Below are 72,089 nucleotides of genomic sequence, written 5' to 3'. Positions count from 1 at the left end.
TTTTACATATGTAATATGTAATGTATAGCCATTATCATAAAACTATTATTAAATATTATTATTTTCTTTACTGGGGAATTTTCAAGGCTTCTTTTCCTGTTCATAACTAATACACAAGAAGAAATACTATGGTTTTGTAATTTAAATGATCAAGGGTTGGCAAGCTTTTCCTCTGAACTGCCAGATAGGAAAGGTTTTTGGCTTTATAGGCCATATGATTGCAACTGCTCAACTCTGTCACAGTTGCTGGAGAATAGTAGCTATAGGTACACACTCATGGGCATGGCTGTGTCTCTGTAAAACTTTATTTTAAAAAACCAGTGGCAGGTGGAATTTGACACTATAATCTGCCTACTCCTCACCTAGAGTGTTGGCTTGAGTCTTAACATTCTGATAAATTTCTGTCACACTTGGAAGTCCAGAAACAAATGAAAGAAAAAGTAAAGTTCCTTTACTTTTGATTGAAAGTTCCTTTCAGTGTGGTGTTTTGGAAGGAGAAAGGAAAGCTTTAAGTAAAGGTAATGGTGAGAATTCTATTCAAATTAACAATTATTTATTGCATGCCTGCTGTATCAACCACTGTCCTGGGCTATGGGATTGTAATGTTGAATAAGCCTGCCCCTAACCCCTTCACTTGCCTGCTAAATCACTTCAGTCATGTCTGACTCTTTGTGACCCTGTGGACTATAGCCCTCCAGGCTCCTCTGTCCATGGGATTCTCCAGGCAAGAACTGAATACTGGAGTGAGTTGCCATGCCGTCTTCCAGGGGATCTTCTTGACTTGAGTCTCTTGTGTCTCCTGGCTCCATCAGTGTTTGTCATCTAGACCATAGCAGAAATTCCACAGGTGGAAACACGTGGGTTGGGCTGAGAAAGGGCATAGTTTTGAACAATAAGGTATGATGTCAGAATAGATCAGCTTGAGCACTTACTATAGGTTCAGGGCTGTGCTGGACACCATGGGGAGAGACATGATCGTGTTACCCATGGTGATCAACACAGCCCACAATCTACAGTTTACTAGTTGTTGGAATTAGTAAGCAATGTGGACCAAATATTAAAGACAATAAGTAAGGACTAGACTGAGTATGTGGAGAAGGCAATGGCACCCCACTGCAGTACTCTTGCCTGGAAAATCCCATGGATGGAGGAGCCTGGCAGGCTGCAGTCCATGAGGTTGCTAGGAGTCGGACACGACTGAGTGACTTCACTTTCACTTTTCACTTTCATGCATTGGAGAAGGACATGGCAACCCACTCCAGTGTTCTTGCCTAGAGAATCCCAGGGACGGAGGAGCCTGGCAGGAGGCCATCTATGGGGTCGCACAGAGTCGGACATGACTAAAGTAACTTAGCAGCAGCAGCAGCAGACTGAGTATGAGACAGAGAAGCCTTCATCAAGGAGGAGGGACTAACTTCGAGGGTCTGGGAAAGGCTCAGGTTGACCTTCCTCTGAAGGTTGGCAGTTTGGAAGCAGAATGAATCTTGCAGCACATCCAACTCCACCTGGTATCAGAGTTCTTGGCCAATAAGCAGAGAGAAGCCATGTACCTCCTTTTTGATCTGCCAATTTTCACAAAGAAAGATAGACTGAATACTACCCTCCCCTGCCCACCTCCCCCCCTCCCCAAAGAGTAATCTGGGAATTGTTGAAAACTTTCTGGTCTGACAATTTTTGGGGGTGAAAGAAAAATCCATTCCAACCATTCTGAGACTCAAGACAAAGCCAACTTCACATGGCCTTAAGTCTATTACAGCAACAGTAAAATCAGATTTTTTATAGCTGGAAAGCTAAAGTCATTGACAGATGGTGCTGGGCCACCTTACTTTGTGGGAAAAACAATAGCCTTTCTTCAGATGCCTGTGATACCACTGAAAAAAACTAAGGTTAGAAACAGAACCTTGACATACTAAAGAACTGATCACTCATCTGTGCTCTGTAGTACAAAATACATTTTATGTGGTCCAATTCAACCATCAAGGTGGCAAATGTGACAAGTAACAGACACATTTCCTGAAACCCTGCTCAAAAAATACACACTTAAATATTTTATTTTCAAGTTAGAAACTAAAATGTTACCTCATATTCCTAACACATTGGTCAAGCTCTGAGAGTATTAATAAAGTCATAAGAAAAGAGAAATTACAAGAAATACTTTGGAGAAATAATATTATTCATCAATTCATTTCAGTCGCTTAGTCATGTCCTACTCTTTGCAACCCCATGAATTGCAGCACACCAAGCCTCCCTGTCCATCACCAACTCCTGGTGTTCACCCAAACTCATGTCCATCGAGTCGGTGATGCCATCCAGCCATCTAATCCTCTGTTGTCCCCTTTTCCTCCTGCCCCCAATCCCTCCCAGCATCAGAGTCTTTTCCAATGAGTCAACTCTTCGCATGAGGTGGCCAAAGTACTGGAGTTTCAGCTTTAGCATCATTCCTTCCAAAGAAATCCCAGGACTGATCTCCTTTAGGATGGACTGGTTGGATCTCCTTTCAGTCCAAGGGACTCTCAAGAGTCTTCTCCAACACCACAGTTCAAAAGCATCAATTCTTCAGTGCTCAGCCTTCTTCACAGTCCAACTCTCACATCCATACATGACCACTGGAAAAACCATAGCCTTGACTAGACGGACTTTGTTGGCAAAGTAATGTCTCTGCTTTTGAATATGCTATCTAGATTGGTCATAACTTTCCTTCCAAGGAGTAAGCGTCTTTTAATTTCATGGCTGCAGTCACCATCTGCAGTGATTTTGGAGCCCCCCCAAAATAAAGTCTGACACTGTTTCCACTGTTTCTCCATCTATTTCCCATGAAGAGATGGGACCAGATGCCATGATCTGCATTTTCTGAAAGTTGAGCTTTAAGCCAACTTTTTCACTCTCCTCTTTCACTTTCATCAAGAGGCTTTTTTGTTCCTCTTCACTTTCTGCCATAAGGGTGATGTCATCTGCATATCTGAGGTTATTGATATTTCTCCCGGCAATCTTGATTCCAGCTTGTGTTTCTTCCAGTCCAGCATTTCTCATGATGTACTCTGCATATAAGTTAAATAAGCAGGCTGACAATATACAGCCTTGACGTCCTCCTTTTCCTATTTGGAAGCAGTCTGTTGTTCCATGTCTAGTTCTAACTGTTGCTTGCTGACCTGCATTCAGATTTCTCAAGAGGCAGGTCAGGTGGTCTGGTATTCCCATCTGTTTCAGAATTTTCCACAGTTTATTGTGACCCACACAGTCAAAGGCTTTGGCATAGTCAATAAAGCAGAAATAGATGTTTTTCTGGAACTCTCTTGCTTTTTCTATGATCCAGGGGATGTTAGCAATTTGATCTCTGGTTCCTCTGCCTTTTCTAAATCCAGCTTGAACATCTGGAAGTTCATGGTTCATATATTGCTGAAGCCTGACTTGGAGAATTTTGAGCATTACTTTACTAGCGTGTGAGATGAGTGCAATTGTGCGGTAGTTTGAGCCTTCTTTGGCATTGCCTTTCTTTGGGATTGGAATGAAAACTGACCTTTTCCAGTCCTGTGGCTTCCTGTTGCTTCCTGATCTGCATTTAGGTTTCTCAAGAGGCAGGTCAGGTGATCTGGTATTCCCATCTCTTGAAGAATTTTCCACAGTTTCTTGTGATCCACACAGTCAAAGGCTTTGGCATAGTCAATAAAGCAGAAATAGATGTGGCTGAGTTTTCCAAATTTGCTGGCATACTGAGTGCAGTACTTTCACAGAATCATCTCCCAGGATTTGAAATAGCTTAACTGGAATTCCATCACCTCTATTAGCTTTGTTTGTATTGATGCTTTCTAAGGCCCACTTGACTTCACATTCCAAGATGTTTGGCTCTAGGTGAGTGATCACACCATCGTGATTATCTGGGATTATCTGGGTTGTGAAGATCGTTTTTGTACAGTTCTTCTGTGTATTCTTGCCACCTCTTCTTAATATCTTCTGCTTCTGTTAGGTACATACCATTTCTGTCCTTTATTAGCCCATCTTTGCATGAAATGTTCTGTTGGTATCTCTAATTTTCTTGAAGAGATCACTGAGGAAGGCTTTCTTATCTCTCCTTGCTATTCTTTGGAACTCTGCATTCACATGCTTATATCTTTCCTTTTCTCCTTTGGTTTTTGCTTCTCTTCTTTTCACAGCTATTTATAAGGCCTCTCCAGACAGCCATTTTGCTTTTTTGCATTTCTTTTCCATGGGGATGGTCTTGATCCCTGTCTCCTGTACAATGTCATGAAACTCTGTCCGTAGTTCATCAGACACTCTATCTATCAGATCTAGGCCCTTAAATCTATTTCTCACTTTCACTGTACAATCATAAGGGATTTGATTTAGGTCATACCTGAATGGTCTTGTGGTTTTCCCTACTTTCTTCAATTTAAATCTGAATTTGGCAATCAGGAGTTCATGATTTGAGCCACAGTCAGCTCCCGGTCTTGTTTTTCTTGACTGTATAGAGCTTCTCCATCTTTGGCTGCAAAGAATATAATCAATCTGATTTTGGTGTTGATCATCTAGTGATGTCCCCACATCTAGTGAAGTGTAGAGTCTTCTCTTGTGTTGTTGGAAGACGGTGTTTTCTATGACCAGTGTGTTCTCTTAGCAAAACTCTATTAGCCTCTGCCCTGCTTCATTCTGTATTCCATGGCCAAATTTAACTAACTCAATATTAATAATAAACAATAGCTAATATTTATTTACTATTTTCCATGCATCAGGTAGGACTTGGGCTTCCCTGGTGGCTCAGACAGTAAAGAATCTGGCTGCAATGTGGGAGACCTGTGTTGAATCCATGGGTTGGGAAGATCCCCTGGAGAAGCGCATGGCAACCCACTCCAGTATTGTTGCCTGGAGAAGCCCCATAGACAGGGAGCCTGGTGGGCTATAGTTCATGGGGTTGCAAAGAGTGACCGGATATGACTAAGTGACTAAACACAACACAGGTAGGGCTTTATATTAACTAACTTATTAAACCTTATACTTCCTCTGTGAACTCTGATCCTATATTAGAGGTAATATTATTTCTGCTATATTAGAGGTGATAAAACAGACTAAGAAGGACTACATAATTTTCCAAGGTCTCCCAGATGGTAATTCCTTTCCAAGCCAGAGTTTAAATCATAGAATAAGACTTCCTTGGCTGTAATCAAGGGAAGATATGAGAAGGACCCTCCAAAGAGAGAATTTTTAAAGAAAATGATGAAAACAGGATCTACCTATCTTTGAATCTAGAAGTTGGAGAGTCCTTATTGTCAAGGCTGGTTAAGAAAATTGTGGCCCAGTGAAACATAACATGTCAATGTCCACCACCTGGGTCCGCTGACCCCATTTCCTGGTTTTACATTTCCTAAATTGACTACACTAAAGCCTTTGACTGTGTGGATCACAACAAACTGTGAAAAATTCTTAAAGTGATGGGAATTCCAGACCACTTTACCTGTCTCCTGTGAAACCTGTATGCAGGTCAAGAAGCAACTGTTATAAGAGGACATGGAAAAACAGACTGGTTCAAAATTGGGAAAGGAGTATGAAAAGGCTATATCTTGTCATCCTGCTTATTTACCTTATATGAAGAGTACATCATGTGAAATTCCAGGCTGGATGAAGCACAAGCTGGAATTAAAGATTGCTGGGAGAAATATCAATAACCTCAGATATGCAGATGACACCACCCTTATGGCAGAAAGCCAAGAAGAACTAAAGAGCCTCTTGATGAAGGTGAAATAAGAGACTGAAAATGCTGACTTAAAGCTCAACATTCAAAAAACTAAGATCATGGCATTTGGTCCCATCACCTCCTGGCAAATAGATGGGGAAACGATGGAAACAGTGACAGACTTTATTTTCTTGGGCTCCAAAATCATTGCAGATGGTGACTGCAGCCATGAAATTAAAAGATGCTTCCTCCATGGAAGAAAAGCTATGACTAACCTAGACAGCTCATTAAAAAACAGAGACGTTACTTTGCCAACAAAGGTCTGTCTAGTCAAGGCTATGGTTTTTGCAGTAGTCATGGATAGATGTGAGAGTTGGACTATAAAGAAAGCTGCACAGAAGAATTGATGCGTTTGAACTGTGGTGTTGAAGACTCTTGAGAGTCCTTGGACTGCAAGGAGATCAAACCAGTCCACCCTAAAGGAGATCAGTCTTGAGTGTTTATCGGAAGGACTAATATCGAAGCTGAAACTCCAATACTTTGGCCACCTGATGCAAAGAATTGACTCATTGGAAAAGACACTGATGCTTGGAAAGATTGAGGGTAGGAGGAGAAGGGGACAACAGAGGATGAGGTGGTTGGATGGCATTGCCGACTCAATGGACATGAGTTTGAGTAAACTCCAGGAGTTGGTGACGGACAGGGAGGCCTGTCATGCTGCGGTCCATGGGGTCGCAAAGAGTCAGACATGACTGAGCAACTGAACTGAACTGAACTGAACTGAATTCGAAGAACTGACTCATTAGAAAAGACCCTGATTTGGGGAAAGATTGAAGGCAGGAGGAGAAGGGGACAACAGAGGGCAAGATGGTTGGATGGCATCACCGACTCAATAGACATGAGTTTGAGCAAGCTCCGGGAGATGGTAAAAGACAGGGAAGCCTGGGATGCTGTAGTCCATGAGGTCACAGAGTCAGACACAAATGAGCGACTGAACAATAACAACAACATTTCCTTGAATCATCTGAAAGATCTGAGAAGAAATATACATACTAGCTGGCAATGCCTGCTAGGTTCATTCATTCTACATTTAACAAATACTGTTTTGTATGATTTGGGGTGGGAAGAGGGAAAGCTCCTAATTCCTTTATTTTAAAATGTATTTCTACTTCCTTAAAAATCTTTCTTAGTCCCCATATTGGAGATGTATAGTTTTTTCTTCTAAAAGAATGAACCCAGAATTTGTTTACTGCATATTTTAAAGGAGAGTCACAGTTGCACATAATGAAGTTAAGGGAGATAGAATGCTTTGTCCAAAAGGGAAAAGCCTTCTTGAAAGCTGTTAATGCTGTGCTCCATAACATCTCCCATCCTTCATCATTCTAGCTTGCATTCTGCACACTGAATGCTGCTCTGAAGCCACTGTTGCAACACATGTTTGTTTTTCTATGATTGTTTTAAGAAGCTCCCTGAGTCATTTGTGCTTTTTTGAGGGTGAGATCAAACTTTTAAGCAGGGAAGGAAAGAAATATTTTCTAGGTTCTGACTGCATATTATACTTTCTTGCCTCATGAATCTTTAAAATGCCACTCTAATATGGGTGCTGTGATTCAAGGTGAGTTGTCTAGAGCTACCTAACCAGACAAAACAAGGATTTGAATCCAAAGCTTTTCAGCTCCCAAATTGCACTCTCTTCCTACTGCACTGGATAGCAGCCTATATTGTTGGTCCCTTAACCTTAAGGGATAAAAAATAATATCTTCAAAAATTTTTAAACTTTATTTTATCTTATTCCAAAAAAAGCATATGAATATCAGGCTTAGGTTACAAAAGTTCCATAGAGAATAACAAAATTTAAAACAATTACAACTACAGTGAGTGGAAAATGAGGTTAACGTTCATTTTTAAAACATTACAGAATTCTTCAGTATGTGCAGCGTGACTCAGCTACTTGATCCTATTCATTTCCCTTTAACAGATGTGTAAGGAAAGAAGGTGAGGTAGACTGGTTTGGTCTAAATTCACAAAGCTTAGTGGAGCCAAGAAATCTCTCACTCCACCTCCATCTCATCCCTCCCAGGTTTTCTGACCCACCCCCCATACTTTCCTTATTAGCATGATTACGATCTGTAGGTTGACTATAAACTGGCTGAATTCCAACATGAATTGACTGCCTTGATGTTAGAAGGTAAGTTGTAGTTCTTGCATTGCTTTTGATTTTGTAGGGGTCAATGCTGACCTTTTATTTCCTTCTTTGGTGGACACAACATATCAGTCTCTTGAATGGAATAAACCTACCTCAGTTCAGTTCAGTTGCTCCGTCGTGTTTGACTCTTTGTGACCCCATGGACTGCATGCAGCATGACAGGCCTCCCTGTCCATCACCAACTCTCGGAGTTTACTCAAACTCATGTCCCTTGAGTTGGTGATGCTATCCAACCATCTTGTCCTCTGTTGTCCCCTTCTCCTCCTGCCTTCAATCTTTCCCAACATCATGGTTTTTTCTAATGAGTCAGTTCTTCAATCAGGTGGTCAAAGTATTGAAGTTTCAGCTTCGACATGAGTCCTTCCAATGAATATTCAGGACTGATTTCCTTTAGGATGGACCGATTGGATCTCCTTGTAGTCCAAGGGACTCTCAAGAGTCTTCTCCAACACCACAGCTCAAAAGCATCAATTCTTTGGTGCTCAGCCTTCTTTATAGTCCAACTCTTACATCCATACATGACTACTGGAAAAACCATAGCCTTGACTAGCTGGAATCAAGACTGCCGGCAGTAATATCAACAACCTCAGATATGCAGTTGACACCAGCTTGTGCTTCCTCCAGCCCAGCGTTTCTCATGATGTACTCTGCATATAAGTTAAATAAGCAGGGTGACAATATACAGCCTTGATGTGCTCCTTCTCCTATTTGGAACCAATCTGTTGTTCCATGTCCACTTCTAACTGTTGCTTCCTGACCTGCATACAGATTTCTCAAGAGGCAGGTTCAGGTAGTCTGGTATTCCCTTCTCTTTAAGAATTTTTCACAGTTTGTGGTGATCCACACAGTCAAAGGCTTTGGTGTAGTCAATAAAGCAGAAATAGATGTTTTTCTGGAACTCTCTTGCTTTTTCAATAATGGATGTTGACAATTTGATCTCTGGTTTCTCTGCCTTTTCTAAAACCAGCTTGAACATCTGGAAGTTTACAGTTCATGTACTGTTGAAGACTGGCTTGGACAATTTTGAGCATTAAAACCTACCTATGGATCTCTAATCTGAAAACTATAAGATACTGATGAAAGAAATTCATGTCACAAATAGATGGAAGGATATACCATGTTCTTGGATTAGAAGAATCAATATTGTTGAAATGACTATACTGCCCAACGCAATCTACAGATTCAATGCAATCCCTATCAAATTACCAATGGCATTTTTCACAAAACTAGAAAAAAAACAAATCCCAGATCTTACATGGAAACAAAAAAGATACCAAATAGACAAAGCAATTCTGAGAAAGAAAACTGGAGCTGGTGTAATCAGGTTCCCTGACTTCAGACTATACTACAAAGTTACAGTCATCAAAACCTAACAGTTCAGTTCAGTCAGGTCACTCAGTTGTGTCATGACTCTTTGTGACCTCATGGACAGCAGCACATCAGGCTTCCCTGTCCATCACCAACTCCTGGAGCTTGCTCAAACTCATGTCCATTGAGTCAGTAATGCCATTCAAGCATCTCATCTTCTGTCATACCCTTCTCCTTCCACCTTCGATCTTTCCCAGTATCAGGGTCTTTTCCAATGAGTCAGTTCTTTGCATCAGGTGGCCAAAGTACTGGAGTTTCAGCTTCAGCATCAGTCATTCCAATGAACACCCAGGACTGATCTCCTTTAGGATGGACTGGTTGGATCTCCTTGCAGTCCAAGCGACTCTCAAGAGTCTTCTCCAACACCTTAGCTCAAAAGCATCAATTCTTCGGCACTCAACCTCTTTATGGTCCAACTGTCACACTCATACATGACTACTGGAAGAACTATATATTTGACTATACAGACCTTTGTTGGCAAAGTAAAGTCTCTGCTTTTTAATGCTCTGTCAGTATGGTACCAAAAAGCTGGCATTAAAATAGAAATATAGGTCAATGGAACAGGATAGAAAGCCCAGAAGTAAACTCATGCACTTCTGATCAATTAATCTAAAATAAAGGAAGCAAGAATGTACAACAGGGAAAACACAGTTTCTTCAATAAGTGGTGCTAGGAAAACAGAACAGCAATGTAAAAGAATGAAATTAAAATACTCTTTAACACCATACACAAAAATTAACTCAAAATGGATCAAAAATTTAAGTGTAAGACTGGACACTATAAAACTTTCAGAAGAAGACATTGGCAGAACACTCTTTGACATAAGCCACAGCAATATTTTTTTGATCCACCTCCTAATAAAAATAAAAACAAAACTGAAAAAATGGGCCTTTATTAAATTTAAAAGCTTCTGCACAGCAAAGGAAACTATAAACAAAACGAAAAGATAACCCATAGAATTGGAGGAAATATTTGCAAATGACTAACAAGGGATTCATCTGCAAAATATACAAACAAATCAAAAAATGGGCAGAAGGGTTGGAAGGTTGGCGGTAGGTTTGAGAGGGGGAGGGGACATAAGTATATGGCTGATTCATGTTGATGTATGAAAGAAACCAACATTATATTGTAAAGTAATTATCCTCCAATTATAAATAAATAAATTTAAAAAATTTTAATGGGCAGAATATCTAATTGGACATTTCTTCAGAGAAGACATACAGATGGCCAAGAAGCACATGAAAAGATGCTCAACATCATTAATTATCAGGGAAATACAATTCAAAACTACAATGAGATGTCACCTCATACCAGCCAGAATGACTATTATCAAAAAGCCTACAAATGATAAATGCTGAAGAGAGTGTGGAGAAAAAGGAATCCTTCTACCCTGTTGGTGGGAATATAAATTGGTACAACCACTATGGGGAACAGTACAGAGGTGCCTTAAAAAACTAAAAATAGAACTACCATATGATCTAGCAAACCCATTCCCATGGGCATATATCTGGAGAAAACCATAATCAGAAAGGATACATGCACCCCAATGTTCACTGAGGCACTATTTACAATAGTCAAGACATGGAAGCAACCGAAATGTCCATTACTGGAGAAATGGATAAAGAAGATGTGGTACACATATACAATATCACTAAGCCATTAAAAAGAATGAAGCAACGCCATTTGCAGCAATGTGGATGGACGGACCTGGAGACCATCAGACCAAGTGACGTAAGTCAGACAGAGAAAGACAAATATCATCTGATATCATTCATATATGGAGTCTAATTAAAAAAAGGAAAAGAAAAGAAACAAATGAATCTATTTACAAAATAGAAACATACTTACAGATGTCAAAAACAAACTTACAGATACCAAAGGGGAAATGTGGTGGTGGTGGGGGTGGAGGAGAGCAGGGTAAATCAGGAGTTGGGTATGAATGCACACACCCTACTATATATAAGATAGATAATCAACAAGGACCTCTGTGTAGTACAGGGAACTCTATTCAATGCTCTGTGATAACCTATATGAGAAAAGAATCTAAAAAAGAATGCATATACTGAATCACTTTGTTGTACACCTGAAACTAATACATTGTAAATCAACTATACTCCAATAAAATTTTAAAAGAAATAAAAATAATACTTAGAATGAATAACAATAAAATGAATTAAAATAAAATAAATGTTTCTCTGCCAGAATACACTGCCTGAAGTCAACAAAAAGTTCACTATATTATAACATTACATTATATTACATGTAATGTAATATTATGGCTCCCCTGTCCATGGGATCTTCCAGGTAAGAATACTGGAGTGGGTTGCCTTTGCCTTCTCCATATCCTATGTAATATATGCTATAGTTACCTTGTGAAGTTAAGAATCTTACAATTATATCTTATATATTTTAATTACATATGTATAGATAAGATATATCCCATAGTTATCCCATGAAAATGAGAATATTATAACCCTTTAAAAAATATTAAGCCATTACTTTGATGTCAGCCTATTATAGGATATCCTACAATTTTTGTGATTCTGCTTTAGAGCTCTTCATTTATTAGTGAACCAGGAGCCTCAAGAAATGCAGATTGCCTCTGCAAAGCACTGGTTTGGGAAGCAGACTGTGGCTCTGCTTTTGTTAGTGATGCTATAGACTAGCAAGTGAGACCTGGGCCCATCACAGAGAGAAGTGTCTCTGATCTTGTTTTTAGAAGGAGGAGGCTGATTGGCAAAGTTCACACTTGATTGAAAGTACTGGACAGGACTTGTGACAGACTTGACCAGGCTGCCCTTCTCTCTTTGGCCAGACTGCTCTTCCCTCCACCCGCCACGGTCTGTCTGCTGCCTGCCCTCCTTTCCTCCACAGGAGTCAGGGTACATGTGAAGGACAGTGCAGGTGATAACATGGTAGAAGTGTGTGAGAGAGCTTACACTGGAGGCACCTAAGGGGGATGGTTGTTACAGGTAAAATCTCCAAACAGCAAAATAACCTGCTCATTCCTATAGTTGCACATCTAACCATATATCACATTTCCAAAAGTTTAAAATTACCCAAGGGGCCTTTATAGGTCTGTGATCTTAGAGCACTTTCTGTACTTTGTTTTTTTAATCTATAAAATGAGAGGACTAGATTCATTAGAAAACTTCTGAGTCACACACTTCTCCCCAGTTTTATATGAAGCAAATATTTATTGCTTTCCTGTTATGTTCAAAGCCATGGGTATAGTTTATATTCAGGCAGTCTCAGGCTTCTTTCCTAGTCATCTGCTAAAGTTTGCCTGAGTCAATGTTATCATTCTCATATGAATATCTAAAACATCTCAAATGGTGTGACATTTCTCAACTTGCAAAATTATCCAATTTATTAAGATAATTTGCACCTTTTTACTAATAAAAAGTCATTTCACCCACAAATGAGGAAAATTGGTTGCATTTTGCAAGAGAAAGAATGTCAGCTTTTGCCACCTTGCCTGGTTGTTGAAAAATTAAACCCCAGTACATGAGAAAATTAGATTACTCCTGGAAAAAATATCATTTGCTCTGGAAACTGTCCATGCTACTAGTTTCAAATTCTGTCAAATTGCCACCTTCTCTATATAGCACAGAGAGAAATGGATCAACAATTGTATCATCAAATGGGAAGTTAGAAGCTATGTAATAATATCCATTAAATTGGTGACATTTTTGGGGTGGTATTTATTTGTGGCAGGCTGAAAAATGGCTCCCAGAGAGTTGTTGTTTAGTTTCTAACTCATGACTGATATACTCTTTTGCGACTCCATGGAATGTAGCCCACCAGGCTCCTTTGTCCATGGGATTTCCCAGGCAAGAATATAGGGTGTGTTGCCATTCCCTTCTCCAGGGGATATTCCTGATCCAGGGATTGAACCTGTGTTTCATGCATTGGAGCGTGTATTTTTTTACCACTGAGCCCCCAGGAAAGCCTAGAGTATCCAGGTCCTAGTCCCCAGAATCTGTGAATGTTACCTTATACAGCAAATGGTATTTTGCAGATGTGATTAGTCTTGTGATGGCAAGATTGTCATGAATGATCCAGCTAGTCACAAGTGTCCTTATAAAAGGTAGACAGAGATGGTTGGACTACAGAAGTAGGAGGTGTAATGAGGGAAGTCAGAGGTTAGAGTTATGTGGCTGCAAGCCCAGGAAGGATAAGTAATACCAAGGAATGCAGGCAACCTCCAGAAGCTGAAATAGGTAAGGAACAGACTCCAGAAGGAACCAACCGTACCGGCACCTTGATTTTAATCCTATAAAACTAATTTTGGACATCTGACATGCAAGAATAAATTAGTGTTGTTTTAAGTACTTAGTTTGTGGTAGTTTGTTACAGCAGAAAGAACAACAAATAGATTCTTTTTCAGGCTTTCTTATTTACTTAACAGTTTGATTTCAAGAGAAAGAGTGACAAGAATCTTTAGGAGCAAATGTAGCCATTTGCCTGAATATTCTTGGAATTCCTTTGGTTGGCAAGGTTTGTCATGGAAATCTCTTTCTGATACAGTGCAGAAGGAAACACAGATGATGATTTAGTTCAGTTCAGTCGCTCAGTCATGTCTGACTCTTTGCGACCCCATGAATCACGGCACGCCAGGCCTCCTTGTCCATCACCAACGCCCGGAGTTCACTCAAACTCATGTCCACTGAGTTGGTGATGCCATCCAGCCATCTCATCCTCTGTCATCCCCTTCTCCTCCTGCCCCCAATCTCTCGCAGCATCAGGGTCTTTCCCAATGAATCAACTCTTCGCATCAGGTGGCCAAAGTATTGGAGTTTCAGCTTCAGCATCATTCCTTCCAATGAACACCCAGGACTGATCTCCTTTAGGATGGACTGATTGGATCTCCTTGCAGTCCGAGGAACTCTCAAGAGTCTTCTCCAACACCACACTTCAAAAGCATCAATTCTTCGGTGCTCAACTTTCTTCACAGTCCAACTCTCAATTACCCACTCATAGAAATAAGAAGAAGAGGATGGAGAGACCAAGATTCCATTGGCTGAGTGGCTTAAACAACAGGAACTTATTTTCTCCAGTTTTGAAGGCTAGAAAGTCCAGTATCAGGGGTCTGACCAATTCAATTCCTGGCGAGGACTCTTCCTGGCTTTTAGTTGGCTGCCATCTTTCTGTATGTTTCCATGACCTGGTCTTTACAAATATAGGGAGTGACACTCTCTCTGGGTCTTTTCTTAAAAGGACACTCATGCCATGTGAAGAATCCCACCCATATGATGTTATCTAACCCTAATTACTTTCCAAAGTCCCCATCTCTAAATACCACTGCATTGCTGTTAGGGCTTCAACATATGAATTTCGGAGTGGGTGCTCACAGTTCAATCTGTAGCAACAGGTAACTGTAATAACTATGAAAGTCCTCTTTTTTTGGAAATGTTTATAATGTGGACTGGAAAATATTATGTAGTTTACACTAATGAATGATTGGAAATTACAATATAGCATCTGAGTTTGAGAAGTCTTCCCTCCAAAGATGAAAAATGGAAAATATTTCTTTGTGTTTAGTGCATTTAGAGATACAGCACTACTTGACCCACAGCCCTTTTCCACTTAACATCAACATGCTATCAGTGTGAATGCATAACCTCTCTTTGTAAATGAAATTGGTTTGTTGACTGCCTTCTGTAAATGCATATGTTCTTTGGACATAACACATAAATGTGAGAATGTACATAGAGTGCTATGTTCCAAAATGATTAAACTTGGTCACTGAAGTAGTTCTTTAGACCTCAAGAATCCCATGGTTAAAGAAAAGATTATGTTAGTAGCTCCTGATAAAAGACTCATCTATCCCATAACCACACGAGTAAAGGCGGTAAGAAGGCTTGGATCACTGCTTCCTGCACAACGGTCATTGTTAGTATCTCCAGTCAGTTTATAGACATATATGAATATAGAATGTTGTCAGATGAGAGTAACACATGAAGCTGTCTTCAAAAACCAGGAGTCCCAGAGATCCTTTCTTTTATCTAATAATCTCCAGTCATGAGACCTTTCACTGGAATTGAAACCTCCTGAGAGAAGACAAAATTGTATGTAGATTCTTACAGGAACAAGCAAGCAAGAAAGAAGTGTCAAGTGTTCCCAAGGCTTGCTTTTTCCCAAATGGTCTATAAATTAAGGCTATGCAATCTGTGTGAGTTGCATGTGTGAATACATACATTTCAAGCAAAGAAACTGTCTAGCCTTAGAGGAAGGGACATTAGGAAAGATGCCATTTCAGAGATTGTAGGGAATCTGGAAAGACTTGACTGAGAGTGTTCTTTTGTAACAAGAATATACTTCTTCATGAAATGTGGGTCTTTTGATGGCATTTATTAAATCTCTTTCTCGGAGAGGCTCCACTTGACAACTCCTGCTGCAGATATTTTTCAGGGCTCATCCTTCTTCTCACAGGTATATTGGTACACAACACTATTTGCAAATATTTACAGTAAGAGTTCAAGCAAGCCTCAGACCACTTTTAGCTGGGTTGACCCAAAATCAATACTACTCAATAGAAATATAATGTGAACTATATATATATATATATATATATATATATGTAATTGTAATTTTTCCATAGCACATGGCTAAAAAGGTAAAAAGAAACAGGTGGAATTAATTTTGGTAATATAATTAATGCAGTATACTGAAAATGTTACTTCACCATGAAATCAATATTAAAAAATATTAAGGAGGTATATTATATGATATTTTGTACTAAGTCTTTGAAACTGGGTATGTATCTTATACTTTAGCTGCATTTCAGAAGGTCAGTAGCCACATATAAGTTCAGCAGCCTCCCTTCATATTGCGCAACTGCTCTGGATAAAATACTGTAAGATTTTTCCTTACTGGATTATTGGGGTATGAGTATGACATGGATCTTTGTTTTATTGATCCATGCAGTTCAAGTGCACAGTAAACACTCACTGAAATAAAAGTGCACATTTTTTCAGATGTGAGAGCTCCTGTTTTAGTTTCTGAGTATTCCAGGTTTCTAACATTGTCACTAAGCTTCCCTGTACCCACTTGACCTCTTGTAACTATCACTCTAGCCCCAGCCCAGGTTCTTTCCACCCCACACTCCTTTCCCTCTTCCCTTTCCTTGTGTAACATGCTGCTGTGAGGTTTCCAAAGGGGTCCTTCTCTATTCCCAGAAATTGGCAATCAGATCCCATAGCTAACCATAGGGCACAGAATACCTCTCGTTAGAATTTTAGAGAACTTCCAGCTGCAAGGTCAGCTCCCTTCTCAAAATATGTTGAGAGGTATACCAGTTGAGAAGAATCTGAACTCATTCCTTCCCTTCCCATGTTTTAAAAAAAGATTCCAGGAAGCAAGAAGACATCTTGTAGGAAAGACAGAATTTATAAAATGGCAACCATCGTTTTGCCCTCTCTTCCTATGTATGTGCTTGTCTGGCTATCTATCTATCTGTCTATCTATTATTTATCATACCATGTAGTACTTACTGTATTAAAATGTCTTGCACTGGTAGAGGATTCTATTTTTATCATCACTGTGTACTTTCACATTTCTTATCTCTTTTGATCCTCATAAAAATCTTGTGACTTAACAGATTAGTTTTCTTTCATTTTTCAGGTTATGAAACTGAAGTCCTTGCAAAAGAGAAAGAGTCATCATTGGTTTAACTATCCATTCTAGGACTGCATTCCATAGCTCAGGGTTGCACTGTCCAAATTGATAGATGCTACCCTCATGTGACTATTTAAAGTTAATTAATATTAGAGAAATGCAAATCAAAACTATAGTGAGGTACCACTGCCTACCAGCCAGAATAGCCATGATTAAAAAGTCTACAAATAACAAACACTGGAGAAAGTGTAGAGAAAAGGGAACTCTTTTGCATTGTTGGTAGGAATGTAAATTGGTACAGTCACTATGGAGAACATAATGGAGTTCTGCAAAATACTAAAAATAGAGTTCCAGCAAGGCCACTCCTGGAACTAAACTATAGTTCAGAAAAAAAAGCACCCCAATGTTCATAGTAGCACTGTTTACAATAGCCAGGACATTTGTGGCCATTCAGTCACTCAGTTGTGTCTCACTCTTTGTGACCCCATAGACTGCAGCTCGCCAGGCTTCCCAGATGTCCTTCACCATCTCCCGGAGCTTGCTCAAACTCATGTCTACTGAGTCGGTGATGCCATTCAACCATCTTGTTCTCTGTTGTCCCCTTCTCTCCTGCCTTCAATCCTTCTCAGCATCAGGGTTTTTTCTAATGAGTTGGCTCTTTGCATCAGATGGCCAAAGTATTGCAACTTTAGCTTCAGCATCAATCCTTCCAATGAATAAGCAGGATTGATTTCCTTTAGGATTGACTGGCTTGATCTCTCTGCAATCAGGGACTCTCAAGAGTCTTCTCCAACACCACAGTTCAAAATCATCAATTCTTTGGTGCTCAGCCTTCTTTATGGTCCAACTCTTGCATCCAAACATGACTACTGGAAAAACCACAGTTTGACTAGACATACCTTGTTGGCAAAGTGAGATCTCTACTTTTAACAAGCTATCTAGGTTTGTCATAGCTTTTCTTCCAAGAAGCAAGCATCTTTTAATTTCATGGCCACAGTCACCATCTGCAGTGACTTTCAGTTCAGTTCAGTCGCTCAGTCATGTCTGACTCTTTGCGACCCCATGAATTGCAGCATGCCAGGCCTCCCTGTCCATCACCATCTCCTGGAGTTCACTCAGACTCATGACCATCGAGTCCGTGATGCCATCCAGCCATCTCATCCTCGGTCGTCCCCTTCTCCTCCTGCCCACAATCTCTCCCAGCATCAGAGTCTTTTCCAATGAGTCAACTCTTCGCATGAGGTGGCCAAAGTACTGGAGTTTCAGCTTTAGCATCATTCCTTCCAAAGAAATCCCAGGGCTGATCTCCTTCAGAATGGACTGGTTGGATCTCCTTGCAGTCCAAGGGACTCTCAAGAGTCTTCTCCAACACCACAGTTCAAAAGCATCAATTCTTCAGTGCTCAGCCTTCTTCACAGTCCAACTCTCACATCCATACATGACCACAGAAAAACCATAGTCTTGACTAGACAGACCTTAGTCGGCAAACTAATGTCTCTGCTTTTGAATATGCTATCTAGGTTGGTCATAACTGTTCTTCCAAGGAGTAAGCATCTTTAATTTCATGGCTGCAGTCACCATCTGCAGTGATTTTGGAGCCCCCCCAAAATAAAGTCTGACAAGGTTTCTACTGTTTCCCCATCTATTTCCCAAGACGTGATGGGACCAGATGCCATGATCTGCATTTTCTGAATGTTGAGCTTTAAGCCAACTTTTTCACTCTCCTCTTTCACTTTCATCAAGAGGCTTTTTTGTTCCTCTTCACTTTCCTCCATAAGGGTGGTGTCATCTGCATATCTGAGGTTATTGATATTTCTCCTGGCAATCTTGATTCCAGCTTGTGTTTCTCCCAGTCCAGCATTTCTCATGATGTACTCTGCACAGAAGTTAAATAAGCAGGGGGACAATATACAGCCTTGACATACTCCTTTTCCTATTTGGAACCAGTCTGTTGTTCCATGTCCAGTTCTAACTGTTGCTTCCTGACCTGCATACAGATTTCTCAAGAGGCAGGTCAGGTGGTCTGGTATTCCCATCTCTTTCAGAATTTTCCACCGTTTATTGTGATCCACACAGTCAAAGGCTTTGGCATAGTCAATAAAGCAGAAATAGATGTTTTTCTGGAACTCTCTTGCTTTTTCCATGATCCAGCAGATGTTAGCAATTTGATCTCTGATTCCTCTGCCTTTTCTTAAACCAGCTTGAATGTCAGGGAGTTCACGGTTCATGTATTGCTGAAGCCTGGCTTGGAGAATTTTGAGCATTACTTTACTAGCATGTGAGATGAGTGCAATTGTGCGGTATTTGAGCATTCTTTGGCATTGCCTTTCTTTGGGATTGGAATGAAAACTGACCTTTTCCAGCCCTGTGGCCACTGCTGAGGTTTCCAAATTTGCTGACATATGGAGTGCAGCACTTTCACAGCATCATCTTTCAGGATTTGAAACAGCTCAACTGGAATTTCATCACCTCCACTAGCTTTGTTCATAGTGATGCTTTCTAAGGCCCACTTAACTTCACATTCCAAGATGTCTGACTCTAGATTAGTGATCACTTCATCATGATTATCTGGGTCATGAAGATCTTTTTTGTACAGTTCTTCCATGTATTCTTGTCGCCTCTTCTTAATATCTTCTGCTTCTGTTAGGTCCATACCATTTCTGTCCTTTATCGAGCCCATCTTTGCATGAAATGTTCCCTTGGTGACTCTAATTTTCTTGAAGAGATCTCTGGTCTTTCCCATTCTGTTCTTTTCCTCTATTTCTTTGCATTGATCACTGAAGAAGGCTTTCTTATCTCTTCTTGCTATTCTTTGGAACTCTGCATTCAGATGCTTATATCTTTCCTTTTCTCCTCTGCTTTTCACCTCTCTTCTTTTCACAGCTATTTGTAAGGCCTCCCCAGATAGCCATTTTGCCTTTTTGCATTTCTTTTCCATGGGGATGGTCTTGATCCCTGTCTCCTGTACAATGTCACGAACCTCATTCCATAGTTCATCAGGCACTCTATCTATCAGACCTAGGCCCTTAAATCTATTTCTCACTTTCACTGTATAATCATAAGGGATTTGATTTAGGTTATACCTGAATGGTCTAGTGGTTTTCCCTACTTTCTTCAATTTAAGTCTGAATTTGGTAATAAGGAGTTCATGATCTGAGCCACAGTCAGCTCCTGGTTTTGTTTTTGTTGACTGTTTAGAGCTTCTCCATCTTTGGCTGCAAATAATATAGTCAATCTGATTTTGGTGTTGACCATCTAGTGATGTCCATGTGTAGAGTCTTCTCTTGTGTTGTTGGAAGAGGGTGTTTGCTGTGACCAGTGCATTTTCTTGGCAAAACTCTATTAGTCTTTGCCCTGCTTCATTCCGCATTCCAAGGCCAAATTTGCCTGTTACTCCAGGTGTTTCTTGACTTCCTTCTTTTGCATTCCAGTCCCCTATAATGAAAAGGACATCTTTTTTGGGTGTTAGTTCTAAAAGCAACCCGAGGAGCAGTGGCTGTCCAGGCATAGGTGGGCCTAGAGGAGCTATCCCATGATGAAGGTCAGGAATGGCAGCAGTAAGGAGATACCCCTCGTCCAAGGTAAGGAGCATCAGCTGTGCTTTGCTGGAGCAGCTGTGAAGAGATAGGCCAAGCCCAAACACTGCCGAGAGGAGCTACCCCACGTCCGAGGTCAGGGTCGGCCAGGAGGAGACACCCCGCGTCCGAGGTCAGGGGTGGCCAGGAGAAGCCACCTCTCACCCAAGCCCAGGGCAGTGACCCTGAGGAGCCACCCCAAGCCTGAGGCCATGGGTGGCAGCTGGGAGGAGCCACCCATGCCCAAGGCCAGGGCCGGCGGCCAGGAGGAGCAACCCGAGGAATGGTGGCTGCGCAGGCACAGGAGGGCCTAGAGGAGCTATCCCATGTTGAAGGTCAGGAATGGCGGCGGTAAGGAGATACCCCTCATCCAAGGTAAGGAGCAGTGGCTGTCCTTTGCTGGAGCAGCCATGAAGAGATACCCCACGCCCAAGGTAAGAGAAACCCAAGTAAGATGGTAGGTGTTGCAAGAGGGCATCAGAGGGCAGACATACTGAAACCATACTCACAGAAAACTAGTCAATCTAATCACACTAGGACCACAGCCTTGTCTAACTCAATGAAACCAAGCAATGCTGTGGGGCAACCCAAGATGGGCAGGTCATGGTGGAGAGGTCTGACAGAATGTGGTCCACTGGAGAAGGGAATGGCAAACCACTTCAGTATTCTTGCCTTGAGAACCCCATGAACAGTATGAAAAGGCAAAATGATAGGATACCAAAAGAGGAACTCCCCCAGTCATTAGGTGCCCAATATGCTACTGGAGATCAGTGGAGAAATAACTCCAGAAAGAATGAAGGGATGGAGCCAAAGCAAACACAATACCCAGCTGTGGATGTGACTGGTGACAGAAGCAAGATCCAATGCTGTAAAGAGCAATATTGCATAGGAACCTGGAATGTCAGGTCCATGAATCAAGGCAAATTGGAAGTGGTCAAACAGGAGATGGCAAGAGTGAACGTCAACATTCTAGGAATCAGCGAACTCAAATGGACCGGAATGGGTGAATTTAACTCAGATGACCGTTATATCTACCTCTGCGGGCAGGAATCCCTCAGAAGAAATGGAGTAGCAGTGACTTTGGAGCCCAAGAAAGTGAAGTCTGTCACTGTTTCCATTGTTTCCCCATTTATTTGCCATGAAGTGATGGGACTGGATGCCATGATCTTAGTTTTTTGAATGTTGAGCTTTAAGCCAGCTTTTTTACTCTCCTCTTTCACCTTCATCAAGAGGCTGTTTAGTTTCTCTTCACTTTCTGCCATAAGGGTGGTGTCATCTGCATATCTGAGGTTTTTGATATTTCTCCCAGCAATCTTGATTCCAGCTTGTGCTTCATCCAGCCTGGCATTTCTCATGATGTACTCTGCATATAAGCCAGGATACTGAACTAACCTAAATATCCATCAACAGATGAATGAGTAAAGACGATATGGTATATATTCACAATGGAATATTTGTGTGCTACTTCAGTTGTGTCCAATTCTTTGCAACCCAATGGACTATAGCCTACCAGGCTCCTCTGTCTGTGGAATTCTCTAGGCAAGAATACTAGAGTGGGTTGCCAAGCCCTCCTTCAGGGGATCTTCCCAATCCAGGGATCAAACATGTGTCTCTTAAGTCTCTTGCATTGCAGGCAGGTTCTTTATCAATAGCACCACCTGGGAAATCCAATGGAATATTCCCCATTGGAATATTACTCAGCCATAAAAAATAATGAAATAAGGCCATTTGTAACAACATGGTTGGACCTAGAGATTATTATATTAAGCAAAGTAAGCCAGAGAAAGAAAGACAAATACCATATGGTATCACTTATATAGAATCTAAAATATGAGACAAATGAACACATCTACAAAACAGAAACAGACTCAGATACAGAGTTCAGATTTGTGGTTGCCACATTGGGGGCGGTGAGAAAGGAAGTACTGGGAGTTTGGAATTAGCAGATACAAACTATCACATATAGAATATATAAACAACAAGGTCCTATGGTAAATCACAGACAACTATATTTAATATTCTGTTATAAACCATAATGGAAAAGAATATGAAAAATGTTTGTATAACTGAATCATTTGGCTTTATGGAAGAAATCGATACAATATCACAAATCAACTATACTTCAAAAATTTTTAAAAATAAAGTTAATTAATAAGAAATAAAATGAAAAGTTCAGTTCTTCATTTGTAATAGTCACATGTAGATAGTGGCTACTCAATCATATAGCATAGATGTATAGCATTTCTATTATTGTAAAATATTCTCCTGGATAGTGCTGGTTTAAAGAGTTAAGGAGAGAGTTTCCTAGCTCTAACCTATTTCAAAGGATCAGACTTCTCTTGTGCCATCCCAGTCCCTGTACTCCCAGCTTTACAACTGAGCTAGCTGACAGTAGGCTTGCCCTGGGCTCCACAGTTGGATTGTGATTTTCATGCCAATCAGATGACAAGGCATCACTCACCAGTGAGGAAAAGTAGCCTGGAGAAGTACCAGTCCTCTTTGGATGATGCTGGAGTTGAAACTGTTTCACTGAAACTCCATCCAGGCACTAACTTCAAGTTTATGCTACAGTGGAGACAAATAGGTTGCTTTCTAAGGAGTTGTCTGATTCAGTTTTGGAATTGCTCTTCCAAGATGGTAGCCATAACTAAGAGGAATTTTCAAACTCTGCCTCTTCTGCATCCTTTAGGGTGGTTTTTCAGAGGAATTTGTATGAAGAATAACAAATGTTTACTTCATATTACAATGATTTCTTTAGCTGAATGGGATCCAAGGAACATAAGGCCATCGACTGGCAAAAAAACCTGTGAAGCAAGCAACCTCATTTCTTCAATAAATATTTATTAACCCAACTATGAGCCAGACACTATGCTAATTGCTAGGAGGATACAAAGAAACATAAGACTTGTTCCCTGTCCTTACGGTGCTTAAAAGTAATTAGGGAGATTAAAGTAATCAGTCATAATAATAGTTCCTCTTTATGGAGCACTTATTCCATATCACAAACTATGCAAACTCCTCTATTTCACTTAAGGCTCCTCACAATCCTGGAGGCAAATAACCAGACAGCTGTTAAGGCAGAGATTAAATAGGATTTAAGAAGACACAGAATTACAGCCTCTCCTGTGTTGAAGGGTGGAAACAGCAGGTCACAGGGGCAGACCTCACTATTCAGCACAGAACCAAAGCACCCACTCAGTTTTACAAACTACAGTGTTAAAACTGTTTTTACTTGATCAATACTCCCACTCTTCTTGGTCCTTGGGATGCAAAGCTGGTCCTAGGAAGAGATGGCCCAATTCACATGAGAAGTTCAAAGTTCTTCTGAGGAAGAAGGTACAAGTAGCAGGCTCCCTTCCCATATCTTCTCTCTGATACTTGGAATTATGGTGGCTCATCAATGTGCACTGAGTGGGTCCCAGCCAAGACCCTGTGGTTGGTGGCCTGGACCAGAGATAGTCATCTATGTATCTAGTCAGAGTAAGAGGCTAAAAGTTACATACAGTTGTTAAAGGAAATGCCAGGGAAATACCCTCACTTTGGGGCCCAAAATGTCAGTTTCTAAAACAGGGGAAAGCAGATAAGTGAAGAGATTTTTAATAGATATTAACTGAATAGAGTCTCTGGGGCATTCACAAGTGAGATTTTTGTCTATAGATTTTGTTGAACTCAGTATTTCCCAAAGTTATTTAGTTATTTAGATGGAGAGATGTAGATAGACCTGATATTTTTTAAAGGCAAAATCTATAGGACTTAAGTACGTCCTTGGGTATGGGAAGTGACAGAAAGAGAAATGACAACAATGATACCCAAGGTTCTCATTTGTGGAACAGGTTACATGGGCATGAATTGTGCTGAAGTAAGCACTTTGGAAGAGGGCCAAGTTTGGGGGGGCAGGACAGAAAACAGAATATGAGGTCAGTTTTAGAAAGATTTTATTGAAACCTCCAACAGAAGTATCAAGTAGACAACTGGCTAGTTGGGTAGAAACTAGGAAGAGGTGTGACTTGAAATCGAATCTTACAAGACAGTTACATATCGGTAGAGTTAGAAGCTCTGGAAGTAGGTGGCAGGGCTCAGGGAAAGAATATAACACAAGAAGAAAAGAGATGAGCCTGGAGGAACTCTAATGTTAAAAAGCCTGAACTTGGAGGATGGGCAGGCAATGAAGCCTGAGGAAGAATGGTCAGAACAGTAGGAAGAACATCAAGACAGGGTGTCTTGGAGGCAAAGAGTGGGGGAATATTTTCAAATAGTTAAGACAGCAAACTCTATGATATCAAAGATGGTTTCTAGCTCTGAAATTTTATGCTTCTGTATTTTAGAGAATAGTATGAAATTTTCTTTGCTACAGTTGTTTTGAATATCACTCAGCACAGTGAATGTAACAGAAGAAAACAACTTGACATGTGACGTCAGTAGTTTGACATTTGCATAGCACTTCCTGGCAACCCACTCCAGTATTCTTGCCTGGAGAATCCCATGGAGGAAGGAGCCTGGTAGGCTACAGTCCACGGGGTCGCAAACAGTTGGACACGACTGAGCGACTTCACTTCACTTCCACATGTACTACCGTCTTGGCCCTCACACATGTGAGGAAGCATGAGGACTATATCTTTCAGTTATTTTCCAGTAAGAAACTTAAGTTCAGAAAATTGTTTTGCCGAAGATTATGCAACTAGAAGAGATTTTCTGATTTCTTGGCCAATTAATTTTCTTTCTCTTCTACTACTTTTCTTCATATATAGAAATTTTAGCCAGTCTCTCACTTTAAATTTAAGAAATTCTGTTTGACGTGTATATATTTGTGTATATTTCCAAAGCTCACAGCTTACCAGTCTTGAAGTTATATTGGAGTGTGGTTAAAAATAAATGTAAAAAAATCATTATTACCTAAAATCAAGAAATTCACCAAATTAAAATACCTATTTCTTTTATAGAGTAGTCTCTTTCTACATATATTACTAATCAGTTAGGTACTTTCAGTCTGTTAATTTATTGTCATGGAAATATGTGCAAGGCTACAACCTTTTATGACCAAATCTGCAGATGGTGATTGCAGTCATGAAATTAAAAGACGCTTACTCCTTGGAAGGAAAGTTATGACCAACCTAGACAGCATATTGAAAAGCAGAGATATTACTTTGCCAACAAAGGTCCGTCTAGTCAAGGCTATGGTTTTTCCAGTGGTTATGTATGGATGTGAGAGTTGGACTGTGAAGAAAGCTGAGCACTGAAGAATTGATGCTTTTGAACTGTGGTGTTGGAGAAGACTCTTGAGAGTCCCTTGGACTGCAAGGAAATCCAACCAGTCCATTCTGAAGATCAGCCCTGGGATTTCTTTGGAAGGAATGGTGCTAAAGCTGAAACTCCAATACTTTGGCCACCTTATGCAAAGAGTTAACTCATTGGAAAAGACTCTGATACTGGGAGGGATTGGGGGCAGGAGGAGAAGGGGATGACAGAGGATGAGATGGCTGGATGGCATCACCGACTCAATGGACATGAGGCTGAGTGAACTCTGGGAGTTGGTGATGGACAGGGAGCCCTGGCGTGCTGCGATTCATGGGGTTGCAAAGAGTCAGACACGACTGAGCAACTGAACCGATTGACTGACTGACAGTTGTTACCTGGAGAGTTCCCCACTGAAGACAATTGTAATCAATGTAACTAACTGAAATTTTGATTTATGACAGCAATTTAGTAACTAATTTTGATCTCAAAGCCAATCTCATAGGTTAATAAAAGAGAAGAACAAGTTTTTCTTATAGAAAAAAATGCTTGCTAAGATTGGCAGCAAAAGTAAATGCAGCATACACAAAAATTAATAGTGGTTTAAGAAACAAGCCTCTTGGCTTTAACCATAATCTGTTATGGGGATTGTAAGAAACTCTACTCAGAGAGGTATTGAGGAGGATAATATAGTCAAGAGAATAATAAATCACCACTTACATTAAATGTTGTACATATTGTCTTGGAAGCCAGGTCAGTTCATTAAAATGAATAAGCTGCCATATTTATTTCAGAAATTAATGATTAAATAAAGTTATCAAATTTTACTCATGTTCAATATTGTATAACAATTGCCCGATACTTCAAAATATTTTAAAATCTCATATCTTGAAATTTATTTTTCTTTAGTTTTCCTTGTGTGACTTTATAGTGATATTCCCTCCCCTCTGGCCTGACAGCATAGAATCTCTGCCCATTCAACCCTTCTCCTTCCATTCTAACACACACAGTTGCCTTGTTGCTAATACACTGCTTTTAGGATTTAGCATTATCTTATTATGCTGTTTGCTTCCTTCCGACTAACTGGAAGTAATCTCCTCTTCTTTGAATATACCTGGACTGGCAATATTTTATGTTCTTACTTGTTTATTTTCTCAGGAGCTTTTCTACCCCTCTGATTACTAGATAATATCCTTTGCACAAAATCCAAATAAATACAGAAATGTGAAAACCAGAAAGTGATAATGCCCTATACCCTCACCATCATAACCACTGTTCTGTAAGTATACAAAAATATGTATTTTATTTTGTGAGTGTATTTATATTTTATATGACTTTAGGCTACATTTTCTCTTCTAAAACTTACTTTTTTTTCAATTGAATTGTAGATTTATTTTTTTCATTCTCTATTTCACATAGAAGTTACACAAAATTTTGTTAACATCTATAGAGAACTCTGCTGCATGATGAACTCAATATATTAATAACTCTCAAGTTATGCTTATGATACCTGAGTGGGAATATTAACACAATGACAGAAAGAAAGCCACCGAGTCTAAAGTCAATGTAAAATAGAGATCAGGAAACTTTTTTGTCAAGTCCAGTAAATAGTTTAGGCTTTGTGGACCATATTGTCTCAGTTACAATTACAATGGTCCCTTGGTATCCTAGGTGAATTAGTTCCAGGACACCATGCAGATAATAAAATTCTTGGATGCTCAAGTCTCTTATGGAAGATGGTTTAGTATTTGCATGTAATCTAAGCATACCCTCCCATATACTTTGGCATCTCTGGATTACTTATAATATCTAATAAAACAATAGAATTGAAATGACTAGAGATCTCTTTAAGAAAATTAGAGATACCAGAGGAACATTTCATGCAAAGATGGGCTCGATAAAGGACAGAAATGGTATGAACCTGACAGAAGCAGAAGATATTAAGAAAAGGTGGCAAGAATACACAGAATTGTACACAAAAGATCTTCATGACCCAGAGCCAGACATCCTAGAATGTGAAGTCAAGTGGGCCTTAGGAAGCATCACTGTGAACAAAGCTAGTGGAGGTGATGGAATTATAGCTGAGCTATTTTAAATCCTAAAAGATAATGCTGTGAAAGGGCTGCACTCCATATGTCAGCAAATTTGGAAAACTCAGCAATGGCCACAGGACTGGAAAAGATCAGTTTTCATTCCAATCCCAAAGAAAGGCAATGCTAAAGAATGCTCAAACTACCGCACAATTGCACTCATCTCACATGCTAGTAAAGTAATGCTCAATATTCTCCAAGCCAGGCTTCAGCAATACATGAACCATGAACTTCCAGATGTTCAAACTGGTTTTAGAAAAGGCAGAGGAACCAGAGATCAAATTGCCAAAATTCGCTGGATCATCAAAAAGCAAGAGAGTTCCAGAAAAACATCTGCTTTGTTGACTATGCCAAAGCCTTTGACTGTGTGGATCACAATAAACTGTGGAAAATTCTGAAAGAGATGGGAATACTAGACCACCTGACCTGCCTCTCGAGAAACCTATATGTAGTTCAGCATGCAACAGTTAGAACTGGACGTGGAACAACAGACTGGTTCCAAATAGGAAAAGGAGTATGTCAAGGCTGTATATTGTCACCCTGCTTATTTAACTTATACTCAGAGTACATCATGAGAAACGCTGGGCTGGAGGAAGTACAGCTGGAATCAAGATTGCTGGGAGAAATATCAATAACCTCAGATATGCAGGTGACACCACCCTTATGGCAGAAAGTGAAGAAGAACTAAAGAGCCTCTTGATGAAAGTGAAAGAGGAGAGTGAAAATGTTGGCTTAAAGCTCAACATTCAGAAAACGAAGATCATGGTATCTGGTCCCATCACTTCATGGGAAATAGATGGGGAAACAGTGTCAGACTTTATTTTTTTGGGCTCCAAAATCACAGCAGATGGTGACTGCAGCCATGAAATTAAAAGACGCTTACTCTTTGGAAGGAAAGTTATGACCAATCTAGACAGCATATTCAAAAGCAGAAACATTAGTTTGCCGATTAAGGTCTGTCTAGTCAAGGTTATTGTTTTTCCAGTTGTCATGTATGGATGTGACAGGTGGACTATAAAGAAAGCTGTGCCGAAGAATTGATGCTTTTGAAGTGTGGTGTTGGAGAAGACTCTTGAGAGTCCCTTGGACTGCAAGGAGATCCAACCAGACCATCCTAAAGGAGATCAGTCCTGGGTGTTCATTGGAAGTTCTGATGTTGAAGGTGAAACTCTAATACTTTGGTCATCTGATGCAAAGAACAGACTCATTTGAAAAGACCCTGTGTGTTGATTTTATATCCTGCAACTTTACTATATTCATTGATGAGCTCTAGTAATTTTCTGGTGGAGTCTTTAGGGTTTTCCATGTAGAGGATCATGTCATCTGCAAAATCAACACACAGAAATCCCTTGCATTCCTATACACTAATAATGAGAAAGTAGGAAAAGAAATTAAGGAAACAATTCCATTCACCATTGCAACAAAAAGAATAAAATACTTAGGAATATATCTACCCAAAGAAACTAAAGACCTATATATAGAAAACTATAAAACACTGATGAAAGAAATCAAAGAGGACACTAATAGATGGAGAAATATACCATGTTCATGGATTGGAAGAATCAATATAGTGAAAATGAGTATACTACCCAAAGCAATTTACAAATTCAACGCAATCCCTATCAAGCTACCAGCCATATTTTTCACAGAACTAGAACAAATAATTTCAAGATTTGTATGGAAATACAAAAAACCTCGAATAGCCAAAGCAATCTTGAGAAAGAAGAATGGAACTGGAGGAATCAACTTGCCTGACTTCAGGCTCTACTACAAAGCCACAGTCATCAAAACAGTATGGTACTGGCACAAAGACAGACATATAGATCAATGGAACAAAATAGAAAGCCCAGAGATAAATCCACACACATATGGACACCTTATCTTTGACAAAGGAGGCAAGAATATACAATGGAGTAAAGACAATCTCTTTAACAAGTGGTGCTGGGAAAACTGGTCAACCACTTGTAAAAGAATGAAACTAGATCACTTTCTAACACCGCACACAAAAATAAACTCAAAATGGATTAAAGATCTAAATGTAAGACCAGAAACTATAAAACTCCTAGAGGAGAATATAGGCAAAACACTCTCAGACATAAATCACAGCAGGATCCTCTATGATCCACCTCCCAGAATTCTGGAAATAAAAGCAAAAATAAACAAATGGGATCTAATTAAAATTAAAAGCTTCTGCACAACAAAGGAAAATATACGCAAGGTGAAAAGACAGCCTTCTGAATGGGAGAAAATAATAGCAAATGAAGCAACTGACAAACAACTAACCTCAAAAATATACAAGCAACTTATGCAGCTCAATTCCAGAAAAATAAACGACCCAATCAAAAAATGGGCCAAAGAACTAAATAGACATTTCTCCAGAGAAGACATACGGATGGCTAACAAACACATGAAAAGATGCTCAACATCACTCATTATCAGAGAAATGCAAATCAAAACCACAATGAGGTACCACTTCACACCAGTCAGAATGGCTGCGATCCAAAAATCTGCAAGCAATAAATGCTGGAGAGGGTGTGGAGAAAAGGGAACCCTCCTACACTGTTGGTGGGAATGCAAACTAGTACAGCCACTATGGAGAACAGTGTGGAGATTCCTTAAAAAACTGGAAATAGAACTACCTTATGACCCAGCAATCCCACTGCTGGGTATACACACCGAGGAAACCAGAATTGAAAGAGACACATGTACCCCAATGTTCATCGCAGCACTGTTTATAATAGCCAGGACATGGAAACAACCTAGATGTCCATCAGCAGATGAATGGATAAGAAAGCTTTGGTACATGTACACAATGGAGTATTACTCAGCCGTTAAAAAGAATTCATTTGAATCAGTTCTGATGAGATGGATGAAACTGGAGCCGATTATACAGAGTGAAGTAAGCCAGAAAGAAAAACACCAATACAGTATACTAACACATATATATGGAATTTAGAAAGATGGCAATGACGACCCTGTATGCAAGACAGGAAAAAAGACACAGCTGTGTATAACGGACTTTTGGACTCAGAGAGAGAGGGAGAGGGCGGGATGATTTGGGAGAATGGCATTCTATCATGTATACTATCATGTAAGAATTGAATCGCCAGTCTATGTCTGACGCAGGATACAGCATGCTTGGGGCTGGTGCATGGGGATCACCCACAGAGATGTTATGGGGAGGGAGGTGGGAGGGGGTTTCATGTTTGGGAACACATGTAAGAATTAAAGATTTTAAAATTTAATTAAAAAAATAAAAATAAATAAATAAATAAATTAAAAAAAAAAAAAATGAAAAGACCCTGATGCTGGGAAAGATTGAAGGCAGGAGGAGAAGGGGATGACAGAGGATGAGATGGTTGGATGGCATCACCGACTCAATGGACATAAGTTTGGGTAGGCTCAGGGAGTTGGTATTGGACAGGGAGGCCTGGCATGCTGCAGCTCATGGGGTTGCAAAGAGTTGGACACGCCCGAGCAACTGAACTGAACTGAATAAATGTAGATACAATGCAGATAGTTGTTGGTACACAGCAGATTCAAGTTTTCCTTCCCAGGGCTTTCTGGATTTTTTAAAAAAGATATTTTCAATTCAAGGTTGTTTGAATCCAAGGATATGGATTCAAACCTATGGATACCTAAGATACCTGAGAGCCAACTGTACTTAAGTCTGCTGTGGTGGTGCTAATACAGGCATAGACAATACAGAAATGAACAGATGGAGCTGTGTTCCAAAAGAACTTTACTTACAAAAGCAAGCAGTCGGTCAGATTTGCCCCTGAGTCATATTTTGCCAACTCTAATGTAAAATCATTGCTTTTCCTACTGTGTCAGTCTTTTCAGAGTCCACTTCTGCTGAGCATGTGGAATCACCCTCTTTCTGTTCTCCCTTCTTTTCTTTGTCCTCCATATTCCTCATAAACTTGTATATCCCTTTGCTCTGTTGCTAGGGCTTCCAGTTTCATCCTAAAATAGTAGATTCAGATCTGGAGGTTCTGTCAGAGCTTTAAAAGTAGTCCTTCAAGTTTTTCAAAGTGAACCATCTACAAGACAATCACTTTTTCACGCTAATATTGATTATTTCTCCAAGCATAACTTCCTTAAAATATTGACTCTCTGGTGCTTTAAGAAAAAATTTCTCGACATCTTTTTTTCATCTACCTTTGGACTCAGAACTGTTCCATTACCACAGAGGAACTCTCTTGTGTTACCCCTTTTTAGTGGCACGCACCTCCTTGCCCTTGTCCGTGTCCCCTGGCAACCGCTAATCTATTCTCCACCTCTGTAGTTTACAATTTTGTCTTTTTTCATTTTTGCATCCACTTCACTTACTATAATTGCCTGGCACACAAGTTTTGAATAGATATTTGCTGAATGAATGAATAGAAACATGTTAAATGTTCCTATTTAAAATTGAAAACATGAAATATAGGATATCTCATTAATGACATTCTGATTGTTTGAAAATTATGATCAAGATTACAAAATAATTAAAACAAGTTACACTAACACTATTAAACATAATGTTTTTTGATTATATAAATGAAGTCCACAGAATAGTGAACAAGATGTGGTTAAAACATTGCAATGATCTCCCCTGAGGGTTTACTAATTGTGTTAACCAGGAAGTGTTACCCTGGCACTTCACAATGAGAAATTTTTCAGCTCATGCACTAATCAGGAAGTGGCTGTGACCCAAGGAGCTTAAAAGGCCCACCCTTTCCTGTACCACTGTAGAGATTGGAGCAGGTCTTTGAAGAGAGATTAGACCAAGTCTGAAAACCTAGCTATTCACTGTCATTTCTGGATTCAAACCTTTCCAGGTTCCTCAGGGATAGAGATCTCATAGAGGAATCCTTGGGCAAGTTAATAAGTATATCACACCCATACAAACCACAAAAGTCACACAGACGACCATCAGCTGAATCTAAACACGGCAAGGAGAAAATGGATTAGGCCAGCATGCATGCAATGGAGAAGGAAATGGCAACCCACTCAAGTATTCTTGCCTGGAAAATCCCAGGGATGGAGGAGCCTGGTGGGCTGTGGTCTATGGGGTTGCAGAGTCGGACACGACTGAAGCAACTTAGCAGCAGCAGCAGAAGCAGCAGCAGCAGCATTCCTTAAATTGGGGCAAACAAAGATTTTCCAAGGGTTTTTCAGGCACAGATTTAGATATTCAGTTTTAGATTTTGAACATCCATATATGCACCTTTCTGAAATTTTAGTAGCTGAAACTGAGTCTAAGGTCACAATGGTTTTTCTCTCAGTTGACAAAACAAAGGCATTTCTTTTCATTCATTGAAAAATCTTTCCTGGTGGGTAGAAATCTCAACAGTGCCATCTAAAGGAGAAGGCTTGTTAATGATGGATTGAGCCCCCATTACCTGGTAGGACAGCCTTTCTTATACATACTGAACTGCAGTTTGGGGTGAGGCTTATTCTTGGAAAGTGGGTATGTTTGTTCTTGCTGGCATATTCAGAATTCAGATATGTATACAGTATGTCAGTAATGACAGATTTATTTAAGTCCCTGACTATGGAGGCTTCATAACACTAAGGGAAGTTCCCACAAGAGCAAAGCAAAGAAGTAGAAAATACTGAACACAGAAACAGTTTCAAAAATTATCAAAATACAAATTCATTTCAGCTACTCAGCCAACTTATTCTCACATACAACTAGCTGAGAACAAAAAGCATCTTTCAACAACTGAAGCAGTATAAATAGGTGGTGGTGTTTAGTTGCTAAGTTGAGTGCCTCTCTTTGTGACCCCATGTACTGCATCATGCCAGCTTCCCTGTCTTTCACCATTTCCTGGAGCTTGCTCACACTCATGTCCACTGAGTTGGTGGTGCCATTAGACCATCTCAGGTTCTGTTATCCCCTTCTCATCCTGCCCTCAATCTTTCCCAGCATCAGGGTCTTTTTTTTTTTTTTTTAATTTTTGTTTCATTTTATTCTTTTTTTTTTTTTTTTCTGTATTGGTTTTGCCATACATTGACATGAATCCACCACGGGTGTACATGTGTTCCCAAACATGAACCCCCCTCCCACCTCCCTCCCCATAACATCTCTCTGGGTCATCACCATGCACCAGCCCCAAGCATGCTGTATCCTGCGTCGGACATAGACTGGCGATTCGATTCTTACATGATAGTATACATGTTACAATGCCATTCTCCCAAATCATCCCACCCTCTCCCTCTCCCTCTGAGTCCAAAAGTCCGTTATACACATCTGTCTTTTTTGCTGTCTTGCATACAGGGTCGTCATTGCCATCTTTCTAAATTCCATATATATGTGTTAGTATACTGTATTGGTGTTTTTCTTTCTGGCTTCACTTCAGGTGGCCAAAGTATTGGAGCTCCAGCTTCAGCATCAGTCTTTGCAATGAATATTCAGGACTGATTTCCTTTAGGATTGACTGGTTTGATCTCCTTGCAGTCCAAGGGGCTTTCAAGAATCTTCTCTAGCACCACAGTTCTTTGGAAAGCATTAACTCTTTAGCGCTCAGCCTTCTTTATAGTTTAACTCTCATATCCATACAAAACTACTAGAAAAGCCATAGTTTTGACTATATGGATCTTTGTTGGCAAAGTAATGTCTCTGTGTTTTATATTTTTAATACACTGTCTAGGTTTGTCATAGCTTTTCTTCCAAGGAGCAAGCGTCTTTTAATTTCATGGCTGCAGTCACCATCTGCACTGATTTTGGAGCCCAAGAAATTAAAGTCTGTCACTGTTTCCATGGTTTCGCCATCTATTTGCCATGAAGTGATGGGACAGATGCCATGATCTTAGTTTTTTGAATGCTGAGTTTTAAGCCAGCTTTTTCACTTTCCTCTTTCACTTTCATCAAGAGGCTTTTTTAGTTCTTTGCTTTCTGCCATAAGGGTGAGGCCATCTACATATCTGAAGTTATTGATATTTCTCCCTGCAATCTAGATTCCAGCTTGTGCTTCATCCAGCCCCATATTTCACATGATGTACTCTGCATATGAGTTAAATAAGCAAGGTGACAATATATAGCCTTGATGTACTTCTTTCCCTATTTGGAACAAGTCTGTTGTTCCATGTCCTGTACTAACTGTTGCTTCTTGACCAGCATACAGGTTTCTCAGGAGGCAGGTAGGGTGATCTGGTATTCCCATCTCTAAGAATTTTCCACAGCTTGTTGTGATCCACACAAAGGTTTTAGCATCATTAATGAATCAGAAGTATATGTTTTTCTGGAGATCTCTTGCTTTTTCTATGATCCAGCAGATGTTGGCAACTTGATCTCTGGCTCTTCTGCCTTTTCTAACTCCCACTTCTGTATATGGAATTTCTCAATTCACGTACGTTGAAGCTTAGATTGAAGGATTTTGAGCATTGCCTTGCTAGCATGTGAAATGAGAGCAATTGTACTGTAGTTTGAACATTCTTTGTTATTGCCCTTCTTTGGGATTGGAATGAAAACTGACCTTTTCCAGTCCTGAGGTCACTATTGAGTTTTCAAATTTGCTGGCATATTGAGTATAGGTTGGTGTGGTAGATCCTTTTAAGTATAACATAAGGCCTTGCCTGGCAGTCCAGTGGTTAAGACTCATGTTTCCAATGCAGGGAGCATGGGTTGGATCCCTTGTTGGGGAACTAAGATTCTGCATGTCATGTGGTATGATCCAAAAAATTTTTTAATAAATAAATAAATAAAACTAGGATATTTCTCAGTACTATCCGCATGTTTCAGACACAGTGGGTAAAACCCATGGATGAAACTTGTGTGTAATCACTTTAAAATTCTGATGTATCATTTAACAGTAATTACTATTTTATAAAAAATATGTTTCAAAATAATTATTTCAAGAATAATATTTTATCTTATGAAATATTTAGTATTTTCATTTTGAATTAACAAAAAATGCTAGCCAATTATTCAATTTTTAGCAGAATATGCTTTTTCATTAAGTACCTAAGTAAAGTTTGACTGTAATGTTTCATGAATATGTAGTTATTTCTGATATTTAAAATGTAATTATTACTCCTAAAAGCCAAGCATCAAAATATATTTACTAAATGTCATTCCTTTTTAATCATACTTCTTGCTTCATAAAAACAAAATCTTAGAAACATTTTACATTTTCATTAGGTAGAAAATGAGTAACAGGGCATTGATTTATTATCTTAAAAACATATTGTAGAATGGATGTATTAATTAGATTAGATTTATAATAATTTAATCCTGAATATTTTTGATAATGTATTTTGCAAAATGTAGTATATTGTTTTATATGTACTAGAAAAATATTCTCTGAACTATATGCTATTTAAAGTAAAAGACTTTTTCTGATGGAAGATTGATTTATATGGCTGATGGGTAGAAAATAAGAATCAGCTTTCCTAACTAAGTTATATGGTAAAGAATTCTGATAACCTGAATAAGCAAAATCTGTAGGTCTAGGGTTTTGATGAATGTATATTTAATTATGATTAAATAATAGTATTTTATCAGAAAATAATACAACTGCAAAGTATACTATGGTTCACAATATTATACTCTTCCTCAATTCTTTCTTATGCTAATCATGATGCCTTTAAATTGAACAGTAGCAAGTGTAATTAATAACAACTTTCTAAGCTTGGATAAAGACTATATTTCCTAAAATATAAAAAGTTAATGGCTCAAATGTCTAACTCATAAAAAATTTTTGTGATTCAAGTTGTCTTCCAATGCTTCACATTCCACAAAATCAAAGAAGAATAAATTAAATTGTCAACTGATACATCATATATATCACCTTAAAAAAAATTAGATGATAGAGCACTATGTGGATTTCAGTTTATAACCAGGAAGGAATTTTAAAACATCAAGTGACATTTTTTTTAAAGAAAAAATAATATTCATACCATATGTGTACACATGGTTTCTCAGGGCTTACACTTATAGAATTAATGGATAATCAGTGATGAGCCTTATTTGATTTTGGCAATAAGCCATTTTCATCCATAGATGCATGTACTAATTGAAAAAAAATAAAACTGTCTCATGGAAAGGCACTTGCTCTAAAATTCTACTTCCTATATTTTAATTACTGTATTTATTACTTTATTATGTATTATAATACAATATAATGTAGTTATATTATAAGTATAATATAATAAGTATATACTTATTACTTTATTATATATTACTTTAATTACTTTATTTTAAATTTTATAAAATAGTTAAGATCAAATATTTACCAATAATAATTGCAATGACAACTTACTCCAGAAATAATTTGATCACACTGACTTAAGGCCATAGGAAATTAAACCAATTTGAAAATTTTATATATAGATTTTGATTTACATTTGTTTGGTACAGTGATTAGTAAAGGACTCTCAACATTTCATTTATATAAAAGCATATCAAGGAAGTAGAATAAAAATTTGAAAAACCAAAAAGGGAAAGAAAGCAATGATTAAAACTTTCAATTTGTAAAGTAAAACTTTTTCATGTATTCTTTTAAAAAGGATTGCTGAAATCATTTGTTACTGATTTAGAATCCCAGTATGAGAGCTAGGGCCATGGAAAGAGGTGTTAGTCTGGCTTGGGAGAGAGAAACCATGGAGACGAGGCAGCCACTGTCAGAGATCTTTCTAGCTTCACAGGAATATTAGAGGAGGGATGCCCTAGCTTCTTTCTTGATTCTGCTGCCTTTCATTGACTGAGTCTAGCCCTGAGCTAATTGGCAAGGGAGTTTGAGAAATTTAGTTTGCAAGGGAATGGCATTGAATAGATCAAGAGCAACAAGCAAAATCTGGCATGTTAGTCTTCAGCATTATGTGAACCAAGGACTTCCAGATGTCCAAGCTGGGTTTTAGAAAAGGAAGAGAAACCAGAGATCAAATTGCCAACATTCATTGGACCACAGAGAAAGCCAGGGAATTCCGAAAAAACATATACCTCTGTTTCATTGACTGTGCCAAAGCCTTTGACTATGTGGATTATAATGAACTGTGGAATGCTGTTAAAGTGATGAGAATACCAGAGCATCTTACCTGTCTCCTGAGAAACCTGTATGCAGGTCAAGAAGCAACAGTCAGAACCCTGTATGGAACAAATGATTGGTTCAAGACTGAAAAGGGTATACGACAGGGCTGTCTGCTGTCACTCTATTTGTTTCATCTATACATTGAACATATCATGAGAAATGCCAGGCTGGGTGAGTTACAGGCTGGAATCAGGATAGAAGGGAGAACAACAACCTCAGACATGCAGATGATACCACTCTAATGGCAGAAAGTGAAGAGGAACCTCAAGAGCCTCTTGATGAGGGTGAAGGAGGAGAGTGAAAGAACCAGCTTAAAATACCAAAACACTTAAGATTATGGCATTCGCCCCCATTATTTCAAGGCAAATAGAGGGAGAAAAGGTGGAGTAGTGTCAGAATTCCCCTTCTGAGGCTCTAAAATCACTGAGGATGGTGACTGCAACCATGAAATCAGAAGATGGTTGCTTCTTGGCAGGAAGGCTATGACAAACCTAGACAATGTGTTGAAAAGCAGAGATGTTACTCTGCCAACAAAGGTCCATATAGTCAAGGTTATGGTCTTGCCGGTGGTCACGTACAGTTGTGAGAGCTGGACCATAAAGCAGGTGGAGCACCGAACTGTGGTGCTGGAGAAGATTCCTGAAAGTCCTTTGGACAGCCAAGAGATCAAACCAGTCAATCTTAAGGGAAATCAACCCTGAATACTCATTAGAATGACTGATGCTGATGATGAAACTCCAGTATTTTGGTCATCTGATACGAACAGCTGACTCTTTGGAAAAATCCCTGATGCTAGGAAAGATTGAGGGCAGAAGGAGAAGAGGGCATCAAAGGATGAGATGGCTGGAAGACATCACTGATGCAATGGACATAAACTTGGGCAAACTTTGGGAGATGGTGAGGGATAGAATTCTCATGGGAGATGGTGAGGGACAGGGTTCTCAAAGAGTTGGACATGACTGGGCAACTGAACAACAAGCAAATGACATTAAACAAGTTAAAGTTTAAAGACAACTGATTGAACCCTATCCCCACCCCCACCCTGAAGATTAAGAATTAGCTCCATTTTATGAGTCACACTTTCTGCGTTTCATTTTCTCCCCTTCCCAATAAGGTTATATAATTTTGATCATATCAACAGCCAACAATAACATTACTATGTTTAATAAATGTTTTACACCTGAGCCATGCAGTTTACTGAACACAGTATCAGTTCAGTTCAGTTCAGTCACTCAGTCATGTCCAACTCCTTGAAACCCCATGGACTGCAGGATGCCAGGCTTCTCTGTCCGTGACCAACTCCCAGAGCTTGCTCAAACTCATGTCCATCGAGTCAGTGATGCCATCCAACTATCTCATTCTCTGTCGTCCCCTTCTCCTCCTGCCTTCAATCTTTCCCAGCATCAGGCTCTTTTCCAATGAGTCAGTTCTTCACATCAGGTAGCCAAAGTATTGGAGTTTCTGCTTTAGCGTCAGTCCTTCCAATGAATATTCAGGACTGATTTCCTTTAGGATAGACTGGTTGGATCTCCTTGCAGTCCAAGGGACTCTCAAGAGTGTTTTCCAAAATCACAGTTCGAAAGCATCACTTTTTCGACACTCAGCTGTCTTTATAGATCAACTCTCACATCCATACATGACTATTGGGAAAACCATAGCTTTGACTATATGCACTTTTGTTGGCAGAGTAATGTCTCTGCTTTTTAATACGCAGTCTTGGTTGGTCATAGCTTTTCTTCCAAGGAGCAAGCGTCTTTTAATTTCATGCCAGCAGTTACCATCTGCAGTAATTTTGGAGCCCAAGAAAATAGTGTTTCACTGTTTCCATTGTTTCCCCATCTATTGGCCATGAAGTGATAGGACTGGATGTCAAGATCTTAGTTTTCTGAATGTTGAGTTTTAAGCCAACTTTTTCACTCTCCTCTTTCACTTTCATCAAGAAGCTCTTTAGTTCTTCTTCACTTTCTGCCATAAGGGTGGTGTCATCTGCATATCTGAGGTTATTGATATTTCTCCCAGCAATCTTGATTCCAGCCTGTGCTTCTTCCAGCCCAGCATTTCACATGATATACTCTGCAAATAAGTTAAATAAGCAGGGTGACAATATACAACCTTGATGTACTCCTTTCCCTATTTGGAATAAGTCTGTTGTTCCATGTCCAGTTCTAACTGTTGCTTCTTGACCTGTATACAGATTTCTCAGGAGGCGGGTAATGTGGTCTGGTATTTGCTATTAATCAAAGACAATAAAGCAGAAGTAGATGATGTTTTTCTGGAACTCTCTTGCTTCTCTGATGATCCAACAGAGGTTGGCAATTTGATCTCTGGTTCCTCTGCCTTTTCTAAATCCAGCTTGAACATCTGGAAGTTCATAGTTCATGTACTGTTGAAGCCTGGCTTCGAGAATTTTGAGCATTAATTTGCTGGTGTGTGAGATGACTGCAATTGTGCCATAGTTTGAGCATTCTTCGGCATTGTCTTTCTTTGGGATTGGGATGAAAACTGCCTTTTTCCAGTCCTGTGGCCACTGCTGAGTTTTCCAAGTTTGCTGGCATATTGAGTGCAGCACTTTCTCAGCATCATCTTTTAGGATTTGAAATAGCTCAACTGGAATTCCATCACCTCCACTAGCTTTGTTCATAGTGATGCTTCCTAAGGCCCACTTGACTTCCCATTCCAGGATGTCTGGTTCTAGGTGAGTGATCACAGCATCATGGTTATCAGGGTCATGAAGACCTTTTTTGTATATTTCTTTATATTCTTGCCACTTCTTAATATCTTCTGCTTTGGTTAGGTCCGTAACATTTTTGTCCTTTATTCTGCCCATTTTTGCATGAAATATTAACTTGGTATCTCTAGTTTTCTTGAAGAGATCTCTAGTCATTCCCAATCTATTGTTTTCCTCTATTTTTTTGCATTGATCACTGAGGAAGGCTTTCTTATGTCTCCGTGCTATTCTTTGGAATTCTGCATTCAAAGGTATATCTTTCCTTTTCTCCTTGCCTTTTACTTCTCTTCTTTTCTCAGCTATTTTTAAGGCCTCCTCAGTCAACCATTTTGCCTTTTTGCATTTCTTTTTCTTGGGGATGGTCTTGATCACTGCCTCCTGTACTATGTCACGAACCTCCATCCATAGTTCTTCAGGCACTCTGTCTGTCAGATTTAATCCCTTGAATCTATTTGTCAGTTCCACTGTATAGGGGATTTGATTTAGGTTGTACCTGGATGGTCTAGTGGTTTCCCAGCTTTCTTCAATTTAAGTCTGAATTTGACAATAAGGAGTTCATGATCTGAGTCACAGTCAGCTCCTGGTCTTGTTTTTGCTGACTGCATAGAGCTTCTCCAAGAAGCAAAGAATATAATCAATTTGATTTTGCTATTGACCATCTGGTGATGTCCATGTATAGAGTCTTCTCTTATGTTGTTGGAAAAAAGTGTTTGCTATGACCAGTGAGTTCTCTTTGCAAAACTCTGTTAGCCTTTTCCCCACTTCATTTTGTACTCCAAGGCCAAATTTGCCTGCTCTAATATTAAAAACAAAAAAACTCAGACATACATGATACACTTCTAGGTACCCAGTGCCCAACTACAATATTCACAATCTCATGGCCATTCTTATTTTATCTATGTTCCACTTCATCTATATTTTTTGGTGGTGAGGGGGCAAATTTTGGACTGGTAATTGTGTTCTGTTAATTTTTTTATTGTTTATCATTAATTCATCCCAAACTCTCCACTAGTTCTTCAAATTCCTTCTCAAGATGTTCAGATACACTGCTTATTCTACCAGCTTTGTGTTAAAGATGACTTTCATGGGACCTTTTCACGTGCTCTAATCTGGACAAATTTCTCTCTCTGTCTGGTATACATTTGCTATTCTGGGGTCTTTCTTAAACTTCTCCTTACCATGCTCTCTGAATTTTAAGTCTTCCTTTTTAATGTATATATGAGTATGCATAAATTTGATTTTCCAATTAATTTTGATAGCACTCATCTTTCAGATGCCTGATAGAAAAAGAGGCAGGTATGTTAAGTTTTTTGAGGCACTGTGTACTTGCAATGTCATTTAATCCTTAATCTCACCAAAGGTTAAATGACAACTAATAAATTGAGGGTTAAATCTCAACTAATAAATGGCTTTCTAGGTTGTGCAGTGGTAAAGAATCTGCCTGCCAATGACGAAGAACTCAAGAGATGTGGGTTTGATCCCTGGGTCAGGAACATACCCTGGAGGAGGAAATGGCAACCCACTCCAGTATTCTTGCCTGGAAATTTCCATGGACAGAGGAGCCTGGTGGGCTACAGTCAATGGGGTTGCAAAGAGCTGGACACAACTGAGCATAACACACACACAAGTAATAAATAGAATGATTAAATATACATATATAGAATTCGGGGTTGGAAATCATTCCCCAAATCTTTCTTGGGGCTCCAAAATCACTGCAGATCACTGCAGCCATGAAATTAAAAGATGCTTACTCCTTGGAAGGAAAGTTATGACCAATCTAGACAGCATATTAAAAAGCAGAGACATTACTTTGTCAACAAAGGTTCGTCAAGTCAAGGCTATGGTTTTTCCAGTAGTCATGTATGGATGTGACAGTTGGACTATAAAGAAAGCCGAGCACAAAAGAATTGATGCTTTTGAACTGTGGTGTTGGAGAAGACTCTTGAGAGTCCTTTGGACTGCAAGGTGTCCAACCTGTCCATCCTAAAGGAAATCGGTCCTGGGCGTTCATTGGAAGGACTGATTTTGAAACTGAAACTCCAACATTTTGGCCACCTGATGCGAAGAGCTGACTCATTGAAAAGATCCTGATGTTGGGTAAGATTGAAGGCCAGTGGAGAAGGGGACGACAGAGGATGAGACGGTTGGATGGCATCACCGACTCATGAGTTTGGGTAAACTCTGGGAGTTGGTGATGGACAGGGAGGCCTAGCGTGCTGCAGTTCATGGAGTCACAAAGAGTCGGACATGACTGAGTGGCTGAACTGAACTCAATCCATTGTCTTCTAGCTTCCAACATTGCTGTTGAGAAGTCCTCAAACCAGCTGAAGTCCTGGTCCTTTGTGACCTTTATTATATCTTTTTGATAGCTTGTAGTATCTCCTTTTCATTTCAAAGTGTTGTTAGTTGTTCAGTCATGTCTGACTCTGTAGCAGCCAGACTCCTCTGTCCATGGAATTTTTCAGGCAAGAATACTGGAGGGGATAATCATTCCCTTTGCCAGGGGATCTTTCTGACCTAGGAACTGAACCCAGGTCTGGTGCATTTCAGGCAGATTCATTACTGTCTGAGCCACTAGGGAAAAAGAGCTCTAACATTTTGAATTTCAAGTGTTCCAAAATTTCACAACTGATGTGTCTCATTGTAAGTGTCCTTTCATCTATTGTTCTGGGTAATCACTGGATCTTTTCAATCAGGAAGCTAGTTCTTTAGTTCTGGAAATATTTCTTAACTATTCCTTTTATTATTTCCTCCCTTCTCTGTGACTAGTTTTCTAATTTTCTAGTTCTCTGTCCTTTCGCTCTACTCCAAGGGAAATTTCCTTAATCTTATCTTTGAACACCTCTATTTAATTCTTAGTTTCTGCTATCATACTTTTAATTTCTAATAGTCTTTATTTTGTCCTCTGTTCTTTTTTTTTTAAAGTATTCTGCTCTTGTTAATGAGTCCAAATCTTTTCTTATTCCCTGAGCACATTAATAATAGCTTATTTCTTTCTCTTTTTTGGCTGTATCATGCAAGTTATCTTGCAGAATCTTAGTTCCCCCTCAGGTATTGAACCCAGGCCCCCTTGCAGTGAGAGCATCAAGTCCTAACCTCTGGATGACCAGGGAATTCTCAGATAGCTTATTTCTAAAACTTTCCTCTCCCTGTTGTTTGTTTTCTCTTTTAAAGAAACTTGGTTTTTGCTTTCCTTTGTGTTTATTTTGGTCCAGATCATTCATTTTCGATTCATGTTCTCTAATACAGTAGCCACCAGATATATGGATTATTGGATAACTGAAATTTGGTTAGTTTAAACTAAGATGTACTGTAAGTACAACAAACACTCTGGATTTTGAGAAATTGGAATGAAAGAAAGGATGTATTTAATATATATTATTGGTTACATGTTGAAATGATAATATTAGGGGTAAATAAAATATATTATGAAAATTAATTTTTAAATTTTTACTTATTTTAATGTGGCTACTAGAAAATTTAAAAGTACATATGTAGCTTGCATTATATTTCCAATGGACAGTTCTGTGTTACATCTCTCCTCAGATGTCTGGTGAATTTTGGTTTTGTGCATGTGATTATGCAGGTGTGTTTATTATAACAGTTTTTTTTTTTGAGACGTAATTCATGTTCTAGAAATGTACCTTTTTAAAGGGTATGATCCAGTAGTTTTTAGTATATTCACAGAGTTGTACAGTCATCATCACTATCAAATAATAGAACATTTATATCATCCCAGGAAGAAACCCTGTACCCATTATCAGTCACTTCTTATTCCCGTGTCTCTCCAGTCCCTAAAAACTTCTAATCTACTTTGTTTCTATGGATTTATCTATTCAGGACATTTCACATAAATGGAATTATGCATTATGTGGCCTTCTGTGACTGGCTTCTCTCACTTTGCACAAGGTTTTCAAGGTTCATCCACATTGGCATGTATCAGTACTTCATTTCTGTTTATTGCTGAATACTGCTCCATTGTATGGATGTACCACATGTTATTTATCCATTCAGTCACTGATGGATATTTGTGTTGTTTTCCCTTTTTCTTTTACTGTAAATAATGTTGCTATGAATACCCACAAGTACACTTGTGAGGACGTGTGTTTTCCTTTCTTTGGGCAGAGACCTTGGAGTGCTCATTTTTTCAGAATGAAGCACTATAACCTGGATGGACTCTGAACATGGTTATGAGGTTAGTACAGTGTGACTCTCCCTGTATGGGGACAGGACTAGAGAGGTACCATATCACTCTCTTCATTTCCTTTGGACTGGAAAGATTTCACAGAAAAGCCCTCCAATGCCTTACTACTATCCTGTAGTGACCTTCCCTCTGACAGTGTTTTAGAAATTAACTGAGAGAAGAAGGCTTGGTTTTTCAACATAATATTCATTCATTCCTCCTGTTTACATATCATACTTTCACCCTTGACTATCTGTAGTATCCTCTAGTTAAAAATTCTCTGGTTTCTGTTTACTAGGAAGAAGGTGGGCAAGAGTTAGTCCTTAACTGGACAGAGTGAGCAAAGGGGTCAGGCCCTCACCCTTCTTAACCAGGTTTATCTCTAGCTTTCAGCACCACAAATAAGGTCTACTTCTGGAGATACTGGAGAAGCAAATGACAACCCACTCCAGTATTCTTGCCTGGAGAATCCCAGGGACAGAGGAGTCTGTTGGGTGACCATCTATGGGGTCGCACAGAGTTGGACACGACTGCAGCGACTTAGCAGCAGCAGCTGGAGATACCTGGGGTAATTTTTAATCTTGGAGACTTTGGTATATTCTGTGGAATAAATCAGTTTTCTTTTTGGTTTCCCCATTGCCAGCTTAGGATTTAGCATTCTTTACTTTCCTTATGTGCTTCCCAGATTCCAAAGTTTTGTGACTGTTGTCTCCTCTCCCATATTATTTTGTTCTTGTGAGTATATGCCTTAAAAATCTCTGTGAAATTTTAGAGGGCTTCAGAAGGGAGTGAAATGAAATGCATGCACTCAATCAGCCACCTTTATCCAAAGCCTCTGTTCTTGCATTTTTCATTCATTGTTTCAATTGCTTCCTCAGACAGACCTTTTCTCAAATTTGCAAACCAAGTCATCCTTCAAGACTCTTATATCCTACTGGGGTACCTGGAAGACATGATTGTTTGTCATTAGTTGACTGGTTCCCTGACTAAATTAAAAGCTCTTCAAAAGTAGGCATTGACATTCTTTATCTCTCCTGCTGCTTAACACTGTCCCTGGCTCTCTAGGAGCCCTCAGTAAATGCTTATTGAATTTAATTAGCATTTAAAGGACTGAATGATGGTGGTTTGGGCAGATGAGGGCTTTAGGAGGGACAGAAGACCCAAATTCCTCATTTTCCATGCAAGGTTTTTGTCCATCTACTCTCTGCTTTTGGTTATAAAGATGCATGTCTATTTAGATATTTTCAACTTTGTAATTTTAAGGAGGCAAGCCAGGGAAAAACTTTATCTACCCTGTTCACCACCAGCAGATGGTATCAGTGGTCCCATGGACATCGTACCTTTGGAAGTGTAGACAAGTGGACTTTGGGATAGTTTAGGAAATCCCTGGTGTTTAAGATCTTCCCAGAACCTAAGCTGCTCATGAGCTTGTGGAGTTTCTGTAACATGCACACACAGAGCTGTCTATCCCCCTTGATGTCATGGTTATTCTAAAGAAACTAAATGACTGCCTTTCTCCTGCCCTTTTCTATCTTGATATCATTCCCCTCAGGTCTTTGGGCCATGCTGACTTGCAATCAGCTTTCAACTGAGCAAGGGACTAGAGATGGTTCAGTTTGAAGAAGGTGCCTGCCTCTGTCTCCAGACCCCCGCCTTGATACTGCTGTTGCTGTTCTTATCCTGATGCTAGTCCCGTGTGTGGATTTTCTTGCTTTTTTTGATAGCTCCTCTGTGCAACCACGTGAGTTGGCTTCATACCTCCAATTGGCTTTGCACTGGGGCCATTATAGTCTCTTGGCTTTCCAAGCTTTTGACCTACAGTGGTCTGGCCCTTCAGTTTTCTGTTTGATATCCAGTCTAGTTGTTTCTCCAATATCCTCCATGGCCTGGTGGAGTAAGCACTGAGTCCCCTTGTTTTCTGGCCTCTCAGCACTGGCTACTCCACTCCAGATCCAGCTTTCCTTGTCCCTGCTATCAAAACCATTTCTTAAGCCTGTGCATTTTCAACTCATTCAGTCACAAGTTGGCCAATGGGAGTGACACAGTGCTAAATGCTGTGACACTTCCTTGGGGCTGAGGAAAAAACTTGGATTAGAGTTCAGACATAGACGGGTATGTTGGAGGCCTTGCAGAAGATGACTGGGTGGCACAGTTTACAGGCTGCACCAGACTTAACAGTATGGTGTGAGTTGAGGAGGTCACTGGTTCAAGGTATGAAGTGAGGCTATATTTGAACCACCCCAAGGCACCTTGGGGATACCTAAGTGTTTAGGGTAAGAGAAGGATGAAAAATAAAACAATGAGAACTCGACATTCAGATGCTCACATGACTGCACTGAAAGACCCCCTTCTCTTATTTTCCAAACAGCAAGACATAAGGCAGCAAGCAGTTTCCCCCATCAGCTGGAGACATGAGGTGCAGAGGTGAAGAGCAAGTCAGGAACACTACAGGAGTGGTCTGACAGTCTGGGCAGCAGAGAGAATCATGGCAGGTGACATGCGGTGATCGAGATTCATGGTCAGACAGTTACAGAGCTCCGGGTGGTGGTGGCAGTGGCAGTGACAGTACAGGATGCCAGGGCACAGGAATAAAGGTCAGGTCAGTGATTCCTCATAAGGAGCCCCAGGAGAATGCAGGATGTACTTGAGGTCAAGTGATCAGGAAACAGAAGAGAGGGATGGCAAGAGTCTGGCTAGAACATGAACACAAGCAGAGGCACAGGCAAGAGGGAAAATTACATGTGAATCCATAACCCCCTTTATTTTGGGCCTGTCAGCAAAATATAATAAAGGGAAAAAGGAGTTTTCTGAGTGTTTGCCCCTTGGAAAGTAAGAGGTTATTATCCAGAAGCACCTAGGGATGAACTGTCACTGTGGTCTTCACCTTTGGTTCATAAACTGGTAAGAACTCAGGTTATATGCACATTGTCTGAGAAACAACATTGCAGAGTGCCAAAAGCTCCAAGCAAAATTTAATATTTATGACTCATTGTGGAGCTCGTAATCACTAGTGGATGGACTTTCCTATTTATAATAAAAACAATTGTACATAGCCATTTCCTTCAGATGTAAAAAGAAAACACACATGCATACCCATGCATACACAGAGATGCCTTATTAAAAAGACTAGAGGGCAATAGGGTGGAAGAGCATTAAAAAATTGAAAATGACAATTACGACTTCCCCATGAGAAGCCCACATTTTAAAGTGTTTTGTCTATTTGCAGTGCTGCTCTCAGCTCTGTTGTTCATTGTTCGTGTCCCTTTGGCAAATTAAGTCATTGGAAAATATAACAGTCTTGCATTTATATTGCAGCTTATTTGTAGAGACTCAAGATACTTGTCTGTGGTTGTGGAGGCTTTGTTTCCTATATGAACGCATTTTCCGAGCTATGTGGGAATCACAGTGTCTCTGATTTTTGTTGAACTGATAAATCCAAAACAACCAACCCATCTGGAGAGTCTTCATAGCCCACAGGCAGCTTCTGTCATACAATTTGACTTGGGAGTTGTGTGTGTGGGGGGGGCGATATTTTCATAAATCAGAGAATGAGTTGGTTCAGACTCCCATCAAGGGAAGGTTGAGATGTTAACAAAAGCAACAAGCAGAGGAGGAAGTTAGATGTATATCAAGTCAAGGAGATCAACTTCAAGAGGAGTAAGATCAGATCCATGGGGAGGTGCAGAATTTGAGTCCACAGGGCAGAGTCAGGGCATTGAGTCAGATGCAGATGCTGAATGTATTGAGCAAGGCTTACCACTTCCCAAGTATGTCCCCTTGGTCTAGTCACTTAATCCCTCTGTAGCATAACTTTCTGAATTAAAAAATAATGGGGGTGATAATATTTAATAACCACAGAAATTTCATACAGAATAAATGAATTAGTGTTTGTAAAATTATTAAAGTGGTTTGAAATTAACCTTCAAAAATGATAAGAGATGAGCACTGGTTTTAATAAATAAACCATAATTCAGCATCACCAGCCTTATGTCTTAGCTAGGTCTGTATTTCCATGTGTAGCACAGTGTCTGGTGTACTCTAGGTACTCAGCCAATACTTCATGAACTGCTCTGACTCCACACCATGGTCTGCAAGCTGGTACAGACACTTGCATGACACAGCCCAGTCTGGCAAGAACTTTGAGATGCTTGGTCTCCAGTAGTATGTTGCTCATCATGGACTCAGCCTTTGCATTTGGGTCAATGCTACTACAGACTGGCCCATCCAAGTGAATGGGGCTTTCTGTCAGGCACCAGCTACTTTCTTGTCATAGCAGGGTCACCATGTGACTAGCAATTTAGGGATGTGCTGAGTCTATTTCCTTAATCATAATATCAACTATAATAATATATTAGGATGTTATTATTAGCGACCCAACACCTTTTAAGTGGCAAATCTGCTTGAAATACATTAATAGTCTCTGTCTCCGTGGTGATAGAAGAAACTGTCAGAATGTTCAATATCCTCCTTAGTAATCTCATCTGGGCATATACCTTGTGTGGGGCTTATATTTCAGAGATGATAAAAATATGAACAAAAATTTTAAATGAAGAACATACTAAATAATCATAGATAAAGTGCTATGATTATAACACAATTGAGTAAGGGGAAATATATGAGATTAGATTGCTCAAGATACTCTGAAGCAGTGATTCTTAAGCTGGGTCCTGAAATGACCAGAATGTTTCAGGCATGCAACTGTCTAAAGTGGGGGTGAACTTGGCCTGTTAGAGGAAAAGACAGTGGTCTAGTAAGTGAAGCAAGAGTAGGAGGAGGTCAGTAGGGGAGGTAGTGGTCTGAGAGAACAGGGCTTTGTAAGTGTCTTAGATTTTATTTTTATATCCAGTGGGATACTTGTCAGGAGATGGGTTTGTATAGGAGACTGAATTTCCTGCTGAGACCAATCTAGTAGCTCAGGAGAGAGTGGCTTGCGGTAGGGTGACTGTGGAGCACGAAAGATCAGTTAGGAGGCTATGTAGTGGTCCTCACTAGGGAAAATAATGGCTGGACTTGGATAGTAGCAGTGGGTTTAGAGAGAAGTAAATGAGTTAAAGCAATGTTTTGGAGTTACAGAGCCAATAAGACTTGATGATGGGTTGGATGATGAAGGTGAAAAGAAGGGAGGAATAAGGAAGTCTCCTGGGTTTTGAGCTTAAGTAATTAGATGGTTTGTGATGCCATTTACTGGGATGGACAGAACTAGGGGAAGAACAGGTTTGGAACGTTTGGAAATCAATGATTCTGTTTGGGGTATATTACATTCAAGATCTAATACTGTTTCCAAAGTTTCTAATTTTTATCTCAGTGAGCTACATGGCAATTCACTGGACAAGGCTTATCTGTTAAATTTGTAGTGGAAAAAAGCAATAACTGGAGAAACTGAAAGAAATGGCTTATATCTCAAACAGCACAGGTTATAGGAGGCTGCAGGAATCCCTCCATTCCAATGAGCCCTGGGGCTCCCCATAGGAGAAGTTGAAAAGCAGCTCCCGGGATTCTCTCTAACTTATTGCGGTTTTCTCAGAACCATTCTCTTCAGAAAAAGGAAAACAAGAAATGTGCTTACACCATACTGCATTCTTTTCCTAGAAAAATCAATCAAAGCTGTGTTTATTTCCCTGGCTTGCTATATATGGAAATGAAAATTCTCAAGTACTATGAATGATGTCTATGTGCCTCAGTACATAGGTGCCCTGAACCTTAACATGTCTCTTTAGAATTAGTTCCATAATAGTTCTCATAGACTTAAAGAAGGGAAAATTTCTTAGTCTTTTTATAAATATTCTTTCCAAGTGAGTGATATTCTTTTTTCCTACCTCCTATGCAATGTGTCTTTCTTAGAGGGTATATTCAGACCAGGAGTTCTCAAATTTCCAATACTGAAATATGCCACTTAAACTACAAAGTTGCCTACTGGGAAAAGAATGATATGCCCAGTAGAGAGACAGGGTTTGTAATTTAATGAATGGTAAATAATGCATATTTGTCTCTAGTGTGTTCATGAAGTTGTATATCATCAGCACCATCTAATTCTAGCATGTTTGCATCAACTCCAAAAGAAAATGATTTATGGTTTCCTCATTTACCCCAAACTTCCTCTCTCCTGACCCTTTAGCCTACTTTTTGTGTCTATGAACATGCTTACTTTGGACTTTTCATAAAAATGGAATCATACAATATGTGACCTTTTGCATCTGCCTTTTTTGACTTAGCATCAGGTATTAAAAGTTGATTTATATGTAAAGTACAGACCTAACAGAAGCAGAAGATATTAAGAAGAGGTGGAAAGAATATACAGAAGAACTATACCCAAAAGGTTTTAATGACCCAGATAACCATAATGGTGTGGTCACTCAGCTAGAGTCAGATATCCTGGAGTGTGAATTCAAGTGGGCCTTAGGAAGCATTACTACAAACAAAGCTAGTAGAGGTAATGGAATACCAGCAGAGTTATTTCAGATCCTAAAAGATGATGCTGTTAAAGCAGTGCAGTCAATATGTCAGCAAATTTGGAAAACTTCAGCAGTGACAAGAGGACTGGAAAGGTCAATTTTCATTCCAATCCCAAAGAAGAGCAATGCCAAAGAATGTTCAAACTACTGTATAATTGTGCCCATTCCACATGCTAGCAAGGTATGCTCAAAATCCTTCAAGCCCAGCTTCAATAGTATGTGAAGCAAGAAATCCCAGATGTAAAGGCTGGGTTTAGAAAAATAGAGGAACCAGAGATCAAATTGCCAACATTAGTTGGGTCATAGAGAAAGCAAGGTAATTCTAGAAAAACATATGCTTCTGCTTTATTGACTATGTTAAAGCCTTTGACTGTGTGGATCACAACAAACTGTGGAAAAGTCTTAAAGAGATGGGAATCCCCGATCACCTTATCTGTCTCCCGAAAAACCTGTATGGAGGTCAAGAAGCAACAGAACCCAACATGAAACAATGGACTGGTTCAAAATTGGGAAAGGAGTACATCAAGTCTGTATATTGTTATCTTGCTTATTTAACTTATATGCAGAGTACATCATGTGAAATGCCAGGCTGGATGAATCATAAGCTGGGATCAAGATTGCTGAGAGAAATATCTATAGCCTCAGATATGCAGATGATACAACTCTAATGGCAGAAAGCAAAGACGATCTAAAGAGCCTCTTGATGAGGGTGGAAGAGGAGAGTGGAAAAGCTGGCTTAAAACTCAACATTCAAAACACAAAGATCATGGCATCTGATCCCATCATTTCATGGCAAAGAGAAGGGGAAAAAGTGGAAACAGTGACAGACTTTATTTTCCTGGGCTCCAAAATCACTGCAGACAGTGACTGCAGTCGTGAAGTTAAAAGATGCTTGGTCATTGAAAAAAAGCTATGACAAACCTAGATAGCATATTATTGTCCACAAGAGACCCACTTCAAAACAAGGGACACATACAGACTGAAAGTGAAGGGCTGGAAAAAGATATTTCATGCAAATGGAGACCAAAAGAAATCAGGAGTAGTAACACTCATATCAGATAAAATAGACTTTGAAATAAAGGCCGTGAAAAGAGACAAAGAACGACACTACATAATGATCAAAGGATCAATCCAAGAAGAAGATACAACAGTTATAAATATATATGCACCCAACACAGGAGCACCGCAATATGTAAGGCAAATGCTAACAAGTATGAAAGGGGAAATTAAAGAGTAACCCAAAAATAGTGCAAGACTGTAATACCCCACTCACACCTATGGATAGGTCAACTAAACAGAAAATTAGCAAGGAAACACAAACTTTAAATGACACAATGGACCAGCTAGACCTAATTGACATCTATAGGACATTTCACCCCAAAACAATGAATTTCAACTTTTTCTCAAGTGCACACGGAACCTTCTCCAGGATAGATCACATCCTGGGCCGTAAATCTAGCACTGGTAAATTCAAAAACTTGAAATCATCTCAAGCATCTTTTCTGATCACAATGTGGTAAGATTAGATGTCAACTACAGGAAAAAAACTATTAAAAATACAAACATATGGAGGCTAAACAACACACTTCTAAATAACCAATAAATCACAGAAGAAATAAAAAAAGAAATAAAAATATGCATATAAATGAATGAAAATGAAAACACAACAACCAAAAACCTATGGGATTCAGTAAAAGTAGTGTTAAGGGGAAGGTTCATAGCAATACAAGCCTACCTCAAGAAACAGGAGAAAAATCAAATAAATAACCTAACCTAAAGCAACTAGTAAAAGAAGAAATTAAGAACCCCAGGGTTAGTAGAAGGAAAGAAATCATAAAAATTAGGGCAGAAATAAATGCAAAAAAACAAAGGAGACTATAGCAAAAATCAACAAAGCTAAAGGCTGGTTCTTTGAGAAGATAAATAAAATAGACAAACCATTAGCCAGACTCATCAAGAGGAAAAGAAAGAAGAATCAAATCAACAAAATAAGAAATGAAAATGGAGAAATCACAGACAACACAGAAACACAAAGGATCATAAGAGACTACACTCGGCAACTATATGCCAATAAAATGGACAACTTGGAAGAAATGGACAAATTCTTAGAAAAGTATAACTTTCCAAAACTGAACCAGGAAGAAATAGAAAATCTTTTTTTTTTTTTTACTTACAATCTCATTTTCTCATTAGATTTAATTCTTTAACAAGTGATTCACTTCTACTTTTTTTTATTTTATTTTTTGCTCTTTATTTTTTATTTTTCTTACTCTACAATACTGTATTGGTTTTGCCATACATTGACATGAATCCACCACGAGTGTACATGAGTTCCCAATCCTGAACCCCCCTCCCACCACCCTCCCCATATCATCTCTCTCGGTCATCCCAGTGCACCAGCCCCAAGCATCCTGTATCCTGTATTGAACCTAGACTGGCGATTCATTTCTTACATGATAGTATACATGTTTCAATGCCATTTCCCAAATCATCCCACCCTCTCCCTCTCCCACACAGTCCAAAAGTCTGTTCTATACATCTGTGTCTCTTTTGCTGTCTCACATACAGGGTTATCATTACCTCCATGCGAATAGAAATACAAAATCTTAACAGACCCATCACAAACACAGATATCAAAACTGTAATCAGAAATCTTCCAGCAAACAAAAGCCCAAGACCAGATGGCTTCACAGCTGAATTCTACCAAAAATTTAAAGCAGAGCTAACACCTATCCTACTCAAACTCTTCCAGAAAATTGCAGAGAAGGTAAACCAAAACTCATTCTATGAGGCCACCATCACCCTAATACCAAAACTGGTCAAAGATTCCACAAAAAAACAAAATTATAAGCCAATAACACTGATGAACATAGATGCAAAAATCCTTAATAAAATTCTAGCAAACAGAATCCAACAACATATTAAAAAGATCATACATCATGACAACATGGGCTTTATCCAAGGGATGTGAGGATTCTTCAATATTTGCAAATCAATCAATGTGATACATCACATTAACAAATTGAAAAATAAAAGCCATATGATTATCTCAATAGATGCAGAGAAAGCCTTTGACAAAATTCAACATCCATTTATTATAAAAACCCTCCAGAAAGCAAGCATAGAAGGAACATACCTCAATATAATAAAAGCTGTATATGACAAACCCACAGCAAACATTATCCTCAATGCTGAAAAATTGAAAGCATTTCCCCTAAAGTCAGGAACAAGACAAGAATGCCCACTCTCACCACTACTATTCAACATAGTTTTGGAAGTTTTAGACACAGCAATGAGAGCAGAAAAAGAAATAAAAGGAATCCAAATTGGAAAAGAAGAAGTAAAACTCTCACTGTTTGCAGATGACACGATCCTCTACATAGAAAACCCTAAAGACTACACCAGAAAATTACTAGACCTAATCAATGAATATAGTAAAGTTGTAGGATATAAAATTAATACTCAGAAATCCCTTGCATTCCTAATCACTAACAATGAGAAAACTGAGAGGAATAAAGGAAATAATTCCATTTACCATTGCAACAAAAAGAATAAAACACTTAGGAATAAAGCTACTTAAAGAAACAAAAGACCTATATATAGAAAACTGTAAAACACTGATGAAAGAAATCAGCAATGACACAAGTAGATGGAGAAATATACCATGTACATGGATCAGAAAATAGTGAAAATGAGTACTTTACACAAAGCTATCTATAGATTCAGTGCAAGCCCTATCAAGCTACCAATGGTATTTTTCACAGAACTAGAACAAATGATTTCACAATTTGTATGGAAATACAAAATACCTCGAATAGCCAAAGCAATCTTGAGAAAGAAGAATGGAACTGGAGGAAACAACCTTCCTGCCTTCAGGCTATACTACAAAGCGACAGTCATCAAGACAGTATGGTACTGGCACAAAGACAGAAATATAGATCAATGGAACAAAATAGAAAGCCCAGAGATAAATCCATGCACCTATGGACACCTTATCTTTGACAAAGGAGGCAAGACTATACAATGGAGAAAAGAAAATCTCTTTAACAAGTGGTGCTGGGAAAACAGGTCACCACTTGTAAAAGAATGAAACTTGAACACTTTCTAACACCACACACAAAAATAAGTTCAAAATGGATTAAAGATCTAAATGTAAGGCCAGAAACTATAAAACTCCTAGAGGAAAACATAGGAAAAACACTCTCTGATGTAAATCAGAGCAGGATCCTCTATGACCCACGTCCCAGAGTAATGGAAATAAAAGCAAAAATAAACAAATGGGACCTAATTAAACTTAAAAGCTTTTGCACAACAAAGGAAACCATAAGGAAGGTGAAAAGACAGCCTTCAGGATGGGAAAAAATAATAGCAAATGAAGCAACTGACAAAGAATTAACCTCAAAAATATTTAAGCAACTCTTGCAGCTCAATTCCAGAAAAATAAGCGACCTGATCAAAAAATGGGCCAAAGAACTAAATAGACATTTCTCCAAAGAAGACATACGGATGGCTAACAAACACATGAAAAGATGTTCAACATCACTCCTTATCAGAGGAATGCAAATGAAAACCACAATGTGGTACCATCTCACACCAGTCAGAATGGCTGCTATCAAAAAGCCTACAAACAATAAATGCTGGAGAGGGTGTGGAGAAAAAGGAACCCTCTTACACCATTGGTGGGAATGCAAACTAGTACAGCCACTATGGAGAACAGTGTGGAGATTCCTTAAAAAACCAGAACTAGAACTGCCATATGGCACAACAATCCCACTGCTGGGCATACACACTTAGCAAACCAGTATTGAAAGAGACACGTGTACCCCAGTGTTCATCGCAGCACTGTTTACAATAACCAGGACATGGAAGCAACCTAGATGTCTGTTGGCAGATGAATGGATAAGAAAGCTGTGGTACATATACACAATGGAGTATTACTCAGCTATTAAAAAGAATGCATTTGAATCAGTTCTATTGAGGTGGATGAAACTGGAGTCTATTATACAGAGCGAAGTAAGTTAGAAAGAAAAACACCAATACAGTATATTAATGTATATATGGAATTTAGAAAGATAGTAATGATGAGAGACAGGAAAAGAGACACAGATGAAAAGAACAGACTTTTAGACTTTGTGGAAGAACATGAGAGTGTGATGATTTGACAGAATAGCATTGAAACATGTATATTATCATATGTGAAACAGATTGCCAGTCCAGGTTCAATGCATGAGACATGGTGCTCAGGGCTGGTGCACAAGGATGACGCTGAGGGATGGGGTGAGGAAGGAGGTGGGAGGGGGGTTCAGAATGGGGAACACATGTATACCCATGGCTGATTCATGTGAATGTATGGCAAAACCCACCACAATATTGTAAAGTAATTAGCCTCCAATCAAAATAAATTAAAAACAATCAAAACCTAGAGAGTATATTAAAAAGCAGAGACATCACATTTTTGACAAAGGTCTGTATAGTCAAAGCTATGGTTTTTCCAGTAGTTATGTAGGGATGTGAGGATTGGGCCATAAAGAAGGCTGAACACCAAAGATTTGATGCTTTCAAATTGTGGTGCTGGAGAAGACTCTTGAGAGTCTCATGGACAGGTCAGTTCAGTTCAGTTCAGTTGCTCAGTCATGTCTGACTCCTTGCAACCCCACGGACTGCAGCAGGCCTCCCGGTCCATCACCAGCTCACAGAGTTCACTCAAACTCATGTTCATTGAGTCGGTGATGCCATCCAACCATTTCATCCTCTGTCGTCCCCTTCTCCTGCCCTCAATCTTTCCCAGCATCAGGGTCTTTTCAAATGAGTCAGTTCTTCACATCAGGTGGCCAAAGTATTGGAGTTTCAGCTTCAACATCAGTCCTTCCAATGAATATTCAGGATTGATTTCCTTTAGGATGGACTGGTTGGACTCCTTGCAGTCCAAGGGACTCTCAAGAGTCTTCTCCAATACCACAGTTCAAAAGCATTAATTCTTTGGTGCTCAGCTTTCTTTATAGTCTGACTGTCACATCCATACATGACTACTGGAAAAACCATAGCCTTGACTAGACGGACATTTATTGGCATATGTTTTACTATGTTGGCATTTGTTTTAATATGCTGTCTAGGTTGGTCATAACTTTTCTTCCAAAGAGTAAGCATCTTTTAATTTCATGCCTGCAGCCACCATCTGCAATGATTTTGGAGCCCCCCCCCCCCCCCGCCAAAAAAAAAAACAAAACAAAATCTCTCACTGTTTCCACTGTTTCCCCATCTATTTGCCATGAAGTGATGGGACCAGATGCCATGATCCTCATTTTCTGAATGGTGAGCTTTAAGCCAACTTTTTTACTCTCCTCTTTCACTTTCATCAAGAGGCTCTTTAGTTCTTCACTTTCTGCCATAAAGATGGTCTCATTTGCATATCTGAGGTTATTGATATTTCTACTGGCAATCTTCATTCCAGCTTGTGCCTTATCCAGCCCAGCATTTTTCATGATGTATTCTGCATATAAGTTAAATAAGCAGGGTGACAATATACAGCCTTTATGTACTCTTTTCCCTATCTGGAACCAGTCCGTTGTTCCATGTCCAGTTCTAACAGTTGCTTCCTGACCTGCATACACATTTCTCAAGAGGCAGGTCATGTGGTCTGGTATTCCCATCTCTTTCAGAATTTTCCACAGTTTTTGGTGATCCACACAAAGGCTTTGGTATAGTCAACACAGCAGAAATAGATGTTTTTCTGGAACTCTCTTCTTTTTTTGATAATCCATCAAATGTTGGCAAATTGATCTATGGTCCCTCTGCCTTTCCTAAAACCAGGTTGAACATCTGGAAGTTCATGGTTCACGTACTGTTGAAGTCTGGCTTGGAGAATTTTGGGCATTACTTTACTAACCTATGAGATGAATGCAATTGTGCAGTAGTTTGAGCATTCTTTGGCATTGTCTTTCTTTGGGATTGGAATGAAAACTGGCTTTTTCCCATCCTGTGGCCACTACTGAGTTTTCCAAATTTGCTGACATATTGAGTGGTGCAATACTTTCATAGCATCATCTTTTAGGATTTGAAATAGCTCAACTGTAATTCCATCACTTCCACTAGCTTTGTTCATAGTGATGCTTCCTAAGGACCACTTGACTTCACATTCCAAGTTGTCTAGCTCTAGGTGAGTGATCATACCATCGTGATTATCTGTGTCATGAAGATCTTTTTTGTATAGTTCTTCTGTATATTCTTGCCACCTCTTCTTAGTATCTTCTGCTTTGGTTAGCTCCATACCATTTCTGTCCTTTATTGTGGCCATTTTTGCATGAAATGTTCCTTTGGTACCTCTAGTTTTCTTGAAGAGATCTCTAGTCTTTCCCTTCCCATTGTTTTCCTCTATTTTTTTTGGCATTGTTCACTGAGGAAGTCTTTCTTATCTATCTGTGCTATTCTTTGGAATTCTGCATTCAAATGGGTATATCTTTCCTTTTCTCCTTTGGTTTTTGTGTCTCTTCTTTTCTCAGCTATTTGTGTGGCCTCACACAGCCGTTTTGCTTTTTTGCATTTCTTTTTTTTTGGGGATTGTCTTGATCCCTGTCTCCTGTACAATGTCATGAACCTTCATTTATTGTTCTTCAGGCGCTCTGTCTATCACATTTAATCCCTTGAATCTATTTGTCACTTCCACTGTATAATCATAAGGGATTTGATTTAGGTCATACTTGAATGGTCTAGTGGTTTTCCCTACTTTCTTCAATTTAATTCTGAATTTGGCAATAAGGAGTTCATGATCTGAGCCACAGTCAGCTCCTGGTCTTGTTTTTGCTGACTGCATAGAACTTCTCCATCTTTGGCCACAAAGAATATAATCAATCTGATTTCGGTGTTGACCATCTGGTGATGTCTGGTGTGTAGAGTCTTCTCTTGTGTTGTTGGAAGAGGGTGTTTGCAATGACCATTGTGTTCTCTTGGCAAAACTCTATTAGCCTTTGCCCTGCTTCATTCTGTGCTGCAAGGCCAAATTTGCCTGTTACTCCACGTGTTTCTTGACTTCTTTCTTTTGCATTTCAGTTCCCTATAATGGAAAGGACATTTTTTTTGGGTGTTAGTTCTAGAAGTTCTTGTAGGTCTTTTTAGAATCATTCAACTTCAGCTTCTTCAGTGTTACTAGCTGGGGCACAGACTTGGATTACTCTGATATTGTATGGTTTTGGACTCTTTTGTTGACTATGATGGCTACTCCATTTCTTCTAAGGGATTCTTGCCCACAGTAGTGGATATAATGGTCATCTGAGTTAAATCCACCCATTCCAGTCTATTTTAGTTCGCTGATTCCTAAAATGAGGATGTTCACTCTTGCCATCTCCTGTTTGATCACTTCTAATTTGCCTTGACTCATGGACCTAATATTCCAGGTTCCTATGTGATATCGCTCTTGGACAGCAAGGAGATCAAACCAGTCAATCCTAACGGAAATCAATCCTGAATATTCATTGAAAGGACTGATACTGAAGCTGGAGCTCCAATACTTTGGCCATCTTATGCGAAGTGTGGACTCACTGGAAAGTACCCTGATACCAGGATGAGATGGTTAGATAGCATCACAGACTCAATGGACATGAATATGAGCAAATTCCAGGAGATGGTGGAGGACAGGAAAGCCTGGAGTGCTGCAGTCCATGTGGTTGCAAAGAGTTGGACACAACTTAGCAACTGAACAACAACAACTAATAACATTATGCATTTTTCTTGTGCTTTTTAGCCATTTATATCTTTTTGGCAACAACGTCTATTCAGATCCTTTGCTCATTTTCAATTGGATTGACTTTTCATCATAGAGGTACAAATATTCTTTATATATTCTGGATCTGAATCCCTTATCAAATGGGATAAGGGATTTACAAATCTTTTTTTTTTCCCCCTTCAGTTCCATAGGCTATATTTTCACTTCTTTGGTAATATCTTTTGAGGTACAAAATTTTTCAGCTTTGATAAAATGTAACTTATTTTTTCTTTTGTTGCTTGTACTTTCAGTGTCATGTCTAAGAAACCACTACCCAACCCAAAGCTATAAAGATTTATGGCTATGTTCTTTTTTTTCCCTAATAGCTTTAGAGTTTGGGCACTGACATTTAGCCTTACAATCCATTTTGAACTAATTTTTGTGTATGGTATGAGATGGGGATCCATTTCACATTTGCACAGCACCATTTGTTAAAGAGACTGTCCTTTCTCCATTGAATAGTCATGGCACTTTTATTTAAAAAAAAAAAAAAGTCTTTTGAGGATTTTTATACAAGCTGTTAAAAACACGTGAGGGTTTATATACAAGCTGTTTCATTGGTCTCTGTATCTGTCTTCATTCCAGTACCACATTGTTTTGATTACTGTAGCTCTGTAATAAGTTTTAAAATCAGGAAGTGAGAGACCTCTAGGTTTGTTCTTTTTCATGACTATTTCAACTCTCTGGGATCCCTTCAGATTCCATATGAATTTTAGGATGAGTTTTTCTATCACTACTTTAGCAAAAAGCTCCTGGAATTTTGACATATTGCACTGAATCTGTAGATCAACTTGGGGTAGTATTGCCATTTTAAGAATATTAAGTCCTTCAAACCATGAACACAGGATGTCTTTCAACTTATGGAGATCTCTTAAATTTCTTTCAATGATGTTTTATATATTTCAGTACACAAGTCTTACACTCTTGTTGTTAAAATTATTCCTAAATATTTTATTCTTTTTGATGCTAGAAGTGAAGTTATTTTCTTAATTTCACTTTCAGACTGTTCACTGCCAGTGTACAGAAATACAAATAGCTGTTACATATTGATCTTGCCACACTGCTATTAGCTTTAACCATTTTTTTGCAGTTATAATTTTCTATACAGGATCACGTCATTTGCAGAGATACATTTTCCCATCCCATTTTTATACCTTTTATTTCTTTTTCTGCCTGATTCTGCTGGCTAGAACCTCCAGTAAAATGATGACTAGAAGTGGCAAGATTGGACATCCTTGACCTGTTCTTGATCTTAGAGAAAAAAAATTTCTTTATTTCATCATTAAGTATATAATGCTAGCTCTGGGCTTTTAGATTTCTCAGTTTCAAAATTTCTTTCTATTCCTAATTTTTTGAGTGTTTTTATCATGAAAAGTTGTTGGATTTTGTCAAATGTTTTTTTCTGCATCAAGTGAGATGACCATGTAGTTTTTGTTCCTCCTTCCATTAATATGGTGTATTATATTGATTTTTGTATGTAAAACCCGTATTTCATTCCTGAAATAAATCCCACTTTGTCTTGGTGTATAATTCTTTTTCAATGTTGCTGGATTTGGTTTGCTCATGTTTTTCTGAGGAGATTTACGTCTATATTTGCAAGGAATATTGATCTCTACTGTTCTTGTGATTTCTCTGGCTTGGGTGCCAGGGTAACCCTCACCTTGTAGAACGAGTTGGGAAATATTTCCTCCTTGTATTATTTTATTACTGTGAATGGCTTATTTCACATAGATAATATCTTCACAATTCATTTATATTGTAGCATGTATCAGAACATGATTTCTTTTAAAGGCTGAATAATGCTTCCCTTGGATGCATACACCACATTTTGTTTATTCATCTGTCAACGGAGACATAGGTTATTTCTACCTTTTGGCCACTGTAAACAACATTGTAAACAAATGGCATATAAGCATTTGTTTGAGCTCTTGCCTTCAATTCCTATGAGTATATACATAGGATTGGAAAATCTGTCATATGATAATTCTGTGTTTAGATTTTTGAGGAAGTGAGTGTTCATTCTTTTCAAACATAAATTTACAAGTGAAGTCTTATGGGACCTAACTCTTTGTAGAGATTTTTTTTCAGCTTTGGTGTGTAAATAACAAATACAATTATAAGATATTTAAATTGTACATTGTGGTGATTTGATACATACTGGGGAAGGATTCTCAACATCTAGTTGGTTAACACACCCATCGTCTCACTTTTTTTTTAATGGGAACATTTAAATTCTACTGCTACCAAGCTTCAATTATGTAACAGTGTTATCAGTAATAGCCATATGTTTTACATTAGATCCTTAGAATTCATTCATAAATTTGTACTCTTTTATCAGCTTCTCCCTATTCCCCCATCCCTCCATCCCAAGCAACCACTTTCTTATTCTGTTTTGATGAGTGTGACTTTTTTTTTAGAGTTCACATAGAGGTGATAACATGTAGTATTTGTCTTTGTTTGGCTTATTTCACTTAGCATAATGCCCTGAAGGTCCATCCAATGGTGTCACAAATGGCAGGGTTTCCTTATTTCTCATAGCTGAATGAAATTCCCTAGTGTGTGTGTGTGTATGTGTGCATGGATTCTTTGATTGTTCCCATGTTGGGGCCATTGTATTACTGTACAATGAACATGGAGATGCATTCAACTTTAGTGCTTTCATTTCCTTCAGATAAACAACTTAGAAATGGAATTGATTGACTGTATGGTAGATTTATTTTAAGCTTTTGAGGAACTGCCATACTGTTTTCCATAGTGACTTTATCAAATTGCATTCCTACCAACAGTGCTCAGGGGTCTCCTTTTCTCCATCCTTGCCAACACTTGTTATCTTTCGTCTTTTTGATGATAGCCATTCCAACAGGTGTGAGGTGATATCTAACTGTGGTTTTGATTTGCAGTTCCCTGATGATTAGTAATGTTGAAGACCTTTTCAAATACCTCTTGGCCATTTGCATGTCTCCTTTGGGAAATGTCTATTCAGTTCTTCTGCACATTTTTTATTTGGATTGTTTGTTTTTTTGCTATTCAGTTGTATGAGTTCCTTATATATTTTGAGTATTAACCCCTTATGATTTGCAAACATTTTCTCCCATTGTGTAGGATGTTGTAGAACATTTTTTGAGTATCAACCAATTTAAAATATAACATAAAGATTGACCCTCTCTGATGGCTTTGATCCTTTCCTGCCTTTGGATTCACGCTGAAACAATAGCTATTTTTGGGTCTTGAACCTTCTGGAATTTGGACACCATTGCTTTTCCTGGTTCTTAAGCCTTCAGACTTGGACCGGAATTATATCACTTGATCTCCTGGTCTCTAGATTGTGACTACAGATCTTGGGACTTGTCAGCTTGATTGTGTGAGACACACACACACACATACTAGTATTCCCTTATAATAATTCTTATTTCTGTAAAGTCATAGGGATGTCCCTTCTTCCACTCCTAGTTTTAGTAATGTGTAATTTTTTGCTTGATAAGACTGAAGTTATATTAATTTTGCTTATATTTTTGAAGACAAATTTTTGCTTTGTCCATATTCTCTACTGTTTTCCTACTCTGTTTCATGAATTTCCAGTCTAATCTATTATTTCCTTCCTTCTGGTTAATTTGTGTTTAGAATAGTCTTTGTTTCTTCAGGTAGAATGCTATTGATATCTTTTAAAAATATATAGCTGTTTACAGGTATAAAATTTTCTCTAAACACTATTTTAGAGTATCCTGTAAGTTTTGTTGAGTTTTAGTTTTAATTCATCTCGAGATGTTTCAAAATGCCCCTTGTGATTTCTTTGATGTATTATTGGGAGTATGTTGTTTAATATCCCTATGTTTGTGAATATATCAAATATTCTTCTATTTGGTTTCTAATTTTATTCTACTGTGATTGGAGAATAGCTTTTTATGCTACCCATCCTTTAAAACTTAGTAAGATTTGTTTTATGGGCCACCATTTGGACTTGCTTTGAGAATATCTTAGTTTGGCTATCTTTGATAAGAATGAAAGTGATATTTAGAGAAAAACTATCTTTGAATAATATACTTTTGTGAATGTTAAGTTCTAGTGTTGTTAATTATCTTTGAGTTGTTGCCTAAGACTCACTTCCTAGATAGCTCTTTGTTGCTATGTTACATTGCTGCAAAAGTTTAATTAAATTATTAAAAGGATATTCTAAGCTTGTTTCTGAAGTTTATCACAGTACTCTATCTTTGGATGAAGATCATGACCTACAACCAGGAGATTATACATTCTGAAAATGATCCATATAAAGCAGTCTCTCCTACATAGACAGAAGGGCCCTTATTGCTCATGTGTGCTCCGTCACTCTGGTCATGTCTGACTATTTTCAGTCCTATGGATTGTAGCCCATCAGCTCCTCTGTTCATGGGATTCTCCAGGCAAGAGTGCTGGGGCTAAGCTTGTGTCTCCTGTATTTCCTGTACTGCAGGTGGATTCTCTACTGCTGAGCAACTGGTGAAGCCCCAAGGGACCTTACTAAGTACTCCTAACTAGCTCAGACAAAGGTCTGTATAGTCAAAGCTATGGCTTTTCCAGCAGTCATGTACAAATGTTAGAATTGCATCATAAAGAAGGCTGAGCACCAAATAATTAATACCTTCAAATTGTGGTGCTGGAGAAGACTCTTGGGAGTCCCTTGGACAGCAAGGAGATAAAACTCGTCAATTCTAAAGGAAATCAACACTGAATATTCACTGGAAGGACTGATGCTAAAACTCCAGTACTTGTGGCCACCTGATGCAAAGAGCTGACCCATTGGAAAAGACCCCGATGCTAGGAAAGATTGAAGGCGGGAGGAGAGGGGGATGACAGAAGGTGAGATGGTTTGGTGGCATCACTGATTCAATGGACATGAATTTGAGCAAACTCCAGGAGACAGTGAAGGACAGGAAATCCTGGTGTGTTGCAGTCCATGGGATTACAACGAGTTGGATATGACTGAGCAACTGAACAACAACCTTAAAAGGCCCCCTGCACCTGATTGATCTATAGAGAGAATTGTGGACTTCAAACTGACTTTAAAACAATGCTCAGAGGAAAAACAACACTCACACCGGAATAAAATGATATCAGAAATATTAATAGATAGCTATCCCAAGATGCTGGACCTGACCTGAATGATTATTTATGTTTTCTTGATTTCTTGGACTGTTGTATATAAAGCATATATTTTTCTATCATAGGCATGACCTTATACAGGTTTTTAAAATTAACTCAATTTGTTAGTTTGTGGTAATAAAGAAAATTTATTTTTATGGCCATCAGTACTTCTGGTTTACCTTGGTGGATTTCTCTTCTCCAAGCCTCTGATTAGATGACTGTTAGAAAATTTATTTTAGAGAAGCAGAATTAGAGTTCTGTTCAAACTACTATTGATATTACTAGGTGAGATTCTCTCATTTGGCCAATCAATCATATTTTCTCTGACCCTGGCCATAAAAATAAATTTTCTTTTTAAAGTTACTGAAGCTTGTTCAGAGCAATGAGCTAAATTTTGGTAAAAACAAAAATCATAACTTCCCAATTATCAGGAGGGACTCTCCCTCAGTTATGGGATGAATTTATACAGGTAACACCAAGCTCCAGTTATTTAAATTGAAATGCCCTCTTATGTTGGAAATGATTAAGTCATACTAAGGAATGTAATGCATTTAATGACCCACTTTAAAAATATCAGGTTTCTGCCTTAAGTGATCATCTTTCTAGCCTTAGTGATCCTTTAAGGATATGGTTTGTTTCTGAAGTTCTTGACTTATTAATTCTTACTTATGACCTTATTAATGTAACTATTACTTGTATTTCGCCTATTTTGCAAGATTTTTGTTTCTTACATTACCCAATGTGTAAATGAGCATTCAACAAAAATAATGATGACTAAGTGACCTGAAAGATTCTCTAAATACATTGTTCTATATAAGAGTTAAATGATTATAAGAGTATGACTCTAGATATGAGAAGATACAACAAGGGAGAACCACTTCCTGGACCATAGCAGAATAGTAAGAGTAGTAATGGCCCACCAGAAGAAGCCAGTCCAGTCGCAGCACATACATATATACATACACAAGAACTAAAGTCATTAACTTGAGATAACTATTCTTTGTGACTAGCAGCCATCTTTTATTCAAGATGTTTGCTTGTCAGCATGGATTCTCTAGCGAAAAATCAGACATACACTGCCTTCCCCCCTAACTCTGGGAGCAGTTCTCTCAAAGCTACTGAGAGGCTGTCTTCCAAGATGTAGTCCTGAGAAAGGTCCCAGAATAAAAGTTAAACCCACTACTCTCGTAACGTGCATTTTTTTTTCTTTAGGTTGACAGTTTGTATGTCTCAAAATTTGTTGTTGAAAATGGATATTTTTAACAACATAGAGTGGCAATTCTGGAAATTATTCTTCTTCCCCAGAGTTTGTTACCATTGTTGCTGCTGATGTTGCTGTTTAGTGACTTTTCTAGGCTAGTTATTGTCCTTTGCAGCCACCAAAATCTCTATTGGGTTGCTTCAGTGGTCAGCTAATGTGTGGACAGAGATTTCCTAAGATGTCTGCAACCAGTAAGTCTCCCAGCCATTGCTGAGATCTTCTCAGTGTGTGTTGTGTGCCTTCAGTGCTCAGGGTGCCACTCTGCCTTTTCCTTCACTTATAACTGAGATGGCTCTCACAGTCAGCCATATATATGTGTACTTAAGGCTTTCTCAGGTCTTTCCTAAGTATACACATAGCCCTGGGCATGCACACATCCCTACACATGTGTGGTCTTCTAGATTCCCCAGAATATGTGGGAGCTCTCAAAACCTCTTTATAGATATCTCATCTTGCAGCTTTTAACTATTTTTGTCAGCTTACCATTTGCCCCAATTGTTATCACTACCTCAGGCAGTTTCATCATTAAACTATTGACACATATCATTTTTTTTTCTGCAAATACCACTGGAGGAAACTCTGTTAATGAACAGAGCCCTGAAATAAAGACAAGCCATTCAAGTGAAGTTTTCCAGGGAACTGCTAGATAGAACAAAGAATGACAGTTCTCTGGAAGAAGAGCTTTGCCCTTTCTGTCATTTCCAGAGGCTGCTGAGTTGCTGGTTTTCATGTGATTGTGGACGTGCTGGTTTTCAAGGCTGCTGTGAAACCACGGAGTGGGGAATGGGAATAGAGCAAGTTAAAATGCCACAAAGCTTGTTGCTGTTACTGATATTTGGCGGTCTCTCAAACTATCCCTAGATTGTTACAATACTTTGGCTAATTTCTAGAGTTCTGAAAATGTTGATGAGACAATTTTGTTTTGCCAGTGTTGGTCATAGAAGTGTGAGGTAATAGTTGATTAAGGTAAATAAATGTTAATTCAGTGTGAAATAGTCAACAATTTTCCCAAAATGAATGGACTGCCTTAGAAGATCTGTTTACTGTCATCTTGCATCCTTTAGAATGGAGGTCTGCAAACTTTTTCTTAACCAGACGGTAACTATTCTGGTCTTGTGGACCTTAAGTCTCTGTCCTGATCTTACGATTTTTAAGCAGAAGCTCAACAAACACATGGCCGGGAATATTAAGGAAAAATTCTAACATCGGAAGAATGGCTGGACTAGATCATGTTGTTTTGTATTATTAAGATGTGCTGCTATTGCTAAACATTTTAAATATCCACAAAACCAGTGAAAATAGTGCAGGAAATTGTTATATACTGATTACATAGACCTTATCACATTAGTTTCATTAGTACCCTTATTGTTTTTCTCTACTGAAGGATTTAAGGCAAATCTCACATATCATATAATTTTATCCTAATATAATTCAGCCTACATCTCTAAAAACAAATGGATTATTTTTTAACATAAATGATTTCTAAAAGCTACTTTGTGAGACCTGGAGTTCATCATAGGAAACTGGGAAGTTACAAAGAAATTGAAGAGGCAGTTTATTCTGAATGAGTTGAGGGAAAAAAATTGGAGGGAGGCAGTTGATATATAATTTCAAAAAATATATAACAACATTCTGATATAGACTGTGGTCAAGGTTCAAATTCATCATCAAGTCAACACATCAAGATGGAAAATGCCTTTAGGCTTTATCAACTGCTTTGTATATTCCCAAAGTATTATCTCAAGGGACTAACCCATGTTTTGTTACACTTTAAGCCAACTTCAACTCAGCTACAAATTTTAATGCTTTAAAAAATAAACAGTGCAAAGTTCTAGATAAAATTTTATCTTTGCTAATATTTAAGTTTGAATTCAAATTCCTACTAACTGCAGAAAGAATCCTATAAAAACTCTGCTGTTTGGTCATGGAAGAGGAGTGTCAGGAGACCTCGAGACAGCAAGCTGTGTTTTCCTTACGACTGTAGGTCTGGCTTGTTTCAAGTCACCTTTCTCCACACCAAGGCCTCTCTCAGGCTGGGCCAGTGTTGACCATGGGACCGTCTGCTTACATACATTTTGGTGGAATAAAAGAGTTGAATTCTTCACTGAGTAGACATTATCTTCTATATCTATTATTATGTAAAAAAAAAGGCAAGTCTTTTAATGTTTGTGCAGATATTTGCTAAATATTCCCCTTGTCTCTGAAAACTGCCTGTGAGTGACAAATGTTGGCTGCCCTATCAATAAACAAAGGGTGTTGCAGCCATCAAGCCATCGCAGCCAACCCAGTGAGCCCTGAGGGATCTCAGGATGGAGACAAACAGGCTGCCTGCTGCCACCCATGGCCACTGCAGCTGCCCCCAGAGGTGCACCCTGAGGGGACACAGGATGGGTGAGAACAGAACACAGGCCCCAGGCAGCCAAGGTGCTAATCAAGGGAAAGATTTCAATGAGCCCAGACTCTTGCATCTTCCATACTCAGAAAAGTGCTAAATTTACTAACTTGAGATGTTTGGTTTTCTTTAGTAGTAATCTTTTGAAGTTCTAACTACCTGGTCCTTGTGGCGAAATCTCTTATGCATCCTGTCTCCTCCCTCTTTGGAGCAGTCCCTCAGAGTTATCTGACAGGCCATGTCCCAGGTTTAAGTCCTCAGTTTTGTCTACAAAACAAAACACAGTTCTCAACTTTTAGGTTGTGTATTATTTTTTTCAGTCAATGGCCCCTAACTGCTCACAGAAATGGAAGGCAGACATCCGTGTCTGTGCCACATGTCGTCCTATCCACCACACTATGTGCCACACTGACTGTGCCTATTAGACCACCAGAGGACATCCCATCTGAGCTCATCGAGAAAGTTTGGCTCCTAGTAACTCAGAGTAACTCTTAAGAGTCTCATGGACTATGAGGAGATCCAATCAGTCCATTTCCAAAGGAAATCAGTCCTGAATATTCATTGGAAGGACTGATGTTGAAGCTGAAGCTCCAATCCTTTGGCCACCTGATGAGAAGAACCCACTCATTGGAAAAAACCCTGATGCTGGGGAAGACTGAAGGCATGAGAAGGGGACGACAGAGAATGAGATGGTTGGATGGCATTATCGACTCTATGGACATGAGTTTGAGCAAGCTCTGGGAATTGGTGATGGACAGGGAAGCCGGGCGTGCTGCAGTCCATGGGGTCACAAAGAGTTGGACACAACTGAGTGACTACACTGAACTCAGAGTTGGGAGTCACAGATAATCTATTCATTTCAGCCTGAGGACATGACTAAATGAATGGAACTGAGGGAGCTGTAGGCTGGACACCTTCTCCTGTGAAAGGAGATGGTGAAAAACTGCACAGTAAATAACAGTATGGAGGCTCATTAAACTAAAAACAGAGTTACCATGTGATCCAGCAAGCCCATTCCTGGGCATATATCCAGAAAAGACAAAAACAAATTAGAAATGATACATGCACTTCAATGTTCATAGTAGCACTATTTACAACAGCCAAGACATGAAAGCAACTTAAGTGTCCGTCAATGGATGAATGGATAAAGAAAATGTGGTACATAAATACAATTGAGTATTAATCAGCTTTAAAAAAGAATGAAATAATGCCATTTGCAGCAATATGGAAGGACTTAGAAATTATCATACTAAGTGTATTAAGTCAGAGAAAAATTAATATCATATTTTTGTTGTTCAGTCACTCAGTCATGTTTGACTCTTTGTGCTCTCCATGGACTGCAGCATGCCAGGCTTTCCTGTCACTATCTCCCAGAGTTTGCTCAAATCTACATCCATTGAGTCAGTGACAGCATCCAACCATCTCATCTTCTGTTGCCCCCTTCTCCTCCTGCCCTCAATATCATATCACTTATATGTGAAATCTAAAATATGATACAAATGAACTTACTTAAAAAACAGAAACAGATTCACAGATATAGAAAACAAACTTATGGTTACCAAAGGAGAAGGTAAGGAGGAATAAATTAGGAGTTTGGCATTAGCAGATACAGACTACTATAATAAACAGATAACCAACAAGGACCTACTGTGTAGCACAGAGAACTATACTCAATATTTCATAGTAAACTATAATGGAAAATAATCTTAAAATTATATATACACACACACACACACACACACACACACACACACAGTTGAATCACTTTGTTGTACTCCTGAAACTAATACAACATTATAAATCCACTCTAGTGCAATGAAAAAATTAAGTATAATTTTAAAAACTCCAAAACTTCTCAGTAGAGAGAGAAGAAGAGAGATACACAGAGAAGCAGAGACAAAGAGCTGGGAGAGAGATGGCTGGATCCCTTTTCCCTTTCAGGTTCTGACTGCAGGTACTTGGCAAACCCATTTCCTCCTGAATTCTGTAAGGGAACTTAGGAATGTTCCAATAAGAGCATTTTTCCCCCTCAGGTAAACTTCAGTTGCTGTCAATTACTTGCAACCAAAAGAACCATGACGAAGATAGTTTGCCTATACTTTAGGGGAAGATGGAATAACTCCAAGTGTCAATTGCATACAGTCATGAGCAGTCAGTTTCAAATGGGCATTTTTAAAAGTAAAGTCATTTGTATTTCACCAGGAAAGGCACTAATCTTCTCTCATTTACATGTTGTCTATAATGCACTTACTTTCATTCCTCCAAGAAGAGATTCTCTGTGTTGTAAGTAAAATCAGCGGGAGGCAAGATGTCGATCTAGACCTCTTTGCCCCTGACGATATGAAATGACATAAGTTCAAAATGACACCCTAAGCAAGGTCTTACTGAATTAGACACTTGTCTTTTTAAGATAAAAAGGCTTTATTAAGATTCTTATTCCTTGGAAGGAAAGTTATGACCAACCTAGTTAGCATATTCAAAAGCAGAGACATTACTTTGCCAACAAAGGTCCGTCTAGTCAAGGCTATGGTTTTTCCAGTGGTCATGTAGGGATGTGAAAGTTGGACTGTGAAGAAAGCCATGCACCGAAGAATTGATGCTTTTGAACTGTGGTGTTGGAGAAGACTCTTAAGAGTCCCTTGGACTGCAAGGAGATCCAGCCAGTCCATTCTGAAGGAGACCTGTCCTGGGTGTTCTTTGGAAGGAATGGTGTTAAAGCTGAAACTCCAGTACTTTGGCCACCTCATGTGAAGAGTTGACTCATTGGAAAAGACTCTGATACTCCCTCCCTCTGGGAGGGATTGGGGGCAGGAGCAGAAGGGGATGACAGAGGATGAGATGGCTGGATGGCATCACTGACTCGATGGACATGAGTTTGAGTGAACTCTAGGAGTTGGTGATGGACAGGGAGCCCTGGTGTGCTGCAATTCATGGGGTCGCAAAGAATCAGACACGATTGAGCGACTGAAATGAACTGAACTGAAGATGCCAAATCAAACAAAGCAAGATGGATCTTAGTTAAAGAATGATGGACAGATCTCCTTTAAGTGAATTGTCAATTATTTTTTCTTGTGCAAAGAGTAATGTTGATTCTCTTTTATCTGTGTTTTTTTTTCAAATTTTAATTTAATTTAATTTATTTTTTGGGGGGAGAAATTTTTAATTTTTAATTTTTTTAATTTAATTTTTTTTTTTTTTTTTTACTTTACAATACTGTATTGGTTTTGCCATACATTGACATGAATCAGCCACAGGTGTACATGAGTTCCCAATCCTGAACCCCCTCCCACCACCCTCCCCATATTATCTCTCTCGGTCATCCCTGTGCACCAGCCCCAAGCATCCTGTATCCTGTATCGAACCTAGACTAGCGATTCATTTCTTGCCTGATAGTATACATGTTTCAATGCCATTCTCCCAAATCA

The sequence above is a fragment of the Capricornis sumatraensis genome, chromosome 6, assembly GCF_032405125.1.
Source record: "Capricornis sumatraensis isolate serow.1 chromosome 6, serow.2, whole genome shotgun sequence".
Taxonomy (NCBI): domain Eukaryota; kingdom Metazoa; phylum Chordata; class Mammalia; order Artiodactyla; family Bovidae; genus Capricornis; species Capricornis sumatraensis.
Note: the sequence above shows the minus strand (reverse complement) of the source record.